This window comes from Macrotis lagotis, chromosome 1, assembly GCF_037893015.1.
Source record: "Macrotis lagotis isolate mMagLag1 chromosome 1, bilby.v1.9.chrom.fasta, whole genome shotgun sequence".
NCBI lineage: Eukaryota > Metazoa > Chordata > Mammalia > Peramelemorphia > Peramelidae > Macrotis > Macrotis lagotis.
In genome coordinates, this window is record NC_133658.1 from 232,279,952 (window position 1) to 232,352,040 (window position 72,089).

Here is a 72,089-nt window from a genome sequence, read left to right on the forward strand (position 1 = left end):
GTACATTGTTATTTTCAAGGAGTTTGCTTCTACAGTACAATTTCATACATCTTGAATAGTTGTAGTGAGATAAAGATATATTTTGGTCTGGAAAGGACACTAAGCAATTGGGAAGATCAAGGAATGCTTGATTTAGATTTTAAAGGACGAGAGAACCTCTTTACAGTAGATGTTAAGAGCAAGTATATTCCAGTAATGGAAACATATAATACAAAAAAAGAAGATGGGAAATAAAACCTTTATCCAAGGCTCCAGCCCAAAGTTCTCATTTCTTTTTTATGTTTTTTTAAAAAATCTTTTATCATTTCTTTAAGGAATTCTATTTTTTTCTTATTAGAAAGCTGTTTATCTCCTTTAAGGTTTTGAATATAAGTGGCTTTTAATCATTCCTCTCACAGGTTTGTGTCTTGTCATCTTTTACACATTAAAAGCCTATTTAAAATGTTTTGTTGCTGAGGCCTCAGGAGATGAGTTCCAAGTGTTCTCTTCTCTGGAGATCAGAGTATTTACTTCTACAATAAAAGATAAACTGATCCATTTAGGTTTTTTTTTAAGTCCTACACAAAATATCAGCAACCTATGTTTCCAGATTGATTAAACATTACCTCCAAACTTTGGTATCCAGACAACCTGGACTTAATCTCTGTTTCCCATCTTCTTTTTTTTGTATTATATGTTTCCATTACTGGAATATACTTCCTCTTAACATCTACTGTAAAGAGGTTCTCTCGTCCTTTAAAATCTAAATCAAGCATTCCTTGATCTTCGCAATTGCTTAGTGTCCTTTCCAGACCAAAATATATCTTTATGTCACTACAACTATCCATATATTTAGGTATCAAAGCGAAGTGGAAAGGATGCAAAAGGGAAAGAGACTTCTGTTAAAGAGTAGTTGTAAGCTTGTCACAATAATTTCAACCAATTTGTAGTTGAAAAAACTGATATTGAGAGATGCTAAGTAACTTGCTTGGGGTCACACATATAGCAGCCTTTCTGGCATTTTAGTGGAGCCATTTTAGCAGATCCTGTGTCAAACACAGAGTTCACATATAACACAACAGTAATATATTATATAATAAACATTTATTAATTATCTATACTGTGTCAGACACTGTAAAAAGCACTGGAAATAAGACAAGAAAAACAAAAATATCTCTGCCTTCAAGGAGTTTCAATATAAACAAATGAAGACAAAAGAAAAAAAATTAGGGAAAGAGATCTAGAAGGTGCAGTGGCAGAGCATGATGATATGCGAGTTGAAACCAAGAAGAGCAAGAAAAGCAGCTGGTGGGAATTGAAGAGATGATTTTGGTTTCTGTGACCCCTAAAAGGAAATCTTTGGCAAGAAATTTTTTTAGAGGTAGGGGAATAAGTGCTGCAGAAGACAGAGTCCCAACCCTGGAGCCAAGAAGACCTGATTTCAAAACTAGTCTCATATATTTATTCATATACCCTGGGAAAGTCATTTAATAATGTCGTCTTGACTCCAGCTATACTTAGCACCCAGCTGTAAGAATCACACGAGGTAACAACTGTAAAGTATTTGGCATGGTGTTGGCACATAGTAAGCACTTTGTAAATGCATTTTATCGTTGTCATCATCATAATTTTTATTGCGCTATCCTGCATCACCAGAGGAGAAGAGGCAACTGAGAATACTAATGAGCAGTGAGTAGCAAATTTGAAGCAAGTTCCATGATAATAAGTTTCCTGGTAATGAGATATTCTCAGAAAGATTAAAAGGTGACTCAGAAAGGACAAACTATCTTAATTGGCCATATCCAAAGATCCTCAGAGACTTTTCTAGGATTACTATTATTAAAATATATGCTGTTATTGCTAAAATTGTACAAAAAATGTCCATGATATTCTTTCTATTCTCCAGCCATCATTTTCTCTCACACCAGACCTTAAAATTCCTCCCATAAAGTCACCAGCTCTTATAGACACATTTTCACTTTATTTTTTGCAGAACTGAAAGTCTCTCAGCTTCCTGGACATCTACACAATATGGCATCTCATGCTTACTGCCAGCCCCCTTTTCTGGCACTCCTTTTTCTGTTGTCTTCTCCTAGTATAAATGTAAACTTCTTGAGGTTAAGGACTTTTTTTCCCTTGTATCTGTATCCCAAGCACTTAATGCAGTTCTTGAACAAGAGAAATGATACAAAGGAGTAGCCACTCAATTCTCAATCTTTAGAGGGCATCTTACTGTTAAAATGGTGGCAGAAATTAGAGCTACAAAAGCAATGCTAAACAAAAATATAAATGATACCCAGACATAGTATCAATAGTCAACTGCTACTGTCCAAAGAATTCTGTGACATTAAGACCTTACTTGAGGAATTTGGACAATTAGATGAAAAGAAGAGCAGGTAAGAGAGAGATAGTGAGGTATAAGTAGATGTTGTTAAGAAGTACAAGATCTTAGGCATCTCGATGGTGCAGTGGATAGAGCACCAGTCCTGGAGTCAGGAGAACCTAAGTTTATTTGGCATCATACACTTAATAATTACCTAGCTACCAGTGTGACTTTGAGCATGTCACTTAACCTCATTGTCTTGCAAAAACCAAAAAAAGAAGTGTAAGACCTTCATTCGTGTGAAAAAATCAAATAATGAGGGTAATGTTAAAAATGATCAAGTATGAAAATGTTTGTGAAACACAGCAGAACTCCTGTCTGATACAAAATAAGCACTATAGAAATATTAGTTGTTATTGTTATAAGAAAAATGTAGCAAAATCATGCCAGCAAGTTATAGCAACTGGTGTGTATTTGACTTCACAGGAAAGAGATAGAAATAATATAAACAAATTATTCCTAGTTTCAACCATTTTACTCAGTATACATAAGCAGAGCTCATCAGGAATAAAGAAGCTTCTAGGGATGCCAAACTACTATGGGAGAAATATCTTTCTTTTATGGATTATCTGCCAGGATCTACCCTAAACAAGGAAGAAATTTTAAGGAGAAGTTACTCAAGAAATTGCTGATTTGGGCAGGAATCAAGAAACCTAGAAGTTCAACTTACTCTTCAATCACTAAGGGAACTGACAGCATGAGCATTTTAAATAAAACATTGCTGAGCTTGCTAATACCCCCAAAGGAAGATTCAGTGGAGTCAGTATGCAATATTTTTACTGAAGACAGTGCAATCATGTAAGATATCGCAGGCTTTATTCAATGTCCTCTCACCTTTGGGTAAGAACTATAGCCAGCCATTTGATCTTTGACATTTCAGAAGACAGAAGGAAAGTAGAGATGTACAGCATCATGTCTCAATTGGGAGACCTGCAAAAGAAGACATGCTAACTAGTTTCGGATTGGACTCAATGAACTCTGACAGAAACAAATGATGTTTTGATAGTGAGGTTCAATGCTAAAAACATCTAGAAGACCATAGGGTTTTTTTTTCCTTTTAGAAGATAAACATCTTACTAAGAAATATTATTATCCAAAAAAAAAGCAAAATATGAGCAAAATGGTTTGGAATTCACCATTCATCAAAGTCATCTATTGCACCATTTGACTATTAGTTGATCTTCTTGATGAGCAAGAGGAAAGTCATGGCAGAAAGTAGCTATTCATCTGATTGGTCTCTGAGATTATTTGAGATAGATAATAGTTGAGAGTAATAATTAAGATGAGGGTATAACTGTGTACTTTTACCTTTCATGAAGATACATGACTTTGCTTTAGCTAAAGGAAAACCTACTGGAATCAGGATGTTGTCCTACAATTGTTCCTTTCCTGACTCACAGATATTTGATGACATCTTTTCAGCACCAAGAATAATGTTGAAACTATAGGTTTGGAGGGCTGAGAATGATGACCATAAGCTTATGTCCAGTATGGCACTGGGAAATGTGCAAATATCTGACCTTGTGGGCCAATGTGGAAACATATGGGTTGGGTCAAAGTCAAAAAGACAAACCATAATAAAGGAATACCTAGAAAATGACTTCTCTCAGGCTTTTGAGTACCTCTGAAATACTTTGGTAAGAGCTTGGAAAAATGAATTAGGTTTTATTGGTGATCTCTGTGTCTATTTTTCCAGCAACAAAAATTGAAGTGTCAAAATTATCTCCATTATTTCCTGTAAGAAATGAGATGAGCTGGCATATGATGACATACTTCTGAATTGGTGACTTCCTATTCTCTATGTGACAAATCTTCTACAAAGATATTTGGGTACATCTATCTCTCCTAATAGACACCTTTCCTGTGAGAACAAAAAGAAATAACTAAGAAGATGTTGTAAATTCAATTTTACCACAGACATCTGTACACTGCCATTTTGGAGTTTACACTGATCTTTTTTTTTCATTTCACCAGAGTAAATTCACTTAGACAATATGCAGATTGAGGAAATGTTTTGCAGGCCCTGATTACAAGGGAAACAAGATTGAATTCCTCAAGCTGAGATACAATTATAAGCTATTTTTCTAAAATCAGGTCTTACCCCAAATGGGAATCCTGAACTTGGAAAGCTCTATAATGTATAGAGAGGATGAAAGATGCTGATTTGCCACCTACATAAGTTCAGTCTGAAAGAGTTATATGCTATTGAAACTTCACCTGCCACCTGGTGCTGTGGAAAATTATAACAGCCAAAAGTGTTCCATGATTAATAGAAACTCTGGCTTGAGAAAAGGTAACTCTTTTGGAGAAGCAAAACTTTTTAAAATAGGTCTTAGTCTTGTGACCTTCATAGGCTATAAGAATAATAAAACCTCCCTAATAAAATTAACTTGAAAATGGTCTGTCTGGGTGAAAAATTGACATTAATAAAAAGTTTTCAGCTAAAGTATCTCCACTAAAGGTATAGAGAATATTCAGTTTGGATCACTGGAGAGAAGATAAACAATCAGGAATTTATTCATTTGAATGTTGGAATATAAGCAAAACTTATATTACCTTAATTTCAAGGAAGGATATTGACAAAGTGGAACTTTTTCAAAGGAAAGAAAATAGAATAAATGGACATTGAGAAAATATTTTGAGGGAAATTGGTATGCTTTGTTGCATAAAAATGTGAAATACTGATTAGAAAGATACAATATTGTCTTCTAATACTGAAAAAATATTATGCAGAAAAATGTCAGATACCTCTGAAGTAGAATCAGAACTAGATATATAGGAAATAGAGATATAAGAAAAAAGTATTTCTTTAAAAGATCTAAATATTTAAAGAATATCTAAAAATCACCTTTAAAGGGAAAAATTATTTAACTTCACTTCTGGGTCAACTACTATACTAAGTACTTAACAAATGAGAGAGGTTAACTTACTATGTGGGTAGTTGGATAACATTGCTTCTGGGATTTCTTTCAATCTTTTTTCTTTCTAATGTTTTCATAAGTGTCTTTGTGTGTGTTCATGCCCTTTATTAAGTTTATATAGTGATTTTGTTGTTTCTGAGATACTTTTCATATCTATCATCCTATATTTTGCAATTCCAAATGTGTATGCTGAATGTTACTACATAGGTATTCATTATTTTGAACCTTTTTTTTCCCAAATTAGCATTGATTTCAGTAGATCTCCCATAGAAGAAAAAGAGTAGGGAAAAGAAGCAGCATATATTAAGCTTGTGCCAGGCACTAAGCTAAACACTTTGGAAATAATATCCCGACTGATCCTTAGGACAACCCTGTCATGTAAGTGCTATTATTGTCCATATTTTATCATTGAGGAAACTGAGACAAACAAGTGAAATGACTTTTACCCAAGGTCATATAGCTTAAATTTGAATTCAGGTATTACTAAGTTCCAATTTAGTGCTTTGTAAACTTCACTTTATAGCAGCCACAGTTTTCTCTTTCATAATTTTGTGATTGTTTTATCTTGCCCAGAGAAGATGAAGATATTTGTAAGTTGCCTTTATCAATTGGCTCAATTTAACCTCTGGTTTTTTCAGATGCTTTCATCTCTGACTCTTCTCCACAGACATTAAGAGTTTTATAGTGAATTTATTCCAAATGACGTTTTGATGTGATTAAAGAAAATATTCCTTGAAATTGAGGAGTTTATTTAATGTATTTTTGAAGCCATATTTCTTGACGTCATTCAAGCATAATAACTGAACTCCCTCTTGGGACTGAAAGCCAAACTTCATAACACTAATGAAGAAACATTATGTGTTTAAAGGAAGACCCCTAGCAGACTTAAACCATCTCTTGTGAAGGTGCCATGATGGATATCGCTTGATTCTTATATTATAGTCTTGGTGTAATGTTTTGAACAAAGTATACTTTCCTCTATGAACATGAAATATACTAGTATTTTCAGTATGTTTATTTTATATAAATGCAGTATATGTTATCAGGATGAAACTTGAGTCAAAGGCTTTGTACTAGTTTATGAAGGTGGTGTAAGTTTTGCAACTTGGGTGACTTGTTCATAAAAATCACTAAATCAGAAATTACATCCTTGGAAAACACTATATTTGCATTTCTCTGTCAGTATAACATGTGCTTGTGAAGTGCTCATAGATATTTTTGAATGATACAAAACATTAATACATTGTATAAAGAATGTAAACATGAAATTGGTTTATATTTGAATGGGTCACTGATATCATTTAGGATAAAGCTTGCATCAGGGAGTATTAAGTCAATAAAATTTCAGCATTCATCCTCTGCTGTGTGTGTGTGTATGTGTGTGTGTGGCAATATTGACAAATAATACTATTTGATCAAGATCCTCTTTGTCATATATTGTGAGATGATGAATTTGTGCATTATGGTTATAGCACATACCATATTTTTTTTAAATTGTTTTTTTATTAGTCTATTAGTTAAGTCTGTATTGTCAAAATTATAAAGCACTTTGAAAAAGTATATTTTATTTTTTTAGAAATATTTTATTTATTTTGACTTTTACAATTTTTCCCTCATTCTTGCTTCCTTCCCACCAGTCCCCCACAGAAGGCATTCTGTTAGTCTTTATATTGTTTCCATGGTATAGATTGATCTCAGTTGAATGTGATGAGAGAGAAATCATATCCTTAAGAAGAAACATAAAGTATAAGAGTTGACAAAATTACATAATAAGATCACTATTTTTTTTTCTCAATTGAAGGTAATAGTCTTTGATCTTTCATCTCCACAATTATTTCTCTAGATACAGATGGTATTCTCCATTGCAGATAGCCCAAAATTGTCCCTCATTGTTTTGGTTGAAGGAATGAGCAAGTCCATAAAGGTATATCATCACCCCCAAGTTCCTGTTAGGCTATACTATGTTTTCTGGTTCTGCTCACCTCATTCAGCAACAGTTCATGCAAAACCTTCCAGGCTTCCCTGAATTACCATGCCTGCTAGTTTCTAATAGAACAATTGTGTTCCATGACATATATGTACCACAATTTGTTAAGCCATTCCCCAATTGAAGGACATTAATTTTCTTTTCCAATTCTTTGCTACCACAAACAGGGCTGCTATGAATATTTTTGTACAAGTGATGTTATTAGAGTTTTTCACAATCTCATCAGGGTATAGACCCAGTAGTGGCATTGATGGATCAAAGGGTATGCACATTTTTGTTGCCCTTTGGGAATAATTCCAAATTGCTCTCCAGAAAGGTTGGATGAGTTCACATCTCCACCAACAATGCATTAGTGTTCCAGATTTCCCACAACCCTTCCAACATTGATCATTGTCCTTTCTAATCATATTGACCAGTCTGAGAAGTGTGAGGTGGTACCTCAGAGAAGCTTTAATTTTCAGTACACTAATAACTAAAGATTTAGAGGAATTTTTCATATGACTATGGATTGCTTTGATTTTCTCAGCTGTAAATTGTCTTTGCATATTGTTTGATCATTTGTCAGTTGGGGAATGGCTTATTTCTTTTTAAATTTGTCAGTTCTCTGTATATTTTAGAAATGAGTCCTTTGTCAAAGATATTAGTTGTAAAGATTGTTTACCAGTTTACTATATTTCTTTTGATCTTGGTTGCAGTGGTTTTGTCTGTGCAAAAGCTTTTTAATTTAACGTAATCAAAATCATCTAGCTTGTTTTTGGTTATGTTCTCCATCTCTTCCTTGGTCATAAACTGCTCCCTTTTCCATAGATCTGACAAGTAAACTAGTCCTTGATCTTTTAATTTGCTTATAGTATTGTTTTTTTATGTCTAAATCCTTTAACCATTTGGATCTTATCTTGGTAAAGGGTGTGAGGTGTTGGTCTATTCTAAGTTTCTTCCATACTAACTTCCAATTTTTCCAGCAGTTTTTATCAAAGAGAGAGTTTTTATCCCAATAATTGGACTCTTTGGGTTTATCAAACAGCAGATTACTATAATCATCTCCTGCTTTTACACCTAGTCTATTCCACTGGTCCACCACTCTATTTATTAGTCAACATAAGACAGTTTAGATGACTGATTTTTTTTATAATATTTTAGATCTGGTAAGGATAAACCACCCTCTTTTGCACTTTTTTTATTGAATCCCTCAAAATTCTTGAATTTTTAATTTCTCCATAAAAACTTAAAACTATTTCTAGCTCACTAAAGTACTTACTTTGGAATTTTGATTGGTAGGGCACTAAAGAAGTAGTTCAGTTTTGGTAGAATTTTCACTTTTATTATATTAGTGCAACCAATCCATAAACAGATAATGTTTGTCTAGGTACTTAAATCTGATTTTATTTGTGTGAGAAGTTTTGTAACTGTTTTCAAAAAGGTTTTGAGTCTGACTTGGCAGGTAGACTCCCAGGTATTTTATTTTGTCCAAAGTTACTTTGAATGTGATTACTCTTTCTAGCTCTTTCTGCTGTATCTTGCTAGTCATATATATAAATTTTGAGGATTTATGAGGGTTTATTTAATATCCTGCAACTTTGCTAAAGTTGCAAATTAATTCTAGTAGTGTTTTAGATGATTTTTTTGGAATTCTCTAGGTATACCATCATGCCATCTGCAGAGTGAGAGTTTTGTCTCCTCTTTCCCCATTCTATTTCCTTCAATTTCATTTTTCTTCTCTTATTGCTGAGGCTAACATTTCTAATACAATATTGAATAGTAGTGGTGATAATGGGCATACTTGTTTCACCCCTCATTTTATTGTAAATGTCTCAAGTCTATCCCCCCTTGCATATAATCTTTGTTGATAGTTTCATATAGATACTGCTTATTATTCTAAGGAACAGTCCATTTATTCTTACACTCTCTAGTGTTTTAAGTAGGAATGGGTGCTATATTTTATCAAAAGCTTTTTCAGCATCTATTGATATAATCATGTGATTTCTGATAGTATAATTAATAATATCAGTAACAAACCTAATAGTTTCCCTAACATTGAACCAACCCTGCATTCCTGAGATAAATCCTACTTGATCATAATGTATTATCCTAGTGATAACTTGATGTAATTGTTTTGCTAAGATTTTATTTAATATTTTTCATTTATATTCATCAGGGAGATAAGTCTATTATTTTCTCTGTTTTAACTTTCTGGTTTAGGTATTGGCACCATATTGGTGTCATAGGAAGAGTTAGGCAGAGTTCCAACTTCCCCTACTTTTCTAAAGAGTTTATATAGATTTGGAACCAATTGTTCCTTAAATGTTTGATTGAATTCACTTGTGCATCCATCTGGCCCTGGAGATTTTTGCTTAGGGCATTCAATAATAACTTGCTGAATTTCTTTTTCTGAGGCAGCGTTATTTAGATATTTAATTTCCTCTACATTTAATCTGGGCAATTTATATTTTTGTAAATATTCATCCAGTTCACTTAGATTGTCAAATTTTTTGGCATAGAGTTGGGCAAAATAATTCCAAATTATGATTTTAACTTCCTCCTTATTGGTGATGAGTTCAACTTTTTCATTTATGATAGTAGCAATTTGGTTTTCTTCTTTATTTTTTTAAATTAAATTGATAAAGGTTTATCATTTTTATTGGGGTTTTTTCATAAAACCAGCTCTTGGTTTTATTTATTAGTTCAATAGTTTTCTTGCTTTTGATTTTATTAATTTCTCCTTTAATTTTTAGAGTTTCCAATTTGGTATTGAATTGTTTTTTTTTAATTTGTCCTTTCTCTATTTTAATTGCATATTTAGTTTATTGATTTCTTCCTTCTCTATTTTATTGAAGTAAGCAATTAAAGATATACTACCTCCCCTGACAGCCACCTTGTTTGTATCCCATAGGTTTTGGATGTTGTTTCTTTGTCATTATCTAGGGTGAAATATTAATTCTTTCTATATTGTGATACTTAATCCACTCATTTTTAAAAATGAGCTTATTTAGTTTCCAATTAGTTCTGGGTTTATATCTTCCTGGCTCAATATTGCATATGTTTTTAATTGCTTTTTGCTCTGAGAAAGATGTATTCACTATTTCTGCCTTTCTGCAATTGATCATTAGTGTTTTATGCCCTAGTGCAGAGTTAATTTTTTTGTAAATGCCATGTCCTGCAGACAAAAAGTTTATTCCTTTCTATCCCCATTCAATTTCCTCCAAGTGTCTATCATAACTAGATTTTCTAACAATCTATTTACCTCCTTAACTTACTTCTTGTTTATTTTCCCCTTCATCCATATTCTCTAATATTTTATTTCTGAATACTGCCACCTTCAGTGTGTTTGCCCTCCTATTTCAACACCCTCCCCTTTCTTTCCACTTTCCCTTTTCTCTTTCTTACCTACAGTTAGTTCGCCCTTTTCTTCCCCTCCTTGATGACCCCTCCCATTTCCCCCTTTTAATACTAGAACAGTAAAATAAGTTTCTTAATATAACTGAGCTTGTGTAATTTAGCTTTAAGCCATGTCTGATGAGATGAAGATTCAGGTGGTTGTCACGTCTTCCCTTCTTCCCCTCTATCACACTAGGTCTTTTGTACCTCTTGTTGTAATCCTCCATTCTCCCATCTTCTTACTGTTCCCCTTATTAGGCAGGTATTATTTTAAATAATTCTATCTGAGTCACAGAAAAGTTATGGGTGTCCATCCCTTCTGGATATGTATATTTTCACTAATAGAGTTACAGTTCTCAAGAGTTATTAGAATCTTTCTCTCAGGTACAGATTTATCCAGTTTCTTCTTATTGGGTAGTGTTTTTTTTTTCATTTTACCCCTTTTGTACCTTTTCATGTGTCTCTTAAGCCTCCTGTTTGATGCTCAAATTTTCTATTTAACTATGGTCTTTTCATCAGGAAATATTGGAAGTCTTCCATTTCATTAAATGTCCATCTTTTGCCCTGGATGAGAAGGCTCTGCTTTACTGGGTAATGGATTCTTGGCTGCATTATGAGCTCCCTTGCTCTTTGGAATATCTCCTTCTAGGCCCTTCAATCCCTTAATGTTGATGCAGCCAAGTCCTGTGAAATCCTTCCTGTGGCTCCATGGTATTTAAATTGTTTCTTTCTGGTGGATTGCAGGTTCTTCTCTTTTATCTGATAATTCTGGAATTTGTTCACAACATTACTTGGTATTTTCATTTTAGGATCTCTTTCCAGTGGGGTATCGATGTATTCTTTTTTTTTAGGTTTTTGCAAGGCAAATGGGGTTAAGTGTCTTGTACAAGGCCATGCAGCTAGGTAATTATTAAGCGTCTGAGACTGGATTTGAACCCAGGTACTCCTGACTCCAAGGCCAGTGTTTTATCCACTGCGCCACCTAGCCACCCCGATGTATTCTTTCAATCACTATTTTCCCCTCTGGTTCCATGATATCAGGGCAATTTTCCATCACTAAATCCTGTAATATTAAGTATAGGCTTTTTTTCTCTTCAATGTTTTCATGAAGGCCTATAATTCTCAGGTTGACCCTTCTTGATCTATTCTTGAGGTCAGTGGTTGTACTGATGAGATATTTTAGATTTTTTTCTATTTGAGGCTTTGGTTTTGTTTAACATAACCTTGTTTTCTCATGAAGTCATTAATTTCCATTGATTGCATTCTTTTTTTAAAGAAGAATTTTCTTCATTTACCTTTTGAACTACTTTTCCAGTTGGCCAGTTCTATTTTTGAAGTTTTCCATTTGTCCAAATGTTCTTTGGAGAGAATTATTTTCTTTCTTCATTTTCCCAATTGAGGATTTGAGAGAATTATTTTCTTTTTGCATTTGCCCAATTAAGTATCTGAGAAAGTTATTCTCATTTTGTATTTGTCCAATTGTTTTTTCCAAGGATTTGTTTTCTTGTTAAGAGATGCTAATTTTCTCTTGCAATGTGGTAAATTACCCTTGAGCTTCTTTTCACAATTTTTCCAACTGGTTTTTAAACTCCGTCCTGATGTCTTCAAGGAAGTCTTTCTGGGCTGGAGATCAATTCCTATTCTCTTCAGCAGTGCTAGATCTCTCTAGGTTAGAATCTACTTCTTCTAGGGATTTCACCATGGGCCCCCCCTTCTCACTGGCTTTTCCTGATCTTTCTAGAATCTTATGTTGGGGTGGGGCTAGCTCTCAGAATTTTGCTTTTGAAGATTCTAGAGGCTTTGTTCATTTGACTTAGCAATTTCAAGGGCTGGCCAGCAGGCAGTGCTGGTTACTTTCTCTGGAGTGTGTGAGGCCCTCTACAGCAGGGTCTGAGTTGACCCTGAACAATGTGCAGAGCCCTGGAGGAGGGAGTTGATCTTTGTTGCCTACACCTGAGCTTGAGGGGATGGGGGCTTGTTAATGGAAAAAGGAGCAGCTGAAAGAATGGAGCTCAGTTCCTTTGCCCAGATGGTTGCACTCTGTGCTGGAACACACCCTCCCAAAGCTCCTCTCCCGGCTGTTAATGATTCCATGGCTAAAGTTGCATCTCGCACCCACCATTCAACAGAGTCATTGTGGCTGAGGTTAGTCTTCTGGCTTTCCCCAGCTGCTGTCCATGCTCTAACCCTTTGCTCTCATCTCCCAGGTCACCCATGGTTCCCTGAGACAAACATTGGTGGAAGATGTTCTTCTCCTAGCTTCTCTTTCTTGGTTTTGTAGATCGAATTTCTGTTAAGAGTTCTCTTTTGCATTATTTCTATTTTTGCTTAAAGATTTTGTTTATTTTGAGTTTTACAACTTTTCAAAACATCTTGCCTCCCTCCCCCCACTCCCCACAGAAGGCAATCTTCCAGTCATTACATGGTTTCCATGGTATACATTGATGCAAATTAAATGTGATGAGAGAGAAATCATAACTTTAGGGAAGAAATATAAAGAATAAGAGATAGCAAGATTAGACAATAAGATATCAGTTTTTTCCCCCTAAATTAAAGGCAATAAACCTTGGCCTTTGTTCAAACCCCACAGTTCTTTCTCTGGTTACAGATGGTATTCTCCATTGCAGGCAGCCCAAAATTATCCCTGATTGTTATACTGATTTCCAACCAGTTTGATCATCACCCTCATGCTGCTGTTAGGTTGTACAATGTTTTTCTGGTTCTGCTCATCTCACTCAGCTTCAGTTCATGAAAATCCTTCCAGGCTTCCCTGAATTCCCATCCCTCCTGGTTTCTAACAGAACAATGGTGTTCCATAACATACATACACCACAGTTTGCTAAGCCATTCCCCAATTGAAGGACAATTATTTGATTTCTAATTCTTTGCTACCACAAACATGGACAGGGTATCTATGAATATTTTAGTAAAAGTGAAGTTTTTACCATTTTGCATCATCGCTTCAGGGTATAGACCAGTAATGGTATTGCTGGATCAAAGGGTTTGCACATTTTAGTTGACCTTTGTGGATAAATCCACATTGCTCTCCAAAAGGTCTTGATGAGTTCACAGCTCCAGCAAGAATGTAATAGTGTCCTAGATTTCCCACAACCCTTCTAACAATGATTATTATCCTTTCTGTTCATATTGACCAGTCTGAGAGGTGTGAGGTGGTACCTCAGAGAAGCTTAAACTGAATTTCTTTAATAAGTAATGATTTAGAGCAATTGTTCATATGACTATGGATTGCTTTGATTTCCTCAGTGGTAAATTGTCTTTGCATATGCTGTGATCAGTTGTCAATTGGGGAATGGCTTTTTCTTTTAAAAAATTGACTCAGTTCTCTGTATATTTTAGAAATGACTACTTTGTCAGAAAAAATTAATTGTAAAGATTGTTTCCCAGTTCACTACATTTCATTTGATCTTGGTTACAATGTTTTGTCTGTGCAAAAGCTTATTAATTTAATGTAAACAAAATCATCTAGTTTGTTTTTAGTGATGCTCTCTATCTCTTCCTTGGTAATAAACTGCTACCCTTTCCATAGATCTGACAGGTAAACTACTCCTTTATCTTCTAGTTTCTTATAATATGGTTTTTCATGTCTGAATCCTATATGCATTTGGATCTTATCTTGGTAGAGGGTGTGAGGTGTTAGTCTAATCTAAGTTTCTTCCATACTAACTTCCAATTTTTTCCAGCAGCTTTTATGGAAGAGAAAGATTTTATCCCAATAGCTGGACTCTTAGGATTTATCAAACAGCAGATTACCATAACCATTTCCTGCTATTGCACCTAATTTATTCCACTGATCCATAACTCTATTTCTTAGCCAATACCAGACAGTTTTGATGACTAATACATTATACTATATCCTTTTTTATTGAATCCCTGGAAGTTCTTTATGTTTTATTTCACCATATGAATTTACTTACAAGTTTTGCTAACTCATTAAAGTAATTTTTTTTAAACTTTGATTGGTAGGGCACTAAAGAGTTTATTTTTGGTAGAATTGTCATTTTTATCACATTAACTCAAACTATTCATGAGCAGTTGATGTTTGCCCAGTTATGTAAATCTGATTTAATTTGTGTGAGAAGTGTTTTACAATTATTTTCAAAAAGATTCTGAGTCTGCCTTGGCAAAAAGACTCCCAGGTCTTTTATATTTCCTGAGGTTACTTTGAATGGGATTTCTCTTTCTAGCTCTTCCTGCTGTATTTTGCTAGTCATATATAGAAAAGTTGAGAATGTATGAAGAATTGTTTTTTATCCAACTTTGCTAAAATTTCTAATTGTTACAAGTATTTTTTGGATGATTTTTGGGATTCACTGGGTATACAATCATGTCATCTGCAAAGAGTGAGAGTTTTGTCTCTTCCTTCCCAAATCTAATTCCTTCCCTTTCATTTTTTAATTGCTGAAGCTAACATTTCTAAAACAATATTGAATAGTAGTGGTGATAATGGGCATCCTTGTTTCACCCCTGATCTTACTGGGAATGCCTCTAGCCTCTCTCCATTGAATATAATGCTTGTTGATGGTTTCAGATAGATACTGATTATTATTCTAAGGAACAGTCCATTTTTTCCTATACTCTCTAGTGTTTATAGTAGGAATGGGTGCTGTATTTTGTCAAAAGCATTTTCAGCACCTATTTATATAAACATTAAAATTTCTGACAGATTTGTTGTTGATATAATTAATTATACTAACAGTTTACATAATATTGAACCAACCCTGCATTCCTGGAATAAATCCTACTTGGTCAAAATGTATTATCCTTGTGATAACTTGTTGTAGTCATTTTGTTAAAACTTTATTTAAGACTTTTGCATCTATATTCATCAAGGAGTTAGATCTATAATTTTCTGTTTTAATTCTTCCTGCTTTAGGTATAAGAACCATATTGTAGTCACAGAAAGAGTTACATCTTCCCCTATTTTTCCAAAGAGTTTATATAGAATTTGAACCAATTATTCCTTAAATGTTTGGTAGAATTCATTTGTGAATATGTCAGATCCTGGAGACGTTTTCTTAGGGAGTTCAATGAAGGCTTGTTGCAGCTTTTTTTTCTGAGATAGAGTTGTTTAGGTATTTACTCTCCTCTTCATTTAGCCTAGGAAACTTATATTTTTGTAAATATTCATCCATTTCACTTAGATTGTCATATTTATTGGCATAGAGTTGGGTAAAATAATTCCTGAATTATTACATTAATTTCTTCCTCATTGATGGTGAGTACACCTTTTTATATGATACTAGCAATTTGGTTTTTTCTTTCTTTTTTTTAATCAAATTGACCAGAAGTTTATCAATTTAATCAGTTTTTTCATAAAACCAACTATTGGTTTTATTTATTAATTCAATAGATTTTTTTGCTTTCACTTTTATTAATTTCTCCTTTAGTTTTTGGAATTTCTAATTTGGTATTTAATTAGGGGTTGTTAATTGTTCTTTCTCTAATTATTTTAGTTACATATTTAGTTCATTAAGTTCTTCTTTCTCTAATTTATTCAAGTAAGGATTTGAAGAAATAATATATTCCCCTGAGAGTCCCTTTGAGTGAACCCTATAGGTTTTTGTATAGTGTTTCATTGTTGTCATTATCAAGGATAAAATAATTAATTCTTTCTATAATTTGGTGTTTGGAACACTCATTCCTTAAAATGAGGTTATTCAGTTTACAATTAGTTGTGGGTCTATAACTCCCTGCCCCAATATTTCATATGATTTTTATTGCATTGTGACCTGAGAAAGATGTATTCACTATTTCTGCATTTCTGCAGTTGATCATTAGACTTTTATGCCCTAGTACATGGTCAATTTTTGTATGGACTGCATAGAAAAAGGGATATTCTTTTCTATCCCCATGCAATTTACTCCCTTAATGTATTATATCTCGTTTTTCTAACAATCTATTAACCTTCTTAACTTCTTTCTTGTTTATTTTTTGATTCAATTTATCTAAATCTGAGAGTGGGAGGTTGAAGTCTCCCACTAGTAGAGTTTTGTTGTCTATGTCGTCCTGTAGTTCTTTCAGCTTCTCCTCTAAGAATGTGGATGCTATCTCATTGGATGCATATATATTCAGTATTGAAATCACTTTAATTTCTATGGTACCTTTTAGGAGAATATAGTTTCCTTCCTTATCTGTTTTAATACTATCTGTTTTTGCAGCTGCTTTGTCTGAGATAAGGATTGCTTTTTTTTTCACTTCAGCTGAAGCAAAATATATTTTGCACAAACCTTTTACCTTTACTCTCTCTCTCTCTCTCTCTCTCTCTCTCTCTCTCTCTCTCTTTTATATATATATATATATATATATATATATATATATATATATATATATATATATCTGCTTCAAATGAGTTGTAAGCAGCATATTGTAGGATTCTGGTTCTTAATCCACTCTGGTATTCATCCCATTCACATTCAAAGTTATAATTACTTTTTTTTAGTTTTTTGCAAGGCAAATGGGGTTAAGTGGCTTGCCCAAGGCCGCACAGCTAGGTAATTATTAAGTGTCTGAGGCCGGATTCGAACTTAGGTACTCCTGACTCCAGGTCTGGTTCTCTGTCCACTGCGCCACTTAGCCACCCCTATAATTACTCTTTATTGCCCTCCATCCTATCTTCCCTCTCTTTGTGTTTTCCCCTTTTATCCTTTTATCCATATTCCCCAGTATTTAGTTTCTGAATACCACCTCCTTCAGTTTTGTTTGCCCTCCTATATCCACCCCTCCCCCCTTTCTTTCCCTTTTCCCTTAATCCTCTTTCCCTTTCCTGCCTTCCTTTAATTCCCCTTTCGCACCCATCCCTGTCTAAATCCCCCTCCCATTTTCCCCTTTCCATACTTGAAAGGTAAGATGTTTTTTAAGTTGTGTGTGTGTGTGCAAATTAACTTTAAGCCAAGTGTAATAAGAGGAAGATTCAGGTGTTTTTCATTTCCTCCCTTCTTCCCCTCTATTACCATAGGTCTTTTGTACCTCTTTATGTAATGAGATTTGCCCCCATTCAATCTACTCCAACTTCCCATCTCTTTCTGTTCCCCATTTTTAAGGAGGAAGTGTTTTTAAATCATTCTATCTGAGTTAAAGAAAATTCTGAATATCCATCACTTCTGGCTATCTCTAATAGAGTTACAATTCTTGAAATTTATTAGAATGTTTCTCCCAAGTAGGATTATATCCAGTTTTATCTTATAGGATCACAGTTTCATGGATAAATCATGAAGTGTCCATCACTTTTGGCTAGGTATATTCTCTCTGTTAGAGTTACAATTTTCAAGATTGCTGAGAATCTATTTTTCCTATGCTGGGATATAGTCAGTTTCATCTTATTGGATCACAGTTTTTTCTTCCCCCTCCCTTTGTTTAATCTTTTCATGTGTCTCTTGAACCTTCTGTTTGATGTCCAAATTTTCTATTTACCTCTGGTCTTTCATCAGGAATTTTTGGAATTCTTCCATTTCATTAAATGTCCATCTTTTCCCCCTGAAAAAAATAGGCTCAGTTGTGCCAGATAGTGGATTCTTGGCTGCCTTCCAAGCTACCTTGCTCTTCAGAATATCTCATTCCAGACCCTGTGATCCCTTAGTGTTGATGCAGCCAGTTCCTGAGTAATCCTTACTGTAGCTGCTTGGTATTTAAATTGTTTTATTCTGGCTGCTTGCAAAATTTTCTCTTTTATCTGATAGTTCTGAAATTTTGCCACAACATTCCTTGGTGTTTTCATTTTAGGATCTCTTTCCTGAGGGGATTGATGAACTATTTCAATAACTATTTTTCCCTCTGGTTCCATGATATCAGGGCAATTTTCCATCCCTAAATTCTTTAATATTAAGTCCAGGCTTTCTTTCTCTTCAATGTTTTGAGGAAGATCAATAATTCTCAAGTTGTCCCTCATCAATCTATACTCAAGTTCAGTGGATTTGCTCATGAATTATTTTACATTTTCTTCTATTTTTTTCTATTTTTTGGTTTTGTTTAACAGGATTTTGCTGTCTCATAAAGTCATTAGTTTCTGCAGACTCCATTCTTATTTTTAGAGAAGATTTTTCTTCACTTACCTTTTGGAACTCCTTTTCTAATTCATCAATTTTCTTTTTTGAAAGAACTTTCCATTTGATGAATTGAGCCTTTGAGAGAATTATTTTCTTTTTGCATTTGTCCAATTGAGAATCTGAGAGAATTATTCTCATTTTGTATTTGTCCAATTGTATTTGCCAGTGATTTGTTTTCTTGTTGCAAGGTGTTAAACTTCTCTTGGGTTTCTTTTTCCCAAATTTTCCAAATGATTTTCAAACTTCTTCCTTATTTCTTCAAGGAAGTCTTTCTGTGCTGCAGACCAGATCATATTCTGCTCAGAGGTTCTAGGTCTCTCTGAATTAGGGTCTTTTCCTTCTAAGAATTTTTCTATGAACCCTCCTTTCACTGGACTTTCATCATTTTACTAAGCCCTTGAGTTGGGGAGGGACTGGTTCACAGAGGTTTGGTGTTGGGATCCCTAGAGGCTTTACTCAGTGAGTGTCATATCTCCATCTGACCAGTAGGGGGTGTTGGTTGCTTTCTTTGGAGTGAGACCCTCTTCCTTGGCCTGCAGAGAGTGATTGAAGCTGTTAGATACTTTTGTCTTCACTTATGGTCTATACCCTGGGTGAGGTCATCACTCTCCCTATTGTCAGCTAAGGTGGTTCTGCTGCTCACACACCTTTGCCTGGGGCAGAAGGTCTGTTATTGTGCTTGTTCTAGGAAGAGGCTTCAGCTGAAATGAAGGCATGGACTCTGAGTTCCTCCAGATCAGAGGAGCCCAGGGATGATGTCAGCAGCTCTCCTGCACTGAAACTCTCCTCTCAGCCCTGTAGGCAAGTTCCCCAGGGTCAGCGCCACAACCAATGCCTCTGCACCCTAGCTGACCCATACCCTAGTGGTCAACCAGGCTCCAACCAGGCTGTTAATCAGGCTGATATGTTGCTAATCTGAGCTCCGAGACTCTCCCCAGTCCTGTGCCCATGGCAGAATCTGCCCTCTGTGCCTGGACTCACCCATGACTGTGAAAGAAAAATCCTGAGGTAAATGTTCTTTCTCCTGGCTTTTCTTTCTGAGTTTTGTTGATCAAATTTCTGTTAAGAGGTCTGTTTCATATCATATATGGGGAAAGATCAGGAGATTTTAAAACTGTGCCTGTCTTCTCTCTGCCACCTTGGCCAGAAATACCCTTTCAAGTTATTCTTGAGGGGAGAGAGGAGCACTTAATACAGTGTCTTCTCTCCACCATCTTGGCCAGAAGTCAAAAAGTTCCATTTTAAATGTGACAAACACACACATATGCACGTTTCCTGACTATTCTTCCAACTTGGACACATATTCAGAAAAATGTGTTCTCACAGGTTCTAGGAGTAAATCTGTGAGGCTAAACTAATAACAAAATTGCTCATTAGGCTCTACAAATAAAATTTTCATTAACAATAAGAAATAAAACAAAATTAGTTCTTGAAAATGACATAATAAAAAAACTCAATAACTTCTAAATGTTCTTTCAAGAATTTGGAGGGCATGCTTCCACAAATGCACTGGGAGTTTGTGTGAAGAGTAAGCTCAAATTTAGAATACCATGGTAGTGAGGATGTATTTATGACTGGGGCATATATTCTTCAAGTGGGATACATTTTTCAAGTGGCTTCCCAAGGGTTGTTCCCTTTCACAGCTTTACTCTCAGTTACTAGTGCAAGTTCATCTTCTGGTCCATAGGCACCGCTCCTCTGTTCTGCCATGGGACCCATTCTTCCTACAATTTATTCCCTTTATGTGTTAATTTCTGTCTGGAGGATCAGCCTCTGCTCATCTAATTAGGTCTCAAACTTTTTCAAACCAAAGAACTGCCCTAAATTCTGGATATGTTGACTGCTTCTGATCCAATTGCCCCACATGTAATATATGATGGAGAAGGAGAGAAAAATGCCACTCCATTTCATAGACATCTTTTCCACAAAGAGCTTTTTTTCTTGGCTCAAATTTTCCAAGACTTATCTATTTAACACACACACACACACACACACACACACACACACACACACACACAGACAGCATGGATAATTTGTTTGCTGAGCCAATTGAATAGTTCCCTTCTAAGTAAGAGAGGTGTTCATGCTATGCAAAAAGTTCACTGGGTGAGAATACAATTTTACAGTTAGTTTAACTGCTTATTACCACATTAAAACTTCATCATTTGCAACCAAATCCTTTAACGAAATCAATTAAAGGCATGTGTTTGGGTGGTGGGAAACACATCCCCTCTTCAGCTCATATCCTCTTCAATAATCATTTACAACACTAGCATCATTTGCATCTCACATTTCATTTTTAGGTAGCATCTCTGAATTTATGCTGTATACATTTTCAGTCTTAAATTTCTCCAGGTGTTCCTTCATTAAAATTAAGAGTATTCAATTTTTACAGTATTTTACTTATTAATGATGGTTAGCAAATTTGGAACTATGCCCCAAGGGAAATAAGATTGTGCATACTCTTTCATCCAGCATTAACATTACAAGGTATCTGTATCCCAAGAACTCATGAAAGAGTGGGGGGAGGCAGAAATCCACATGTACTACAATATTTATAGCAGCTCTTTTTGTGGTGCTAAGGATCTAGAAATTGAAGGGATGCTCATCAATTGAGGAATGGCTAAACAAATTATGATATATGAATGTGGTGCAGCACCATTGTTCTGAAAGAAATTATGAGCTGGTGGATTTCAGAAAATCCTGGAAAGACTTATATAAATTGTTGCTGAGTGAAGTGAGCAGAACTGGAAGAACATAATACATTTTTTTAGGTTTTTGCAGGGCAATGGGGTTAAGTGGATTGCCCAAGGCCAAACAGCTAGGTAATTATTAAGTGTCTGAGGCTGTATTTGAACTCAGGTACTCCTGACTTTAGGGCCGGTGCTCTATCCACTGCACCACCTAGCCACACCAGAACATCTTACATATTAACAACAATATTGTGTGATAATCAGCTTTGAAAGATCTATCTCTTCTTAGCAGAGCAAAGATCAAAGGATTCTCTTTTCTATCTCCCTTTCCCCCTCTTCCTTATTTGCCAATAAATCTTTTCATTGAATTGATTCTCATGGTCTTATACTTTATTCTCAGCATCTGAATTCATTAGCTTTGTTTTCCCTGATGTCCCTGATTGGTCCACAGTGACGGGAAATACCATCCACATCCAGAAAAGGAATTATGAAGTCAGAATGCAGACCAAAGCATACTATTTTCTTTTGGGGGGTGTGTTATGGGTGTTTTTTAAATTTCAAATACTGAAAAAGTTCCCTAGACTCTTTGGGGCTCCTGCACATTGATGCCTCCCCAGACTCACAGGCCCAGTTCCCAAATAAGCTCTACTTTAAAGGGCTAGCAATCCTCAAAAAACAGTTAGGTACAGAGTTAAGTTTCCCAGCCTGTTTTATAGAGGCAAGGGAGCTGCCTTTGCAGCATTTGGTCTGTATGGACAGTCCCATTTACCTGGCACTAAATCACTGGATGAATCCCAGGCCATAAGGTATTTTTCTGTGGAATTGGACCAATCCTTTAATCTTCAGTCCCTTTTCCCTATAGCAGTCCCACAATTCAGCCTTGACCAACCAGGGGCTACAGAAATTTTTTTTTGCTCCAAGTCCCAATTCATATTACCCCATTTCCCCCCACCCAATCCGCCCTCTCAACCCCACGCCAGGATTTCATAGAGATTTTTCCCAGATGTTTGGAAAAATAAAACTTACAAAAAAAGATTCAAGGTCTTAGTGTTCAACCCAAAGGGCGCCATGTGCTGGGATACCGTCAGGCAGAGGCTTCTGCCTCTCTGGCCTGCACCCAGGCCACCTCCTGACACCCTAGGCACTAAGGCAAGGAGGGACAGGAGCCAGCACAGGTACTAGGGGGCAGCATCTCAGGATCTTTCAGGAACCCCGGGAAGCATCATTCAACTTGGCCACCCACAAATTTGCTGGTGACGAGGGAGGACTTTCTCTGGGGCAGGTTCTGTGGTGTAGGAATGTGATCGCCTGTCAACAAGCTCTTATCTGGTCCTGCACTTGGCAGCTGTTTGTTCTTCATTGTGCCTTTGGCCATGTTGTAGTCTCCTGAGTCAAAGACTTTTGCCCCTTCTGGAGTCTCTTCATGAGGAAGTCTGAGCCCCCCGGCTTTTGTCCCAGGCTTGGGTATTTGGCCTTTAGTTTTGCCTCCTCAGCTCTCTCAGGTAGAATAATACCCTCCTTCCCCTCAGTGTCCTGCTTCTACTCTCCCGTCTCCTCCAAGGGGTTTTCAGCCTCCTGTATCTGGGCCGTGGCAGGTTCGGGGCAATTGGAATACGGGGTGCGTGGGGCAGCGAAAGGAATAGGGAAGGGGGAGGGGAAGGGGAAGGGGGAGAAGCTGCGCCTGCCTGCTGGGCTCCTGTCACTGGGGTAGCTCAGTCAAAATGGAGACCCAAAGCATACTATTTTCAATTTTAAAAATTTTTTATGTTTTATTTTTTCCTCTAAAGCTTTCTCTTTTTGTTCTGATTCTTTTTTAATAACATGATTAATATGGAATTATGTTTGACATCGTTACACATATATAACATATTCAGGGAGAAGGAAGGGAGGGAAGGAGAAAATTATGGAACTCAAAACCTTATGAAAAAGTGACTGTTGAAAACTAAGCATGTAGTTGGAAAAATAAATAAGATTATTAAAAATAATTATAATGAATAGAATTTATATTGCATGTTAAGGTTTGCAAAGTGCTTAATGAATAATATCTCATTTTTCCTCACCACACCCTTAGTGGCTTGGTGATAAAAAGCATTTACTTAACAGATAATGAAACTGAGGCAAACAGTGGTTAAGTGAGTCATAGCTACTAAGTGTCTGAGATTAACCTTGAACTCAGGACTCCCTGACTCCAAATCTAATGTTCTATCCATTACTCCACCTAGCTGTCATCTAAACTGGACTTAGAAATTGCCACTTCTTACAATTATCCTACAATTGTCATTCTATAATATGTTGCATAACTTGAATTTGATAATATCAGAAAAAATAATTTGAATGTAATAATTTACATCTGCTTAAAATTTTGTTATTATATATATATATAGATAGATAGATAGATAGATATATAGATATCTTATGCCAGTTTGGCAAATGAGGAAGAGGGGGAAAGGGAGATAGAAAAGGGGACCCAAAACACACTTCAAGTCTGCACACTAACAGAAATGTGTCCATTCAGCAGGAAAGGCTTGCTTAGTCAGGAAAGTGTTATCCTGCTAGAAGGGAGCTTGTGCTCCCAAAGTTCCTTTCTGAGAATGTGGTTCTAATACTCTGATTTTTGGGAGCAGGATGATTTACATATGAGTAATGAAGCAAAATATAATTTGGAAGTGTTATTATCAGGAAGAAAAAAAGCTGATTCTAAACAAAATATTACTTGGGGCACAAACCAGTACTAATCTTCAAAGATATTGTTAGCAACTTTTCCTGAGTATATTCTTTAAGTTTACAGCTTTCCTTAAAGGGAGATTATTGGGGTGGCTAGGTGGCGCAGGGGATAAAGCCCTGGCCCTGGAGTCAGGAGTACCTGGGTTCAAATCTGGTCTCAGTCACTTAATAATTACTTAGCTGTGTGGCCTTGGGCAAGCCACTTAACCCCATTTGCCTTGCAAAAACAAAGAGAAAAGAAAAGGGGAGATTATCATGATGACATCAAGACCAGTAGGACTAAATAAAAATTGTTTCCATGAATAGATTCTATATGCCATAGCATCACTTATGGAGAGACTGTCAGTGACCTCAAAACCAACAAACCTAATCTTATTACACTGTAGTACCAGTGTGTAATCAATTCCTGGGTGGACATCTATTTAGTGCCTACCATATTCCAAGTCCTGGGTTAGTCACTTGGGTTACAAAAATGAAATGAAATATAACCTTCCTTAACAGAATTTTATCAATGTAATTTATTCAAGCACAAGAAGCTAGAGGGATTAGGAAAGCCTTAAAATAAATGATATATGAAAGAGTTTTGAAAGAAAGAAAGGATTTTTTTTTGAGGGGCAATCGAAGTACATGGATTTGATGGTAGGAGCAGTATAAAGAAATAACAAGGATTGAGTGACAGGTATGAATAAAAAGAAGTACAAATATCTAGATTTTAGGTTTGGAGAAGGGGAATAAATAGATTGGGATGGTAAATTGGGTCTATGTTTTGAAGGGCTTTAAAATCACCCAGATAAACTTGCCTTTGATCCTAAAGGCAACAGGAAGCCATTTGAGTAAAGTAAGGAAATAACTTTATTAGATAATGTTCTTTATCAAATTATTTCATATCTTTTGTCTATTTCATGATACTCATAAATTGTCTGATTTAGTAGTAAGTGCCTTTTACCCTAAAGCATTTCCAAGGAAGTATTGTTATTTCTAAATGTTCTCTAGTATATCTTGCCTTCTTATTTTATAAAAATATGAAGTACCATTCACTCTGCTGTCCTCTGTGTCAAATTGATCACATAATTTTTAAGTTTGGCAATGCCACTTCATCTGTATCTTAGATCCATAAGAAGAGTTGTAATACCTAGGCTTGGATGCTAACCCTATTAGACTGCCAGATTCCAATAATGTGCACTTCAGACTTCTTTCCAGGTTTTCACAGTTTTGTTAGTAATCCTCTAACATGGAGTGCCTGCTATCCATCACCTTGGCTAGTGTCTCCTTGTTTTGTCAGAATAGCATGAGCAAAGAATTCAACTTTGAAGGGGCTTTTATTATCCCTAGTACTATCATGATGTTTTATTTATATCATTTGCTTTAACATCTTAGTTATTTACCTCATAAAATTTACCCTAAACATTACCAAAAAAATTATTTGTCTTAAAACAAAGAGGAGAAAAAAAATCAAGAAAATGAGGCAACACATCAACCAAATTTGACAATATTTGCAAGATTCTGCACTTCTAGTTTCCTTTCTCTCTATCAAAAAAGAAGGAATATTTCACCATCTGTTCCACCATGGTCATGTTTTATTGACCACTTCATTCTTAATAAGCAGAGCATTAGATCTCTGTGGAAGGTTAATTAATTTTATTCAACAAATGTTTGTTTTATATCTACATGCAAGGAACAATGTGAGGTATGGGGATACAAAAAAATTTAAAAGGACACAATACAAGCCTTCAAAGAGATGTCATTCTATTGTTCAGATCTGATAAGTGCACAGATAAGAAAAATACAATTTAGAATGGAAAATTAGTAAAGGAACATCTAAATAAAGGGTTTTTGAAAAATTTGATATGGGAGAAAATATTTCACTCTAAGTTGTATAGTCCTCAGGGGACATTCATGTTTGTTGATTATAAAAACAAAAGGTTTCTGAAAGTCTTTTTCTTATGGGGAAGAAATGTAATAATGATGACTCTTAAAATGAGATGGAGTTTTCATTTTATGGGAACATTATCTTTCATTTAAATACCCATATTCTGGGTGAGTGGGTTGGCTTACATCAAAATGACTCAGGTTATGTACATACTATACAATAAGAAATATAAAGAGGCCGAAATCTCTTTGACATATAACTTTAGATTGAGAAAGCTTATCTGCTCTGAAAGGAATATACTTCAGGAAGTTTTTTAAGGCTGCTATCAGCTTTGTAAATAGTATCTGGCTTTAGCAGTCTCACTCTCACACAAAATCTACCACAGAAAGATTTGATGTGGGCTTGATACCAAAAAGAAAAACTAGGAGCAATGGGAGAAAGGTTACAGGCAAGAATGTATTGACTTGAAGTGAGAAACATTTTCCCTCACAATTAGAATTCTCCAGAAACAAAATGGTCTGCCCCCAGCACTATATTCCTTGTCACTGGAGGTATGCAACTAGAGGTTGGATAAAAACCTGATGTTATAGAGAAGCTTTCTGTTTAGGTTCAGGCAGATATCCATTGAGATCTCTTCTGGCTCTCAGACACTAGGGTTCTAAAAGTAATATTCACAAGTTCATCTCATTGGTAGATGTTGCTTGGCAGAATGGTTATTCTGAAGCTTCCTTTCCTCATTTTGGTGAATATAAAGAAAAATAAAAAAGCAAGGCCTGATAGCAGCATAGAACCTTTTGATTGGTCATGAATGATATGAAGATAGAACTTCTGTTATCCACATTTAATGTCTAAACATTGCAGGTAAGATGTTGCAGTTTCTCTTAAGAATTGACCTACTTTCACATAACTCAAAATAAACAATGAGAGATGATTCCAATGCGAACCTCTCCCCAATTCCCATGGACCTGTCCCTGGGGCATAGAAGAAAAGAGATATCACTGTTTATCAAGTCTGATTGCAATGATGCATGAATGAGTGGAAGAGGTCTAAGGAAATGTATGTCTTCCAATAAAGAAAGGAAAGATAGCTCTTGCCCAGCGAGTACTCTTTTTTATTTGTGCCTTTACAGGTGAGTTTTGATAGGAGAGCCAAAGAATGTAGACTCTCTTATTCCTTGAAACAAAAAGTTTCCAATATCTTTTTTTTATTTACTTAAAAAATAAACTTGGTCCGCCTGCTTTTTTTTTCTTCAGATGAAGCAAAATATGTTTTGCTCCAACCTTTTACCTTTACTCTATATGTATCTCTCTGCTTCAAATGAGTTTCTTGTAAGCAGCATATTGTAGAATTCTGGTTTTTAATCCACTCTGCTATTTGCTTACATTTTAAGGGAGAGTTCATCCCATTCACATTCAAAGTTATGATTACTAATTCTTTATTGCCCTCCATGCTATCTTCCCTCTGTTTGTATTTTCCCCCTTTGCCCACTTTATCCATATTCCCCAGTATTTTGTTTCTGAATACCACCCCCTTCAGTGTTTGCCCTCCTATATCACGCCCTCCCCTTTCTTTCCCCTTTCCCTTTTTCCCTTTTCCATTCCCTTCCTTTTGTTAGTTCCACTTTTTTCTCCACTCCCCTTCCTTTTCTCCATCCCCCCTCCCTTTTCCCCCTTTTAATGCTTCAAAGGTTAGATGTTTTGTAAGTTAACTGAGTACGTGTAGGTTGACTTTAAGCCAAGTCTGATGAGAAGAAAATTCAGGTTTTTCTCCTCTGCTCCCTTCTTCCCCTCTATTACCATAGGTATTTTGTACCTCTTAGTGTAATGAGATTTACCCCATTCAATCCCCTCCCTCCTCCCATCTCTTTCCTGTCCCCCGTTTTAAGGAGGTAGTGTTATTTTCTTAGATCATTCTATCTGAGTCATAGAAAATTCTCAGTATCTGTCACTTCTAGTTAAGTACATTCTATCTAATAGAGTTAAAATTCTTGATAGATATTAGAGTCTTTCTCCCAAGTGGGGTTAAAACCAGTTACATCCCATTAGATAGCAGTCTCATGGATAGATCATGAATGTCCATCATATCTGGCTAGGTATATTATCTCTGTTAGAATTACAATTCTCAAGATTTATGAGAATCTTTTTCGCCATGATGGGATACAGGCAGTTTCAACTTATTGGATAGCGTTTTTTTTTCCTTTTACCGCCCCCCCCTTTTAACCTTTTCATGTGTCTCTTGAACCTCCTGTTAGATGTCCAAATTTTCTATTTAGCTCTGGTCTTTTCATCATGGAACACTATTGTTCTATTAGAAACCAGGAGGGATGGGATTTCAGGGAAGCCTGGAAAGATTTGCATGAACTGATGCTGAGTGTGATGAGCAGAATCACAAAAACACTGTATACCCTAACAGCAACATGGGAGTGATTATCAACCTTGAAGGACCCACTCATTCCAACAATGCAACAATCAGGAACAGTTTTGGGCTGTCTGCAAAGGAGAGTGCCATCTGTATCCACATAAGGAGCTGTGGAGTTTGAACAAAATGCAAGGACTATTCCCTTTAATTTAGAAAAAAACATATATCTTATTGTCTGATCTTGTTACCTCTTAGACTTCTTGTCTCTTCTTTAAAGATATGATTTCTCTCTCATCACACTCAGCTTGAATCAATGTACAACATGGAAACAAAGTAAAGACTGACAGATTGCTTTCTGTGGGGGAGTGGTGGCAGGGAAGTAAGATGGGGGGGTGGGGAATTGTAAAACTCAATATCTTTAATAAAAATAAATTTAAAAAAAATTTGGAAATAAAAGGTCTGCATCAATGGTACTCTGGTCATAGTTGGAGAAAAACATAGTTTTGATGGATTTCTTTGAATTTTCATATTTAAAGTGACTTTAAAATTCCATGATTAATTCACAATTCAATCAGTCAGAAATATACATTAAATAATGATCACAGTCTAGGTATTATAGTACATGCTGCATATTACTCCTCCTTCAAAAAAGAAGTGGAATAGTTCTTATCAAGAAAGAATATATTCTATTAAAAGAGATAACATATACATATTGCTAAGTATAAATACAATATAGTTAAGGAACTAATAATTGGAAGGTAGACATATATATCAGTATATGTAAAGTGGGGGGTGGGGGAGAATGGAGTGAAAGTTTCATTTAAAAATGTTGACACTTCACTAGTAGATTTGCTTTAGAAATGTGAAGTCCCAGTTTCCAAAGCCAGTCCAATGCTATGGGTCGTCTAATTTATATTTTAATGTTTTACCACTCTCTCAGAATGATCATATGAAGAAACACTGTTATATCATTAATGTAACATCATTAGTGGACTACTCTCCAAAATATATATATATTAATGAGGCTATTGACTATGAATTTTGACTCTCACCTATTTGCAAATGTATTATATTCCAAAATTTCCTTTCTATATTCTAGTTGTTTGGAGTTTATAATTAAATCATCAATTGTAACAATATTTTAAGTGGTAATTAGGTTTATGGATCAAATTCTATTTTAAGTCAAAATCAATAAGATGATAATACCTTAAAAGCCTACAAGACCTTAAAAGCCTACAAGGGGCCAAACATTGGGTAAATTGCTGAAAAACAAATACTAAAATCCTTGGGAATCCATGCTTTCTAGGAAGTTGTAGATTATTTGTACAGTTAGCTACATGCCCATTAGATTTTGAACTCCATGAGTGTGAGGGTTATCTTTTACCTATCTTTGTATCCCTACCAGTCTCTGGCACATAGTAACTCCTGAATAATTATTTATTGACTGATACTGACTAATTTAAGACAACAAATACAAAAGAGTAGTAGTAGTCAGGGAGTGATACTTTGGTTTGGAAAGATACCATGATAATGAGTCAATAGCATTAACATATTAGTACAAACTTTCCAGGAATAATGGTAATTTTGAATTTGAAAGGAGAATATTAATAATATAGTGGCAAGGGTCTGGCAAGAAAAGGCTGAGAGTAATAAATTAAGTGAAACAGTAGTCTGCAAATCAAGACAGCTCTAATAGATCTAATGATCTAATAGATCCCAATGTAACAGTTCTGATGTTGAAAGGAATAAGTACTCCAGAGCATAATGTCTTGCCCAGATGGAAAAGTGACTAGAAAAAAAGGCTGTCAGGCAGAATAGAACTATGTTCTGATAATAGACCCTGATGCAGATCACCCTATTGCATTGGTTTTTTAACTCCTATATTGGGGAATGAGGGGACAAGTCAGAGATGAATAATGCATAGGCCAGAACCTTAATAAGTGTATGCATCAGACAGTATTGTGTTGTGTTCTGGGGATAAAATGAAGAGCAAGATTACCCTCTGATCCTGACCATAAGAAACTACATGGTAGTAGAATAAAGTAAACATATAATTCTAGCTCCCTTTATCAGCCACCAAATCCAGTTACCTATCTCTATTTCAATATTTCTCCTCCAATTCATTCAGGCTTTGCCCTTCCCACTGGAATCACCCTATATTAGTATTTCTCCCCTGGATGATTACATTAGTCACCTAGCCTGTTAATTAACTTTTGATCTCCCCACTCCATTGAAACCTATAAATGATGACCAAAGTTATATCCCTAAAGCACAGATCTAAGTTTCACAAGCCTTTTCAAAATCCTTCAGTGACTCTCCATTGCCTACAGGACAAAATCCAAACTTCTCTAGCATTCAAGATCCTCCATACATACATACATACATACATATATATATATATATATATATATATATATATATATATATATATGTATCCCTAAACTTACTTATCTACCTTTAATCTTACACTAGTTCCTATCATGAACTTTACCATACAGTTGAACTGAAACTACTATTGTTCTTCCAACTATTAAGTGTCTAACCACAGGATGATATAAAGGAAATTAGGTACAATCATGTCACTGCTATCAAGTTATGACTAAGATCCTGAAACAGGAAGATATAAGGGAACAATTCAAAAATTACTTCAAAATTAGAAGCCAAGATGAGAGACTAAGAGATTGTAGATGCTACAGTTTTGATTCATTTGAATCAGCCACCTCCATTCTTCTATTGTTGACCAAAAGGGCTCATGTCAGGAAAGGGTAGATCCACTCTGTCTTCCCCATTCTGTGCTTTTGTCAATTCCAACTCATGCCCATAATGTCCTGGATTCTTAATTTTTGACAACTCTGTGAATAAACAAATGAAGAGAGTATACAAGTCATAGGAGATGAGAAAACTTGGAGTTTTTCCTAAATAACTTCTTAAAGATGTCTGGTTATATCTGACACTCTAACAGTTAGAGGCTTAAAGAGATCTACTACTTGGAGCATTGTTTTTGGAATCAGGAGACTTGTGTTCAAATAGTGAATACTTTACTGTAAAACTACATGACCTTAAGAAAATCACTTAATCTTTTTCGGCCTAAACTTTTTCATCTGTGTAATAGGTGTTGGGTGACATGATTGCAGAGGATCAATAACAAAGAATGTACTGCTTAACTGCTTCTTGACAGAGAGGTGATGACCTCAAGATGCAGTATGTAACATATGATTTTGTTTTGCTTGGCATTGCATATTTGTTTAAAACAAACACTTTTTCTTTTTTTGGGGGGGTGAATGAGGGAAGCAAGTCAATCAAGGGATATGGTAACTAAAGAATGAAAAAAAGAAAAGAGGGTTTTAAACAGAACAAAAAGTCTGTAAAAATTATCAATAATCGGGATGGCTTTTAAAATAACATGCTGAATTTATTATATATATATATATATATATATATATATATATATATATATATATATATATTTAAAAGTAAGCTATATATGATAGATAATCTCAGTTTCCTATACAGATATCTCTTTTTTTCGTCTGCTATATGTATGGAAATGCAAACCTTATTTAGTACTTTTTAAATTCATTATACATATTTAATTTTTATTTTGAATGAAGAGCTTAACCTAGAAGGAATGGGATATACTTGATCTTGTAAATATACAAGACTACCTGGGTTTTTAGATTAGAAAAAACAGTAGGAAATTGGTAATATTATATTTAAGGGAAAAGTCAGGTAAAGGGTTAAAAAGTGCTCCTGAGTCCATGAGACTAAAGGTCATTCATCCACAATGTACAGTATCAACAACAGCAGGTGTAGAGGGGAAGGGACTTATTCTAGTAAACTGGGACAGTATGCCATATTAGTCTTTCTAACACTGACAATGAATTTTCTGTGCAAATAAATCCAAACTGACTATTTCTTGGACATTAAGATGAAAGGGTTGAGGAAATTGTTTTCTGCTCACTTAGCAAACATATCAGGGAGGGTGAAATGTGAAACCTGTGGAAAATGTGACAAAAAGGAAGGGGAGAAGAGCTACTTTTGAGCAAGCATCTAGAGTTATAGAATATGTTTAAAGTTCTAGAGAGAATAGATACAGACCCTCTAAGGAGTAAACAGCTTCTAAAGAAACGTGAATGAATAAATTGGATCTACAGATGCTACCAAGAACACAGACATCTGTTATATCTCTGGAAAGAAGACATATTATGTCGGTAGGTGACTCCCTGCCAAGAGGTACAGAGGTAACCGTATGTCAATCTGACATGGAAAAACAGGGAGAGATTCCTGCTACCTTCCCAGGGTGTGCGTTTAGGATGTGATATAGTCTCCTGAGACTTGTCAAGACTGACAACTACCACCCACTTCTGATGATTCATGTATGGGAAAAAATGATATGCCACTAGAAGAAAATTTGAAAGACTCTCTAGGGATGATTATATTATGAGTCCAAAAGTGAAGGATTTGGGACTCTGGAATATCTTCTTACCTGTCATCAGAGTTATTGTTTCTGATTGAAAGGAAGAGACATAGGGGAAGTAGGAGGATATTGCCAGAACAATGAATAACTCTCCATTTCACTTAATTTGAATTGACCATTAGCAGGACTGTACTAATGAATATGAATGGTATCAGAACAAGGGTTAATAACAGACATAGGATATCCAGAAATGATATTTGAGTAAAATTTGGGGATAAATGAGACAGGAGTTTTACTTATAAAAATTGAGTAGGATATGGCTTACTTGATTAGAGGGCAGAAGATCTAAAATAAGCAGAGCTCAATCTATTCTAATCCTTCTACAATATCACTGAAAAGTAGCCATCCATCTTCCATCTGAAAAATTCCAGTAATAGTTAAATATATTCTAGGATAGTTCTAATTTCTAGAAGTTTAGGGCTGCATTTTTTTCATTGTATCAGGGTAAAATTGTCTCTTCACAACTTATACCTATTTCTTTATAGATTTTCTGTGGACAATTAGAACAAGTCTTGTCCCTCTTCTGTATATGAAAGCTCTTTAAATACTTGAAGGTAACCATCATGTTTCTGTAATGTTTTTATTACCTTAAGTTAACATCTCCAATATCATTATTTTACTATGGTATAATTTGGAGTTCATCATCCTCATAGATATTCTCATCCATATATCTTCCAAATTGTCAATACCCTTTCTAAAAGATGGCACCCAAAGTTGAATAGAGTATTTTCTGTCTGGTCAAGACAGAGAAAAGCAGACTATAACCACACATTATTATCTGCTATTTCTCTATTTATTCTTAGATTGTATTCACGTTTTGTAGATATTTTTCCAAGTTAGACACACATCAGGTCAATCCCTTGGTGATTTTTCTTCAATACTGTATTGAAAAAAGACACCGACATGTTCCTGAACAAAGGAAAAAGGAGAATTGCTCAACTTTTGTAGAAGAAAAACATTCCAAGGTTATTCAGCTGAGGGAAATTCTAACCTCTATGGGTTGTCCATCATCTGTCAGACAGGCACCAGAAGGTACCTGGAAATCCTTGAGAATACTTTATCTTCAAATATGTGATGTCCTGAAATTTTTATTCCCCTGAGACAATCAAATCTCAGTGATGATGGTGATAACTTTTAGGGAAAAAAAAGTAATCTAAGTTTCAAGGGGATGAGGGTCAAAATATCAATTCTATCATAACCCATCCCTTATGGTAAAATCTTTATCTTCTGATAGAAAACTTATAACACTTAAATGACTTTATAGACAAAACTGTTCATATATTCTATATTATAGGATGAAAAGAAAAACTAAAACAAAAATGCAAAACAAAAACAATAATGTACCAGTTTCTCTACCCCAAAATCATTGACTAAATAAGAGAGAACAAAAACTAGAATTCCCAGGGTTTTTTACTTCCCTCAAAACAACTAGAAAGAACTGAGTTCTAGGCCCAAGAGATCATTTCATGCCAAATATTTGTAGTTCATACTGTTTCTGACTATAAGTAAAATTAGTATCAAAAATTTCAAGACTACAGGAAAAAATTGCCTCATCATATATCAAAGAAAATAAGTTCATATTGCCACTCACTTTGAGCTGTCTAGAAACTTAGCCAAGGATTTCTCCTCCATATAATCTCCAAGTAAGTAAGAATCATATTTCCATTCATGAGAAGACTCTGATGTGTATATAACACCTTCATTCTTCTAGAGGAACTGAGTAAATATTTTCACAAACACTATTATTTAAGAAAAATCCATCAAATAATATTATGAATACCCTTTGATCCAACATAAATATTTATAATAGGTCTTTATGGACTGGCAAAAATTGGAAACTGAGAGGATGTCTAGCAGTTGAGGAATGACTGAACAAACTAGTATATGAATGTGATGAAGTATTATCATTCTAGAAGATATCATGAATAGGTATTAATTACAACTCTATAATATATTATAATTTTATATTCAGCTCTCTCCTGTGCCTTGTCTGTATATGCTCCTTCTAATTGCTTTAATAAATGAGAAGATTCATATGGGTTATCATTATCATCTTCTCATGCAGGAATGCAAGCAGTTAAACATCATTAAATCCCTCATAATTTTTCCTTCCCATTCACTCTCTCTATGGTTTAACTTAGTCCTGTGCTTGGAGATCACTTTCTTTTTAGCTCTGATCTGTTTAATAGGAAAGCTTGAAAGTACCCTATTACATTAAATATCCGTCTTTTAACCTGAAAGAGAATTTTCAGTTTTCCAGATAGGTGATTCTAATTGTAATCCAAGCCTCTTTTCCATCTGGAATATTACAGTCCAAGGACTATGAGCCCTTAATGCAGAAGTTTCTATTTCCTATGTAATCATGACTTGAGATTCTGGAATTTGACTATAATATTCTTGGGAGTTTTTATTTTGGGATCTCTTTAAGGAAATAATCAGTTAATTCATTCAATTTCTATTTTACCATCTACTTCTAGGATATCAGCATAATTTTCATGGAGAATTTCTTGAAAAATGAACCCAATAATTTTTAAATTTTCACTTCTGCATCTCTTTTCCAAGTCAGGTGGTTTTCAAATAAGATACTTCACATTTTCTTCTACTTTTTCATTATTTTTTTTGTTTTATTGTTTCTTGATTTCTCACAAAGCCATCAGCTTCCCTTAGCTCCATTCTTTATTTGAAGGTATTATCTTCTTCATAGAACTTTTGTATCTCATTTCCATCTGGCCAATTTTGCTTTTTAAGGCATTGGCCTTTTGGACTGCTTTTTTCCATTTGACCTAAACTGGTTTTTAAGATGTAATTTTCTTCAGTATTTTTTGTATCTTTTTCACCAAACTTTTAACTTGGTTTTTATGAATTTCCAGCATTGTTCTCATTTATCTTCCCAATTTTTCATCTACCTCCCTTACTTGTTTTTCAAAATCTTTCTTGAGCTCATTCATAGCATGAGACCAATTCACATTTTTCTTGGAGTCTTTGGACACAGATGCTTTGATTTTGCCACCTTATGAATGTGTGTTTTGATCCTTCATGGGACCAAAATAATTGTCTATGGTCAGATTCTTTTTCTTTTGTTGTTTGCTCATTTCCCAAACACATGAAATGATTTTAACTTTTGTTAAGGTTAAACTCTGGTTCCAGGGTTGAGAATGCACTTTCCCAAGCTTTTGAGGGTTTGGGGGATACCCCCCCCCCAGGAATTCAATTCTTTCCAGGTCTTATGGGAGGCTTTGACTACACTCCTGGAATGTGTTCAGGTCTGGGAATGACTATAAACATTCCCCCTGTCCTGAAACTATGAGGTAGGTCCCTGCACTGCTATGGCAATAAAACTCATTTTCCTGTGACTGGACCCCAGACTGTGACCTGAACCTGAGTATGAGCAAAGCAACAGAGTCCTGACACAGTAAAAGCAGAGAAACATCACACACTTCCCTTACTGTCCCTGGAATGAGCTGCTGTGGGGGAGGGGGTCCTTACAGGTTCCAGGACCAGGGCTGCCCCGAGGACTACACTGGTCCAAACCCTCCACTCACCCTAGTACAGCAGAGTTTTCTCTCTGATCTTCCAAGTTGTCCTTGGAAATCCCTGGGGCTGAAAGGTTTGTATCAGCCCCCACTGCCACAGACCCAAGCATCCCCAGGAACTCAGGCACCTTGCTGGTTGTTGCTGGATGACTGGAGCTAATTTGCTCTAGTGAGACCCAGGCTGTGTTGCAGCCCATTACAACTCCAGTGGAATAAACCATTCTTTCATAAACTCCAAATTGTCTTGGGTGGGAAAACTGTTTCACTTTTTTTTCCGGTGGGTTCTTCCACTCTCGAATTTTAAGGCATTTGAAATTGTTTGAGGGAGAGTTCATGGCATTTCATGCCTCTTACTTCCTTCCATCCTTTGCCATTTTGGCTCTGCTCCTCCCTTTTTTTAGCTTTTCTATGAAGCTTTGGACTTGTGTCCAATTTGTAAACTCCTTTGAGACCTCCCATCCCATGTAGATAATTTTTCACTGCTTTCTTTTTCTGAAATGGCATTTTTATTATCTCCATCTGAATAGTAGCTTTCTACAGTTAGTACTCTGATTTATTTTTTACTCATTTTGATTGTTGGCTCTGTCCTCTTCAAGGATATAGGAAATATAGTCTTGAACCTTTTGTGCTGGGGCTGGAATCTGATTCCTGGCTTATTGCTTGCCAAAGTGTTTCCTATGCAGCTCAAGAGTTGCCTATATAGAGGTTTGTTTCCTCCTTTATACCCAGAATCTGTCTATGCAATGATTTGTTTCTAACCTACTTCTGTCTATTGTTGCAGTGTTCCCAAGGTTTAGACTTCATCTGGGATTAGGACCTACCCTGCTGCTCTGCTATCTAGATATTAGGAACTGGACTACTATCTAACTTTAGAGACCTGGAAAGCAATGTTTCTTGAAGCCCTTTTGCAGACTTTTCTGCTCTTCTGACTAACTAGGCTTTACTTTCTCTTTTCTCCCCAAGACACAGCCCTTCACTGAAGATCCTCCATGATGTTTTCAGTTGAAAATTTGTTTCAATCCTTTTTTGGTGGGATTTGTAGCTTTAACAGAGGCTTTTGTAGAGGCTTCATTTAACTGTATATACAGAAAAGCTAGTTTCATGTTGACTTCTTGGTAGCCCAGAAGTTATCCAATATCCTTTATATTTTACCTTGCTGGTCATATAGGCAATAATAAGTATATGATTTGAATACAGATCCTTTAACTCCAAATCGTGTACTCTCTACTATATCTTGCTGTATTTCAGATAAGGATTGGATCAGGTAAGTCATGCAAAGTACTTATAGAAAGTACTTATAGAACTAAATACATTTTTGCCATCTTTATAAATACTCTTATCTTTAGTACTGGATAACTCAAGCTTAGAGTTGCATGTCTGTTTATGTGAACTGCATACAGTATTCCTGCCTTCATCTTTCGATGCAGCCATAATAAGTCCTCATCTCAACACATACTGACATAGTTGGGTTAAATCTCTGATTGTAGCATTGTTTAAGGGGACAATAGATGATACACACACACACACACACACACACACACACACACACACACACACACACTAATACATATTCTGGCAGAGCTTTTTGTCCTCAAAGTACCCAAAAGAGAAGTCCAAATCAACGAGAAAATGAGCAACGTGAAAAGGTTCTGATTCAGATAAGTGTTACATTTTATGAAATGGCAGAGAACCTGAAGCAACTATAAGAACAAAGCATTGATAGTAAAGGAAGAAATACAGCATTTAGAAAGATATTCTCAGATGGATAAATAATATTTTATTGAAATTCAACCAAAAGTTAATACTGGGTGAAAGATCAAATAAGTGTTTTAAAAAGTGAAAAATCACAGGAATTTAAGTTATAATTCAAAATGAAAAACTAGAAGGAAATAAATTTTTATGCTATCCATACATAGGACTTGAAAAAAAATCACCAAAAAAGCAATTATCACAGTGTTCATAAGAGAGAGTATTGCAATGCATATTAACTTTAAAAAATCACTGAACTATCAAAAGAACCAAAAAGTATGAAAATTCAAATGATAACTGTGAAGGTCAGCTTAAAAGTCAGTGAGTTTTCAATTATTAACATTCTAGAAAATTTTAAGAATGACAAAGGAACTCAAATAAAGTTTTGAAAATCATTTTTATAGGGAATGAAAAGAAGTTTTGATTAAAAAGTGTAAAATATTCACAAGACCCTAACAAGTAAAACAATGTGCAATTTTCATATATATTAAGACTAAATTTTATTATAAATGAAATGAAAAATGTACACCTGCCATGGTACAAGAATGAAGATAAATATGTGTTGATTATCTAGAGTATTCTAAGTTAAATGAATGCATTGATATGTATATACATATACATATATATATATATATAAAATATGTAGTACATATAATTAATTGTTCTACTAAGGAAAAATAGTAACAAAAATAATCTGGAGCAACCAAAGGTGAAGAATAGCAAGGGAATTGATGGAAAAAAAGAAGATAATGGAAGGTAGCCTAGCTCTACCATATCTAAAACTATACTATAAAGTAGCAGTTATCACAGCTACCTGGTATTGGTTAAGAGTGGATTAGGACAGATTCAAAAGAAATGACTCTGCTGAGTAGATTGCTATATACTGCTTGATAAACACAAAGACAGCAGCATCTAGGATAAGAAGTAACTATTTGACAAAAATTGTTGGGAAACCTGGAAAATAGTATAGCAAAAACTAGGCAAAGATCCACATCTCACACCCCATACCAAAATACAGGATTTAGAAATAGAGGGTGACACCACAGATAAATTAATAGACCAAGAAATACTCTATCATTCAGATCTATGGAAAGGGGATTAGAGTATGTTATAAACAACAAAATGAATGATTAAAAAGGTTTTGCACTAATAAATTCAATGTTGCCAAAATTAGAAGGAAAACAGAAATCTAGGAAACAATCTTCACAACTAGGAGTTGTTTTTTTAAATTTATTTATTTTGAATTCCACAACCTTTTCCCCAATCTTGCTTCCTCCTCCCCCACCCACAGAAGGCAGTCCTAGGCTTTACATTATTTCCATGGTATACATTGATCCAAGTTGAATATGATAAGAGAGAAATCATATCCTAAAGATAATAGTCTTTGGTCTCTGTTCCAAATCCACAATTCTTTATACCTTGCTAAAATATTTTTGTTCAAGAGCAAACATAATACTCCCTCCCCAACAAAAATATAGAATGTCCTGAGAAATAAAGTAAAAGAAAGAGAAAAAAATGTGTTTCAGTATGTGTTCTGATACCTTCAGCTCTGTCTCAGGTGTGTCACATTCTTCTTCATAAGTCCACCACAGAAGCCACCTCCATACTTTTCTACAGTTGCGTCCACTGACTGTAACTCCCTCCATCCATTCCTCCCCACTACCATATACTATATATTCTCTCTCTACCTTTACCCTGATCCTCTTCCAAAATGTGCTGTAGGTCAGCCAAGTGGCAAAGAAGACAAAGCACCAGCCCGGGCCAAGAGGTCCCCAAGCCCACATAACATCCCAGAAACCCAGCAAGCACCCAGCCCTGAGGTCCCGACCAGGCCACCCAATCCCAGCACCTTGAAAAGGTGAAAAAGATAATATGTTATATCTTACTATTCTCTCCCATGATCTACCCTCTCCTCTATCACCCACATCACCCCCTCTTCCCCCTGTCCCCTTCTCTCCTCCTTACTCCAGATGTCCATACACTATTGAGTTGTATGCTGTTTCGTCTCTGAGCCATTTCTGATAAGAGTGAAGGTTCCCTCATCCCACCTCACCTCCCCCCCTTCCATATCATTGAAAAATCTCATTGCAAAAAAAAGTCTTTTATATGAAATATCTTAGCCTATTCCACCTTTCCTTTCCCTTATTCCCAGTACATTCCCTTTTAGCCATTGACTTGAATTTTCAATATATTATATCTTCAAATTTAGCTCTCTCCTGTGCTTCATCTATAAAAGCTTCTTCTACCTGAATCATTTTTCTATGCAGGAATACATGCAGTTCATCATCATTAAGTCCCTCATAATTTACCCTTTTCCTCCATGCTCTATGCTCCACCTGAGTCCTGTACTTGAAGGTCAAACTTCTGTTGAGCTCTGGTCATTTCAGCAGGAATATTTGAAATTCCCCTGTTCCAATGAAAGTCCATCCTATCCCCTGGAAGAGGATGTTCAGTTTTGCTGGGTAGTTGATTCTTGGTTGCAGTCCAAGCTCTTTTGCTTTCCAGAATATTATATTCTAAGCCTAAGAGCCCGTAATTTAGTTGCCGCTAGCTCCTGAGTGATCCTGACTGCAGCTCCACAATGTTTGAATTGCATCCTTCTGGCTGCTTGTAATATTTTCTTTTTGACTTGTGAGTTCTGGAACCTGGCTATCATATTCCTGGTGGTTGGGTATTTTTGGATCTCTTTCCAGGGGAGATTGGAGGATTCTCTCAGTTTCTATTTTTCTTTCTGCTTCTAGGATATCAGGGCAATTTTCCTGTAGGGATTCTTTAAAAATTATGTCAAGGCTCTTTTCCTGATCATGACTTACAAGTATACCAATAATTTTTAAATTATCTTTGCTGAATCCAGTTTACAAATCAGTTGTTTCTTCAATAAGATGTTTTACATTTTCTTCTAATTTTTCATTCCTTGAGTGTTGAAGTATTGTGTCTTGATTTCTCACAAAGTCATCAGCTTCCTTTGGCTGGAGGATTTGTTTTCCTCAGAGAGCTCTCTTACCTCCTTTTACTTCTGGCCAATTCTGCTTTTTAAAGGATTCTTCTCCTCAATAACTTTTTGCACTTTTTTATTCATTTGACCTAAACTGTTTTTTAACATCTTATTTTCTTCAGCATTTTTTGGATCTCCTTGACTAAGCTGTGGACTTCATTTTCATGTGGACTTTCATTTCCTACATCTCTTTCATTTCTTTTCCCAATTTTTCCTTCTATTTCCTTTACTTGTTTTCAAAATCTTTTTTTTTTGAGCTCTGTCATAACCTGAGCCCAACTTCTCTATTGTGGGGAATCTTTAGATGCAGAAGTTTGTACTTCCTCATCTTCAGATTATTTTGATCCTCCTTGGGATCATAGACAAAGTATTTGTCAATGATCCAGTTCCTCTGTTTTCTCTGATTACTCATTTCCCCAACCTGTGCCTGGTTTTGGAGTGCTTCCTGAGCTATTGAGTATTATTGGGACAAACCCCCACAAGGACCTCAGTATGTGAGGTTCTGACTGCTCTCCTGTTCTGAAAATGACCACAAGCACACCCCTCTGCCATGGGACTGGGCTGGGGGTTCCTGATCTATGGGAGGGGCTTCTAGACTGTGAACAGGATCTGAACGTAGTCAGAGCCCCAGAATCTTGTTCCAGGGACAGAGGACAGACCTTGGAAGTCTCCCTCCTCTACCTCAAGTGGGCTGAACACTCAAGGTGTAGTTGCCTGGAGGCTGGAGGCTCCGGTTTTCTGGCTCCTGATTCCATTTCCTGGATCTGGGCAAGCAGACTGCGGCAACTGAGCTGACCATGCTGACAGCTGCAAACATCCTAAGGGGTTGGGCTTCAGGCTGGCTCTGGCAGAGGTCTCCCTCCTGATCCTCCAAGTTGTGTCCAATGCTCCCTGGGGTACATCTCAGGAAATTGCTTCTGCTGCAGGGAACCATGGCTCCCAGATGCTCTGGGGCTGTTCCCAGGAGGCTGAAGTTTCTTCACTCTGGCAGGCCACCCCTCTAATCCCATGGAACAGAGTTTTTCCACTATTTTTTCAGGTTAACATGGGCTGGAAAATTGCCTCACTATATCTTTCCGTGGGTACTGTCTCTCAAAAATTTAGTTAGAGTCATATTGTTAAGATTTTTGAAATATTTTGGAGAACCTAGGAGAGGCTTTTCTCCTGTCACCATCTTGGCTCTGGTCCCCACAATTAGGAGTTCTGATAAGGGTCTCATTTCTAAAATATATAGAGAATTGCATCAATTTTATAAGGTTACAAGTCATTCCCCAACTAATAAAGGATCAAAGTATTTGAATAGATAGTTTTCAAGTGAAAAAATAAAGCTATATATATATATATATTTATATTTATATTTATATACATATATGCATAGCATATATATATATAAAATCAAATTGACAAATGTACCAAATCATTATTGAATAGAGAAATGCAAATTAAAATAACTATGAGTCATCATATCATTTCATACTTCTCAGCTTGGCAAAGATGAGAAAAAGGGGAAATGATCAATCTAGGAGAGGTTGTGGAAGGATTGGGACATTACTGCATAGCTGGCGGAGTTGCAAATGGCTCCAAACCATTCTTCAGAGTAGTATGAAAGTATGTCCAAAGTGCAATAATGTTCATTCCCTTTGACCCAGCGATTCCAATTCTAGGCCTATATCCAGAGGAAATCATCAAAAAGAAGAAAAATCTCATATTGCAAAATATTCATAGCTGCTCTTTTGGTAGTGACAAAGAATTGTTAATTGAGAGGCTGATCATAAATTGGGGAATGGCTAAACAATTTATTGTACATGAATACTATGGCATATTACTGATCTATAAGAAATCATAAAGGATTGGACTCTAGAGAAGTATGGAATGACTGAGGGAATCAGTTCCTGAGTGAGTGGAACAAAACCAAGAGCAACACTGTGAGATGATCAACCATGATGGAAGCAGCTCCTCTTAGCAAATTAGAGAGCTAGGACAACTTTATTAGACCAGCTGTGGACAATGTTATCCCATCCAGAGGAAGAAAAAAACAACAAAAAAAACCCTTCACAATCTGAACATTTTTATAAAAATTTTCTCTAATGTATCTCTTCCCTTAGTCCTAATTCCTCATACCAAAAATGACTAATTTGTAAAATGTCTATCAAAAATATGTATATTAATTCAACTGTTTACTACTGAGGGGAAGGGGGATGGGAAGGGAGGGAGGAAGGGAATTTTGTAATGCACATAAGTATATATATATATATATATGTATATATATATATATATATAATTATATAGTCTTTGTCAATGTATATACTCTGCCTTCTCCTCCAATGTGATTCTTGATCATGGTTTTGCAATGATCCTTCTCAGAACATTCATGAAATCACCAATTATTTAATTATTATAATATTATGTCATCTTTGCATTCCTGTTATAACGTAATCATAAATGAACACTTTCTGATATATTGTAATAGTAATATTGCTAATTTTTTAGTATTAGGAGAGACATTATGGGCTAATAATGAATAGAAAGCTCGTTTCAGATGAAGGAATAGTTTGATTTACATCACTCCTGAAATAAAATTACTTAGGAAAATCACTTAATATTTCTTTTTTTTTTATTGATCCTGAATAAGTCACTTAAACTTTGCCTTCATTTACTTGGAGAACGAAACGACAAACCACCAGAGTCAAAAAGAATTAGGCACAACTCAGTAATAACAAGAAAGATTATACTTAAAAATTAATTTCTTTGGTCAATATGGGGAAATAGATGGCAGAGTGATTAGAGGGCTTGGGCTGGAGTCTGAGGTCAAACCCAATCTGAGATGATATCTATATGCTAGTGGGCCACTCATCTAACCTTTTTTGTCTGTTTCCTTATCTGTAAAATGAACTGGGGAAGGAAAGGGCAAACTACTCCAATCTCTTTGCCAAGAAAACCCCAAATGGCATCTAGAGGAGGGGGGGACGGACTAAACCACATGGGCAACATATCCCTGAGAGATTATTAGTTCTCCCTGTCTCCATTATGAGTTCACTCATCTCCATATTCATTTATATATTCTGTCTTTTCACAAACTACTACAAGCATTTTTAAACCGTCTGCAATATGCAGACCCTGTAGTAAGGTGGGGATACAAAGGCAAGAAAAAAAATCCATTTTCATTGTGTCTACCTTATTCTGACCCTGCTCTTCCTCACTTTCATTATTTCATATCAGGTTTCCCAAGTCGCTCCTATTCAACGGCTCGGTGGTATTCCATTTCTTTGAGGTACCCCAGCTTTGGCAAGATGGTTCATTGCGAGAGGGTCCCCAAGCGAGAGGGTCGCTTGACCTGCAGGTTCAGCCCTGCATCCTTCCACCTGGAGCCTTTCCCTCAGTGCGCCCCACAGAGCACCCCACCCTCTGACCAACCCGGCTTTGCGCACCCAGGCGTCCTCTGCCAGAAGTGTGTCGGCTCCCGAGGCCTGAACACAGGACTGGGGGCTTCGTGGAGAACTGGACAGCTCAGAACTGAGCGAAACCCCAAAGGGAAATGGGAGGAACTGATAGGAGGGGTGGGACTCTAGGACGAGAGGAAGGGGTAAGGGAGGTGACTGTGGCTCAGGTAGGAGGAGGAAAAATAGAGACAAGGAGGAGGTGAAAGGAGGGGAAGAAGGGGGGCAAAGAAAAAGGGGAAAGGAGGAGGTGAAAGAGGGAAGGAAGAAAAGGGGAAAGAAAAAAGAGGCAAGGAGGAGGTAAAAGAGGGAGGGAAGAAAAAGGGAAAGAAAAAAGAGGCAAGGAGCAGGTGAAAGAAGAGGGGAAGAAAAGGGAAAAGGAAAAAGAGGCAAGGAGGAGGTGAAAGAGGAGGGGGGTAAAGAGGGAAAAAAGAGACAAGTAAGTCGTGAAAGATCGGGGGGAGAAAGAAAAAGGAAAAAAGAGCAAAGGAAAAGGTTGAAAGAGGAGGAGGAAAGAAGCATCACTTAATATTTCAGCATTAAGTAAAATTCTATAGTTTCAGAGAAAGCACTGAACTGCATTGCTTTTATAAAAGGGTCTATAAATAGCTCCCTACACTGATGAAATCTCCAGTTTGATTTAAATATTCCCCATCTCCCAAAAGAAAAACATGATTCTTTTAGGAGGGAGGGCTAGGGAGTGGGATAATAATTATTAGTGAAATTGGTCTATGTCCTTTCTTTGATTTATCCTTTCCTATTTGGAAATCAAGATTATGTTTTCTATGTAAAGAATTTGATAAATATATATATATAATTTTTTAAATGGCTTATATAGTATTGTAATTTTGATTTTTGGTAGAATTCACTTCTATAACTGTTTCTGTCATGTTCCCCCCATGGAAAGAATGCTAGTTTGTCTTATTCCTGGTTATTATTATTATTATTATTATTATTATTATTATTATTATCATCATCATCATTATCATTATTATTATTAAGATTTTATTGATTATCTCAAAATCTCCCATGACTTCCAAGGTCATCTTTTTAAGTATGAAATATATGTGTATGTGTAAAAGGGTTTTGGAGTAAACCAAAATATACATGGGCAATAAAGTTTGTGAGTAAATCAGCTTTCACTCTATCTGCTACAAGCTCATTTCTATTATTCATTATTAATATTGCAAGCTCTTATAAAATAGATATTTTCTTATATTTCTAATTTAATAATTAATATTATAACATCTCAATAATCATTAAATTAGTTCTTATTGTAGTCTATTGAATATCATTTATTTGATAAAAATGATATTTGCTCAATAAAGTAGAGAAACATTTTCTTATAAATAGATACTTATCATCACTTTCCCTTTCTCTTCTACCTTTCCAGATATTGATTTTATACATATATACAATCTATATCTATATATTTGTACACATTATAAATATATATACATATATATACACATGATATCATATAATGTATTATATAATGCATATTATATATGTTATCCATAAATATTTTACTGGGTATATAATTTATTGATGTTGTAAAAAATAGTAAAACAGAAGTAATTATTTACAATGAAAGACAGATAAGAGAACATTAATGGAAAAGAATAATCATCCTTAATCATCCTTTTAACAGCTTAATTCTTCTTCAATTGAGAAAACACAATCCTACCATACAGGTCTTTGAAATGCCTTGTCTCAAGACATTTCTTTGCTTTTCTTTTAAATAAAATGAATTAAATTCAATTCTTTCAGAAAATAAGGTATATGAATTTTTATCTTTATATATAACAGTTAATAGTCTCTTGAGAATTTTAGGCAAATTCTGTATCCCCATGAATTTCCAGAGAAAGACAAACTCTAACTTTCCAAGATTTGGTTGCCTTTTTAATATACAATAACTATCTTTGGTCTCTTTTGGGAAGCTATTGAAATGGAGATGGAGATGGAGAAACATAGAGCAAAATCTCACACCCAATATCAAAATAGAAATGGGTACAGGATTGATACATAAAAATTGATACTATAACCTAATTGGGAGAATGGGAAATACTTTATGTAAGGAGAGGACAGAAGTTTATAATCAAATAAGAGAGGGAGAACATTATAAAATGCAAAGTGGATAATTTTTATTACAATAAATTTTTAAAATTTTACACAAATAGAACTAATGAAAGCAATATTAGAAGGAACACAGAAAGCCTCAAAACAATTTGAAGTAATCTTCTAATGAAGGACTCATTTGTAAAACATATGAAGAACTGTGACAAATTTATAAAAATATAAGTCATTCTCCAATGGTCAAAGCTATTAACAAGAAGTTTTCAGATGAAGAAATTAAAGCTATGTGTAGTCTTATGAAAAATTCTCTAAATAATTTTTGATTAGAGAAATGCTAATTAAAGTAACTCTGAGATAATAGTTCACACCTAAAAGATTAACTAAAGTGACACAAAAATGATCAGTATTGGAGAAGATATGGGGGAAATGGAACACTAATGCACTGTTGGTATTGTGGACTGATCAAGACTTCTTGGAGATCAGTTTGAAACTATGCCTAAAAGACAGTTAAAGTATGCACACACTTTGATCCTGCAATACCATATTAGTTCTGTATCAAAAAGATATTAGAAAAAGGGGGAAAATACCCATATATACCAAAATATTTATAGCAGCACTTTTTTTTGTAGAGGAAAAGAACTGAAATTGAGAGAACAACTAGCCATTGAGGAATAGGTGAACAAATCATGGTTTATGCATGTAATGAAGTTACTATTGTTCTATAAGAAATCATAGGTGGGTAAATATCAGAAAAGCCTATAAAGACTTGCATTACTGATGCTGAGTTAAATAAGTAGAACCAAGAAAACAGTGTACAAATTAACAACAACATTGATTGATGATCAACTGTGATGGACTAACTTAGCTCCTGTGAGCAGGTCAGTGATCAAGGACAATTCTACAAGATTTTGATAGAAAATGCCCTCACATCCAGAGGAAAACACATGGGGTCTGAATACAGATGAAAGGATATTATTTTCACTTTTAAAAATTGGGTTTATTTTTTTCTCTCTTAAATGATTTTTTCTTTTTTATTTAAAATTCTTTCATAACATGATTAATATGGAAATATATTAAACATGATTTTACATATACAGCCATATCAGATTACTTGTTACAAAAGAAAGAAGGAAGTAAAAAATGTGGAACTCAAAAGTTTACAAAAAGATTAATGTTGAAAATTATCTTTGCATGTGAATGGAAAAAATAAAATAAAATAACATTTAAAAAGATGGAGGAGAACATGAATTGGGACAAGAAGATGAAAATGAAACTAGAAATGGAAATGGTAATACATATCTCTCAGCCCATATTCTCTCTCCTGAAATTCATTCTTTCAAACTCTCTTGTTTATGTTGAGACTACAAACAATACTTCAGTCACTTAGGTTCATAATCTTGGAATGGTCCTAAAAATTTCCTTCTCCCTTCACCTCTCACATTTAATTGATTTCCCAATTTTCTTGATTTTATCTTCATTGCTTTCCTTGTGTTTTCCTACATATACATGACTACCAAACCATTTCAAACCCTTATCAACTAACTTCTATAATACTGCTCAGATTCTTCATTGGACTACAGTGTTTCAGTTTTCTTCTACTCATCCAACATCCACACAGTTGTCTAAATAAGCTTCGTAATAACCTAGTTTGTAAAGGAATCAAAATATAAGGGAAAAGTACCCATATGTGCAAAAAAAAATTATAGCATTATTTTTGTAGTAACCAAAGAATGGAAACTAAGGGAGTGTCCTCCATCCTAGGGGTTTATGGATATAACTTATGGTATATGGAATAGCATTATTATATATGAAACAACAATATTGAGAGTTTAAGATGAAACTTGGAAGGCTTCTATTAAGAAATTCAAGTAAAAGTAAATAAAACTAGATGAAAGATTTATAAAATTACAAAAGAGAAAAAATATATGAAAACACTTTAGATCTCTGAACAATACAATGAGCAATAATGAGTCCAAAATTCTAAGGATGAAACATTCTACTCTCCTCCTGTCAGAGAGGTGATTAACTTAAAATGCAGAAAAAGAAATATTTTGGACATGATCAGTGTGGGAATTTGTTTATCTGAAGTATGCATCTAAATAACAATTTTTTTATTTTTTATTGTTCAATCAAAAGCATAATGGGAAGGAAAGTTACAAATGTTTGTTTAAAAATAAATTTATGGGGGGGCTAGGTGGTGCAGTGAATAGAACACTAGCCCTGGAGTTAGGAGGACCTAAGTTCTAATCCAGTGTCAGACACTTAATAATTACCTAGCTGTGTGACTTTGGGCAAGTCACTTAACTCCATTGCCCTATCAAAAAAAAGAAAGAAAAAAGAAATAAAAATAAATTCATCTTTAAAACTTCATTTCTTAAATTTCAGCTTTGACTAGTTTAGTCTATATTCATAGCTCCCTAATAAAAAAAGCCTCTGTCATTTAAATTCATTCATAATATGATAATAAAGTGCCATTCCAGGTTTATTAAATGAATGTATAAATGTATGAAAAGAATTTGGTAAGTATTTAATAGGTGCTAAGTTCAAGTGCTAATCTTTTTTTTTTTAATGAGACAGGCTCAGAACTTAAGGAGCTTATATTTTCAAAGGAGGAAACAAGATATTTGGTGGAGGGGTGACAAAGAAAACATCTTTTGTACTGTGGAATAATAGGAATAGTGAATGCTTACACAGAATAAGTCATTACCTGTACTTTCCAGAAATAATAGTAGCATTAATTTAATTACAGTTATTTAAACAGAGGACAAAATAGGTGAGATATGAGACAAGATGACAGAGAGAAACCAGGATGTTGCCTGAGCTCTTTCCAGTTTCCCTCAGAAACAAGATTAAATCAGATCTCTAAGCTTAAAATTGCTTAGAAGGACTTAAGGAAAGGGATTTTACTTGGGATAAAAAGGGAGCCCAGCCTGGTATAAGACAGTGACTAGGCAAGAAATTCTTAGTAACTTCACAGATCAGCAACTGAGACCCCATGGTCCAAATTTGGCAAGCTAATAGTGCAGCAGTCCAGCTGTGATACCTACAACCCAAGCAAAGAACACAAATTGTGAACCCTGGAACCCCAGGAAAAAAAGGTACAACAAGATTTGGGCCACACCAACATAGTGTACAAGTTGCAAACACCTGAGGTCCCAACACAGAAAGTCAGTGACCAGGAATCTGATACCTAGTCCAAGAAATGTGGAACAGTGCCTCTAGTGACCCAGGAACAGAGTTCAACTTTAAAAATCACAAATTTGGCTAAAAACACTAAGAAACAGAAAAGAACTCCAATCAAAGAAAACAACTTCGGGGACAGGGACAAAACATTAAGTTTGAAGAGACCAAAACTGTTAAACTTTCTACATATGAAGCCCAAAAGGAAACTAATAAATTGTTCTCAAGCCTAAAAAGTTCTCATGGAAGAGCTCAAAAATGATTTTGAAAATTAAATAATAGAGGTAGAATGAAAATTGAGAAAAGAAAGCATAGTTATGCAGATTTATGAAGAGTCACCAGTTTGGAAAAGGAAGCACAACAATTAACTGAATAAAACAATTCATTAAAAATAGAATTGGCCCAATGAAGGGGAAAAATGCACTCAAGAAAACAAATCCTTTAAAAGTAGAGTTGGCCAAATGGAAAAGGAGGTAAAAAAGGAAACTGAAGGGAAAATTCCTTAAAAAATTATGTTCCTCAAGAAATAGTCAAATATAATAAAATTAATGAAAACATTTTAAAAAATGTAAAATGTCTCATTGGGAAGGCAATTACCTGGAAAAGATATCCAGGCTAGATCATTTAAGAATTATTGGACATCCTGAAGACCATGATCAATTTAAAAGTAAAGGAATTACCAAGGAAAACTGCCCTGAAAACATGGAACCAGGGAGTAAAATAGTCATTGAAAGAATTCACCAATCACTTCTTGAAAGAGATCTCAAAATGAAAACTCCAAGGAATATTGTCACCAAATTACAGAAATATGAGGTCAAAGAGAAAATATTTCCAATAAACAGTAAGAAACGATTCAAATATGAAGGAGCATATCATGATTACAGAAAACTTAGTAGCTTCTACATTAAAGAATTGGAGTACCTATAATATGATATTCTGGAAGGGATATGAGCTTAGAGTATAAATAAGACTTAATGCACAAAATTGAGCATACTCTTTTCAGGGGGAAAGGTGGACATTTAATGAAGCAGGAGACTTTAAAACTTTTCTAATTAAAAGACCAGAACAGATCAGGAAATTTAATTTTCAAATAAGAGGCTCAAGAGAAACATAAAAGGATAAATGGGGAAACAGTCAATAAGATTAAACTGTTCACATTCCTACAAAGGAAGAAGACACTTGTAACTCTTGAGAACTGTATTTCTATTAGGAAAGGTAAGAAGAGTATATTTGAGGGTGTGGGTATAATTTGATTTTAATTTTATGGTATAAAATTATTAAGGGATTAAAAAGTAATTTTCCTAGGAGACGAGGAAGGGGGAAGGCAGAGTGGGTTAAGTATTTCACACAGATAGGCCAAAAATACCCATTACAGTAAAGGGAAAGAAAGGAGAGGATAAAGCATTGGTTGAAGTTACTCTCATCAGATTTAGCTCAGAGAAGGAATAATATACATACTCAATTGAATGCATAAATTTATATTACTATATAGTGAAGCAGAAGAGGAAAGAGAAAGAAAAGGAAACAGGTGATAGAGAAGAGGGCAGGTTGAGGGTAGTGATAGTTGGACAAAACTAGTGAGGAGGAACAGAGTCAAAGGAGTAAGAAGAGTATTAATGGGGATGTGGATTAGGATGAAGGGAAATACACAGTAATAATAAATGTGAATGTGAATGGAATGAATTCTTGCATAAAATGGAAGCAGAGAAGAAAATGGATTAAAAACCAAAATCCCATGATATATTATTTATAACAAATCCATTTGAAAAAGAGAGATACGCATAAAGGTAAAAGGCTGGAGCAGAATACATTATGCTTCAATTGAAGTATTGATCTTGAAGTAATCTTGATCTGAAAAAGCAGAAGCAAAAATGAATCTAATTAAAAGAGATAAGAAAGGAAACTACATCTCTCTCTAAAAGGCACCAAAGACAATGAATTAATATCATTACGAAACATATATGCACCAAGAGCAGAAGTTAAGTGAGTTCCAGGAAGAAAAAGAAAGCAAAACTACACAAATGGAAGATTTCAAACACCCCTCTAAGATGTAGATAAATCTAAATACCAAATAAATGAGAATGAAGTTAAGGAGATGATTAGAATATATCAGAAATTCAGAGATGGTTCAATATTTAGAAAACTATAAGCATAGTGGGCCATATCAATAATAAAACTGAAAAATTTATTGATTATCTCAATATATGTGCAAAACAGTATTTGACACAGCACAGAACCTATTTCTACTAAAAACACTAGAAAGAAACACATAGGAATAAATTGAGTTTTTCTAAAATGATGAAGAGTATTATTGAAAATCATCAGCAAGCATTATATGTAATTGGGATAAGCTAGGAACAATCCCAATAAGGTCAAACAGGCAGCAAGAATGCCCATTTGATAATAATGATAATATTACTACTACTACTACTACTATTACTACTACTACTACTACTACTACTACTACTACTACTACTACTACTATAACTATTATGCACTATTGTATTAGTAATGTTAGCTTTAGAAATACGAGAAGACAAAATTAATTGAAGGCTTTTGAAGAAAAAAGAATAGACAAGGAAAACAATAAAATTATCATTCTTTGCAGATGATATATTTAGTGAATCTTAAAGAATCAAAGAACTACTTGAAACAATATCTTCAGCAAAGTTGCAAGATATAAAATAAACCCACATAAATCTTCAGTGTTTCTATGTATAACCAACAAAGTCTATCAGGAAGAGATAGAAAGAGAAATTTCTTCAAAATAACTATAGATATTATAAAATATTTTGGAGTCTATCTATTAAGACAAATTATGAGTATATTTACAAATACGTTTCATACAAAAAGTAAGATCTAAACAAATGGAAAAACATCAATTGTTCATGTGTAGGCCAAGCTAATATAATAAAAATGACATTTCTATTTGAATTAATCAACTTAATCAGTGCCATGTCAAACTATCAAAAAAGTGTTTTGCAGAGCAAGAAGAAAATTTAAAGCAAAATTCATCTGGAAAAGCAACACATCAAGAATATCAAGGGAATTAATTTAAAAATACAGATGAAGATGACCTAGCCAAACCATATCTAAAACTATATTTTAAAGTAGCAATCATCAAAATTATTTCATATTGAATAAGAAATGGGGTGGTGGATCAGTGAAATAGGATAGGGTCACAAGGTACAGTAGTAAATAACCATAATAATATTTAAGAAAAGCACAGACTTCAGTTTCTGGAATTGTAACTGAATATTTGACAAGAATTGCTAGGAAAATTGTAAAATAGTATGGCAGTAAATAGACATAGATCAACATCTCACACCCTATGCCAAGGTAAAGTCAAAATGGTTACATGATTCAGAAATAAAGAATGATACCATAGACAAAATAGAAATAGTTTTACCCAGATCTATGGAAAAAATGAAGAATTTATGACCAAATAAGAAAGTAAGAACACTATGAAATGCAAAATGTATAATTTTGATTACACTAAGTTAAAAAGGTTTTGCACAAACAAAAAACAAAAAACAATACAACCAAGATTAGAAGGAAATCAAAAGGCTGGGAAAGAATTTTTACAATCAGTGTTTCTGATAAAGGGCTCATTGCCAAATTGTATAGAAAAGAGTCAAATTTATAAGAATACAAGTCATTCCCCAATCACGTTATCAAAGCACATGAACAGGCAGTTTTCAGATAAAGAAATAAAAGTTATCTATAGTCACATAAATTACTTTAAATTTCTATTCATTACAGAAATGAAAATCAAAAAACTCTGAGGTACCACATCACACCCATCAGATTGACTAATGTATAGAAAAGGAAAATGATAAATGTTGGAGAAGACGTGGAAAAATCAGAACATAATGTATTTTCAGTGGAATTGTAAATTGATCTAAGTATTCTGGAGAGCAATGTGGAACTATGGTCAAAGAGCAATTAATGTATGCATACCCTTTGATCCAGCAATACCACTACTAGTGCTGTACTTCAAAGAAATCATAAAAAGGGAGAAAGGCCCACATATAAAAATATTTATATTTTTCATAATGCCTATCAGTTGGAAAATGACTGAACAAATTGTGGTATATAAATGTGATTGAATACAACTGAGATATAAGCAATGAGGAGGAAGTGAATTTAGTTTAAAACCTGTAAAGAGAAGAAGCAGAGCCAAGATGGCAGAGTAAAGCAGGGACTTGCCCGAGTTCTCCTCCAAACTGTTACAAATGTCTTTAAATAATGACTCTAAACAAATTCTAGAGTGATAGGATTCACAAAAATTTTGAGTGAAACAATTTTCCAATCCAAGATAACTTGGAAAATTGATGGGAATCGTCTGTTGCACCAGAGTGAAAGAGAAGTAAACTGCAGCCCAGGTTGTATCAGAATAAAATGGCCACAGCAATCCAGGAGCAGGAAGTGAGATGACAGGGTCAGTGGAAGTAGTTTCCAGACCTGTCAGCACCGAGATTGACAAGGGCAAATTGGAAGGTCAGCAGGAAAAGTCTACAGCACCAGACTGTCTGATGTAGGCCACTGGCTCCAATGGATGAGGAGCAGTCCTTGGGAGCCACTGAATCAGCAGAGCCAGCTTCTCAGACCACAGATGATAAGGGGTCAGAAGGAGTTTATAGGTGACTCTTTTCTATCACTGAGGCAGAATCCTGTTGTTTTGTCCACACTCTGATCTGTGTCACAGTCCCAAGTCTCAGTCACATGAAGAAGAGAAGTAGCACAACAAAGCATGCTGCTGGAGTGAAGCAGGGGACCCTTCTCACAGTTCCAGGGCAGAAAGGAGTGCTTGTGGTCATTGCAGACCAGAGAACAGGACAGTGTGCCCTCCCCACTTGAAGCAGAGCCCTTCTTCAAAATCAAATTGAAATCAAGTCATAGGCTGGGGAAATGAGCTAACAAAAGAAGAAAATAAAATCTGGTCATAGACAGTTACTATGATGATAAGGAAGATCAAAATACATACTCAGAAGAAGATAAAAAAGTCAAAGCTTCTACATCCAAAAATATGAATTCTTCATAGGTCATTGAAGCGCTCCAAATGAATTTTGAAAACAAAGCAAGGTAGGTATAGCAGGAAAATTGGGAAGAAAAATGAAAGTTTTGTAAGTAAATTATGAAAATCAGGTCAGTATTAGTGAAGGAAACACACACAAAAAAAAATCCTGAAGAAATCAATCTTAATGGAAGCATCTCCACCATGCAGTTCAGACAGATTGGACAACTATATTAGAATAGCTATGGACAATTTTATCCCCATCTAGAGGAAGAAAAACAAAATGAAACAAAACAAAACAGAAAAGACAAAGCAAACTCAACCCTCCAGAATCTGATGAACACTGTATAAAAATGTCTCATATATTTTTTCCCCTTAATCCTAATTCCTTATACCAAAAATGACTAATATGTAAACATGTTTATCAATAATATGTATATAAAATGCTAACCTGACTGTTCATCCTGGACTGAGGGGTGGGAAGGAAGAATGGAAGGAAATTGTGTAGCTTTAAAAAAAATACACGTGCATATGGATGAAAATAAATAAATAAATAAGTTTAAAACAACAGTCTGATCCAAATGTTAAAAGAGCTCCAAAAAGTGCCCTAGAAAGCATAATTAGCCAAATGGAAAAGGAAAACAAAAGCTCATTGAAGAAATTAATCCCTTAAAATATTGAATTGATCAAAGGGAAGCTGATGACCTTGTGTGAAATCAAGAAGTAATAAAGCAAACCAAAAAAATGTGAAATCTATCATTGGAAAAACAATTGACCTTGGAAAATATATCCAGAAGTATTTAAAAATTATTCAACCACCTCGAAACCATGATAAAAAAAGAATCTAGACATCATTTTCAAGAAATTATCAAGGAAAACTTTCCCAATATTCTAGAACCTTAGGTTAAAATAGAAATTGAAAGAAACCTTCTGATAGAGATCCCAAAATGAAAATTCCTAGCAATATTAGATCCAAATTTTAGAGCTCCCAGGTCAATGAGAAAATATTGCAAGCAATCAGAAAGAATCAATGCAATTATCATGGAACCACAGTGACAATAACACAAACTTTAGTGCTTTTATCTTAAGGGATCATAGGGCTTAGAATGTGATATTCTAGAAGGCAAAAGAACTTGAACTAAAACCAGGAAATCAGCTAGCCAGCAAAACTGAACATACTTTTTGAGAGGAAGAGATGTATAATCATTGAAATAGGGGACTTTCAATCTTTCTGATGAAAAAATCAGAGTTGAAAAGAAAATTTGATCTTCAAGCATAAGATTCAAGTGAAATATCAAAAGCTAAAGAAGTAAGACAAACCATAGGGAACCACATTGGTACATAGGAAGATGATACTGATAACTCATATGTATTGTCTCATTTATTAAGAAGAAGCATATATAATTAAGGCACAGATAGGAATTGAATATGAAGGAATAATATATTGAGAAGATTGAATTAAGAGGTGATAGAGGAATATACTGGTAGAAAGAGAAAGACAGAGATAGAATGGGGTAAGTTGTTTTACATAAAAGATGCAAGAAATAGTTTGTTATAGTAGAATGGGAGAGGGAGGAATTGAGGAGGAGAGAGTTTTACTTTCATTGAAATTGGCACAAAAAAGGAATAACATATACACTCAATTGGGTATAGTAATCTATGTTAACCTAAAGGAAAAGTATGAGGAGAAGGCAAAGAGGATGGAAGAAAAAAAACATAGAGAAATGAATCAAGTTATTAAAAAAAAAAACATGAGCCATTCACCAATTGATAAGAGATCAAAAGATATGAACAATTCTTCAGATGAGATTACAATTGCTATCTATGGCCATGTTATTTTTTAAAAATGTCCTAATTCACTATTGATTGGAGAGATGCGAATTGAAACAATTCTGAAGAATTATTTTACATCTGTTGTATTGGTTAATAGGACTGAAGAGGAAAATGACAAATGTTAGACAAAAGTAAGACATTAATTAATGTACTGTTGGAGAAGTTAGGAAATGCCTCACTAATTCTGTGGAGCATTTTGGAACTATGCTTAAAGGACTATAAAACCATGCCTATCCTTTGTTCTAGCAATACCACTACCAGGTCTATATTCCAGAAGAGAAGAGAACCTGTATAGATATATATAGTAGCTCTTTTCTGATGTCAGGAAACTGGAAGTTGAAGGAATATCTATCGGTTGGGGCATGGTTGAATAAGTTATGGTATGTGATTATGATAGAATGCTATTCTGATGTAGGAAATTATGAATGAGATACTCTTGGTAATACCTGAAAAGACTTACATGGGCAGATATAATGGGAAATAAACTACATTCAAAGTAACAGCAATATTACAGGATGATATGTTGTGAATGACTTGGACTTATGATAAAGAATACTATCCATTCCCCCCCCCCAGAAAAACCTAGAAGGAGTTACTTGAACTTACGCCAAATAAAGCAAACAAAACCATAAGAACACTGGACACAGTAATAGCAAATTTATGCAATGATCAACTATGTTAGATATAGTTCTTCTTAGTAATATGATGATCCAAGAAAGTTCCAAAAGCCTCATGATGGAAAATGGTAAGCACATACACAAAAAAGAACTATGGAATCTGAATGCAGATTAAAGCTTACTATTTTTATATTTTTTGATTTTGTTTCTCAGGAATTTTCCTTTTCATCCTGATCCTTTTTCACAACATATCTATTGTGGAAAAATATTTAACATGACTGTCCATGTAAAACATTTTTTATATAAAGAACATTTCCAGGGAAATAGTTCCAGAATTATTTAACTCCTCAAATCATGGTATCTGGAAATCCATTGGTTAAGATGGTAGAGCAATAAGGCAGACACTAAGAAGATGGCATTGGTGGATGGCCAAAGGTATAGACTATCAGTCCTTGTGAACTTGATAAAATGGGTTATGTGACTCTATTACTTCACTTCTTACACAGTATACTTGATATTTCTAAAATGAAGATCATAATCTTCTACCTCTTTTTTTGTACAACCTGTCCTCTCATATATACTCTACCCTTATTTATATCTCTAATTTTCTCAAGGTCTAACTAATGTCATTTCTGACATCAAACGCTGATTATCATAATTGCTAATACTAATTCCTTCTATATTTATTATGTGAGGGGAATGTACCCCATCTTACTTTATGGAGTTAAAAATGCATAGAATAAAATTATAAGGTAAGAATGATGACCTAAAATATTTATGAAAGAAGTATTTATGTCCTGACAATTTTGTGAAATGTGAACTTCTCTCCTATTGAGTTGGGGAAGAAATCAGCCATATCACTGAGAGATTAAATAGCTTAGATTGGTGAAGGACCAAGCAGTAAAACTAATATCAATTGTATAGAGCATTCATGCAAGAGGAATTCTCTTTTTTTCTCCTTTTATCCCCATTGGTCATGACATTTAGCAGGAGGCACAGAATCTAACAATTTAAAAGCATTAGTAATTATAGTCTCAGAGTTGCCACTGGAATACATCCTTGAAAAGAAATGTGGGAATGAAAATTTCTCTCTCCTTCTTCATAAACTTTTTTTTAGGTTTTTGCAAGGCAAATGGATTAATTGACTTGCCCAAGGCCACACAGCTAGGTAATTATTAAGTGTCTGAGGTCAGATTTGAACTCCTGATTCCAGGACTGGTCCTCTACCCACTGCACCACCTAGCTGCCCCTCTTCATAAACTTCTGAAGAGGAAAACCAGAAGACCACAAAGATATATTACATCCTGTGGAATCTAGAGAAAAAGATATAGAAAGACAATTTCTCAAGCAACTTTAAGGAGTACAATCCCTCACAACTAAACAGTCAGGTTGTGGAGGGGAGTAGATTCTAGAAATCTAGCATAGGAACTCTATGAAGTAAGAAGGGACTTTCAAACCATGTAGTATTAGCACTTTTGAGATTACTTTGACATACACATTTTTAGATACATGTCACTAGTTTTTTTTACTCATTTTTGAGCACTAATTTCAAGGATGATGTATGTGTTTTGGAGAGAAAGTTCCTTGGATTTTTGGGTATGGGAGTGTGAGAAAGAAATGTTTTAACTATTGTTGTTATTATTCTACCTTAGAAAATTCTTTTCATAAGAGATAATTAGGGGGTGGATCCAATATGGTGGCAGGAGAAGAACCTCTCTTAGTTGCAATATCCAAAAAAATTTCAAAAGCCTGACAATTATGTCTTTAAATTTTCAAGAGAGAAAACTCATAGAAAGATCCAGTGAAGTAATTCTCCAGCCCAAGATAACGTGGAAAATACTGGGAAGACTCTGTCCCATGGGGTTGGAGGGCAGCACTGTGCCAGAGCAAAGGAACTTCAGCCTCCTGGGAACAGTCCCAGGGCACCTGAGAGTGCTGGCTTCTGGCAGCTGAAGCAGTTTCCTGACCTGCACCCCAGGGAGTACCAAGCACAACTTGGAAGATCAGCAGGGAGACTTCTGCCAAAGTGAGCACGAAGCCCAGGCCCTCAACACAGCAGCCACACAATGCAGTTCAGATCCCAGGAAATGGAAGGAAGCTAGTGGAGCCACCCAGGCAGCTGCTTCCTGAGTGCTCAGTGGAGGGAGACTGCTGAGGTCTGTCCTCTGTCCCTGGAACAGGACTCTGGGGCTTTGACCACATTCAGAACCTGACCACAGTCTAGGCCCCCCCATAGAGCAGGGACCACCCTCACAACCCCTTAGTGGAAGGGTGAACTTGTGGTCTTTCACAGACCAGGAGAACAGTCAGAGCCTCACAAACACAGAGGTCCTTGTGGGGGTGGGGATCCCAATAATACTCAAAAACTCAGGAAGCACCCCAAAACCAGGCATAGCCTGGGGAAGTGAGTAAACAGGAACAAAAGGAATCTGATCATAGAAAATTACTTTGGTCCCATGCAGACCAAACCACAAAATCAGAAGATTAGAAAGTCCAAGCTTCCGCATCTAAAGACTCCAAGAAATATAGAATTTGGGCTCAGTCTATGACAGCTCAAGAAAAGGATTTTGAAAATCAAGTAAGGAAGATTGAAGAAAAATTGGAAAAAGAAATGAGAGGGGGTGGCTAGGTGATGCAGTGTATATACAGCACCGGCCCTGGAGTCAGGGGTACCTGAGTTCAAATCTGGTCTCAGACATTTAATAATTACCTAGTTGTGTGGCTTTGGGCAAGCCAATTAACCCCATTTGCCTTACCAAAAAAAAACTTAGAAAAATGAAATGAGAGAGTTGCAGAAAAACCTTGAAAACAAAGTCAGCAGCTTAGTCAAGGAGATCCAAAAACTGTTGAAAAAAATAACATGCTAAAAACCAGCTTAGGTCAAATGGATAAAACAATTCAAAAAGTTATTGAGGAGAAGAATGCTTTAAAAACAGAATTGGTCAGATGGTAAAGTCGATAAGAAAGCTCTCTGAGGAAAACAAATCCTTCAGATATAGAATAGAGCTAAAGGACTTTGAGCGATTTGCAAGAAATCAAGACACAATAGTTCTACACTAAAATAATGAAAATTTAGAAGAAAATTTGAAATATCTCATTGAACAAACAACTGATCTGGAAACCAGACTCAGGAAAGATAATTTAAAAATTATTGGGCTACCTGAAAGTCATGATCAGGAAAAGAGCCTTGACTTGATTTTTAAAGATTTTCTATAGGAAAATTGCACTGATATCCTAGAAGCAGAGGGCAAAATAGAAATTAAGAGAATCCACCAATCTCCCCTGGAAAGAGATCCAAAAAAAATAACCCAACCCCCAGGAATATGATAGCTAAGTTCTAGAACTCCCAAGTCAAAGAGAAAATATTACAAGGAGCTAGAATAACACAAATCAAATATCATGGAGCTGCAGTCAGGATCATACAGGACTTAGCAGCAACTACATTAAGGGTTCATAGGGCTTGAATATAATATTCCTAAAGGCAAAAGAGCTTGGGATACAACCAAGAATCAACTACCCAGCACAACTGAACATCCTCTTTCAAGGGAAAAGATGGACTTTCAGTGAAACAGGGCAATTTCAAATGTTCCTGTTGAATTGACCAGAGCTGAACAGAAAGTTTGATCTTCAAGTATAGGACTCAGATGAAGCATAGAGAATGGAGGAGAAGCATAAATTATGAGGGACTTAATGATGATGAACTGCATGTATTCCTGCAGGGAAATATGATACTGATAATATGCATATGAATCTTCTCATTTAATAGAGCAGCTAGAAGGAGCTGTTATAGGTGAGGCACAGGAGAGAGGTGAATTTGATGATATAATATATTGCAAAAATGGAGTCGATGGGTGAAAGGGAAATGTATGGGAGAAAGAGAATGGAGAGGTAGAATAGGCTAAGATTTTTCATATAAATATATTTCATGTAGCTTTCGCAACACTATGGAAAGGGGGAAGGCAAGGCGGAATGAGGGAACCTTCATTCTCATTGGAAATGGCTCAGAGAGGAAACAGCATCCATACTGAATAGGATATAGATGTCTAGAAGAAAATGGAGAGAAAGGGGACAGTGGGAAAGGAGGGGGGAGATGTGGGTGATGGAGGAGAGGGTAGATCATGGGAGAGGATAGTCAGATATAACACATTTTCTTTTTCTACTTTTTGCAAGGGGCTGAGATTGGGTGATCTGTCCAGGAGGGCCAGATGGTTGCTGGGTCTCTGGAGTGAGATGTGGGCTTGGTGCCTCTTGGCCCCAGGACCAGTGCTCTGTCTGCTGTGCCACTTGGCTGCCCCACAGCAGAGTAAAAGGAGAGATACAGTATAATAGATGGTGGTGGGGAAGAATTTATGGAGGGAATTAAAATCAGCAACAGCAACTATGAAAAATATGGAAGTAACTTCTATGATGAACTTATGATAAAGAATGTGAGACAGCTGATGGTATCAGAACACAGATTGAAACTCATTTTTTTCTCTTTCTTTTACTTTATTTCTCATGAAGTTTTATATATTTGTGGGGAAGGGGTATTATATTTACTCTTAAACAAGAATATTTTAGTAATGTGCAAATAAAAGAAAAATAAAAAAATTTAAAAAGAGATAATTAAATATACTTATTGATTATTAATGGGAAGCACACTAGTTGTACTTGTGGGGTTCTTTTTAGGTTTTTAGGGGTTTTTTTGCAAGGCAAATGGGGTTAAGTGGCTTGCCCATGGCCACACAGCTAGGTAATTGTTGAGTGTCTGAGACCGGATTTGAACCCAGGTATCCCTGACTCCAAGGCTGGTGCTTTATCCACTATGCCACCTAGCCACCCCACACTAGTTGTACTTGTAACCAATAGTAATAAGAATACATAAGCTAACCCTAGAATCTGTAGTAGTAGCTACCAGTGAGTATGAATGCATGGAGTAACATGTATATACTTACGGTAATGCTGTACTAATTACATGTTACTGATAAATATTATTTTTTTGCTTGTTCAGTCGTTTGAGCTTATCTGTTTCTTCATGATTCTGTAAGAGGTTTTCTTGTCAAAAACACTAGAGTGGGTTGCCATTTCCTTCTCCAGTGGATTAAGGCCATTAGAGGTCAAATGAACTGCCCAGGATCACACAGTTCATCAGTGAGGCCAGATATGAACTCATTTCTTCCTGATACCAAGTTCAGTACTTAATCTAATGAGCTACCTGTCTCCAAAGCACACAAAGGTTAAGTGACTTGCTCAAGGTCCTATAGATATTAAGTATCAGAGAATGGATTTGAACTCAGGTCTTTCTGACTCAGTACTCTATCTGCTGAACTACCTGACTGCCTTCCTTCTATATACTTTGTATTAAATATTGACAATGAATGACTTCCAAGATGTATAGGAAATTAATAAAAATGCTTAAAAGACAAATTTCAATAGAGAAAGGGTTAATGAATAGGAACAGTTTTTAAATAAATAACTCAAGCTATCAACAACTATGTAAAAGGTACATAAAATCACAACAATCAAAATTCGATATTAAAACAATTCTGAGATTTCATCTCATATCCCCTTTAAATGTCAGAGACAATAAGATAAACAGTAAATTTTGATGAAACTATAGGAAAAATGCACCCCCAAAAAGTACACTGGTGAAACAATGATTTGTTAAACAATTAAGAACTGTGCAGGAAAGTTTATAAAATTTTTCACATGTTTGATCCATCAGTTTAAATATTAACTCTATTGAAAGAAAGTTATTGGCAATAAGTAAAAATTCAGTGCTATTGTTAAAGCAAAAGGCTTAAAATGAATTGTAAACCTAATAAATGGAGAACTGCTGAAAAATATGACATATGACTGTTTTGGAATTACATTATTCTATAAGGAATGATGACTGTACAATTCAAAAATTATGTGAAAATTTATATAAAGTGATTCAGTCAAAAAGTAAAAACTACATATAATATATGTATTCATATATGCATGTGTGAAAACATACACACATTACTACTACAAATTCATATAGCTATATCCATAGATAAATATTAAGCTGACTTTAAACAGTGACAAAATTTGGAATAAAAACAATAGACAATCCTGTTACTAACTTTTTAAATGATAAGCATATAGTATACTGCTAAAGCATAGGATTATATATAATATGAAATGACTCTTTTATGCAGTTTTTCTTAGCTGTTTTTCAGGGTTTAGATATTATGAAGAATTTAATTATGATTTTATTTTATTCTGTGTGATATGATGAAACAAAATAGGTAATTTTATCAAAAGACATAACTAATAGATTCAATTCAAGAGGATTTATCAAATACATACTATTTTCATGCTAGGTACTTAGAACACAAAGACAAAAGTAATGTTCACAATATCTTACATTCTCCTGGGGGAAAGGGAGAATGCATAAAGATAAATTAATACCAAAAATTTACAAAAGAAAAGCTAATTTCAGGTACAGGAAAATATTAACTGCTAAGGAGTCAATAAAGATTTCTTATAGTTGGGGGAAATCTAATGTAGATATTTGATAGGAATATATAGAGGGAAAGCAACACAGCCTAGAGGTCACATAATGAATATCATGTATGAAAAGTAGCAAATAGATCAGTTTCCCTTAAATTCATTGATTATCATGAATCTAATGAGTAAATGTGTGAAAGGTTTTAAGTGTTGAAAAGTAGAGTTTATATTTCAATGTAACAATACTAATGCTTCTAGAACTACAGAGTAACCTCAACAGACATGTCCTTTAAGTACTTTAATTAATCAGTTGTATGGTAGATGTATTGGAATGGGAAAATGATTGATTCAAAAAGAAACCCGACTGGAAGCCTATGGTCGTGGTTTTGTGAGTAGAGAGAATGGGAAAGATAAAACAGATGTGAAATTAGAATCAATGAAAATTAGCAATTGAAGGAATATGAAGTCATGATGATAATTAATAACTTGTGAACCTAAGTAATGAAAATATATCCTTTAGACAATTAGAGGAGGAAAAAAACAAAATAGAAAGCTTTCAAGAAAAAAGATAGCTACCGCCATTTGAGTCATGTTGAGTTTGAGACAGCTATGCTTCATCTAGGTGGAGGTGTCTGTTTAGCATTGTTGATATAGATATAGAACTAAAGGTACAAAAAAGTATACTATTTGTGGTAGGAGTCATATCTATAAAGATGATCATGAAAATCCTAAGAGTGGGTGAAAACACCTAGAGAATAAAGAAAGAAGACAAGTATTGGGGGCAAACCATTGAGATACACACAAATATAGGTGACAAGACAAGTATTCTTTACTTTCTCAAGAGCTACTTATAACTGGGAAGTTTTCTGTGTAAGAAATATAGATAATCCGTATTTTTTGTAAAAGTTACTCATTATTTAAAGAGAATTTTTTAGTAAGATAGAAAAATGAGACTATAAAAAGTACAACATTATTAAGTATATACCATGAACAAAGTAATGATCCACTGAAACTTAGGATAATATATGAAAGAAAGGGATGGGAGTTTAACATTTAGAATCTGAAGAAAACACAACTAAATATCTCATATCAGAAATTAAATATCACAATTAGGGCAAAATATATTGAGAAAATTATCAGAAATTACCAAGAATATTAGAGTTGGAAAGGAGGAGCACAGACCCCATCTGGTTCAACTTCTAGTATGGCACCTTTACCAATATATGATCTTTCAGACTTTACTTGAAAGTCTCATTATTTCTTCAGTATTTCTATTTCTTCAACAAAAAATAAAATAAATAATCACCCTCACACCTACTCAATTAATATAATTCAATTTTTACCAGTAGCTAATGCTTGGAAAACTTATAAGTTTAAAAGCAAAAGAAGAAGTCTCTTTTCAATTAAAACCTTTGGGAAGTGTGGCTAACCCTTTTGTCAGAAAAAAAAAAGTTTGTATCAATTTATCATACTATATAACACAATAAAGGCTAAATCAAAGATCTCAAGGAATGTAAAATATTTTATGTTTTTAATTTTTATTTGTTTTTGTTTTGGGTTTTTTCTGCAGGGCAATGGGTTTAAGTGACTTGCCCAAAGTCACACAGCCAGGCAATTATTAAGTATCTGAGGCCACATTTGAACTCAGATCCTCCTGACTTCAGTACCAATGCTCTATCCACTGCACTACCTAGATACCCCCAAAAATATTTTAAAATGAATAGAAATTTTATATATTTTAGGGATTTCAATTTAGCATCTATGAGGAGAATGAATTGAAATTTAATTTGTAATGAACTATGAAGAAAGAAAATTTTGTCAAACAAACAAATCATTAGAAACAAAATTAATGGATTTGGTCAAATAAAATAGGGAAATTTTGTGGAATAAAAAGTAATACATTTAAAAACGAAGAAAATAATCATGAGGAGTATTCAATAAATGTCTCTCTGCTCTCTATCCAATGGCATTTCTTTGCTTTGTGGATATTAAAATTCATCCAGATTTCTTTCTCTGTTATTTTTATTCATATTTGTTCATAAATTTTCCGTAAAAAGATCTATCCAATGTACTAGAGACCTTCCTTTAGAACTTATATTTTGTTTAGTACGAGACTAGCATTCATGCTGTTTTATGCTTGGCCGACCCACCTACATTCATGTCCTGAATTAGTCATGATAGGCATTTTACCCCAGTCTACTTAATATTCAAATTTATTTTCCCCATTGTTCTATTTTGATTCTTCAGAGAATGTAATTTACTATCATTCATTACTAGAGAATACTAACAGACAATTCCAGCATCTACATTTTTTTCAGGGAAGAATTTAGAATCATTAAAAATACTACAATTATTTCCAAAATACAAAATTATCATCATTCTAATACATTTTTAAAAATCAGATTGTTATCAAAAAATTCTCATTGAATTTTAGAATTTAGGTGGACCTCAGCTGTCATTTCTTCAATTCATAACAGAAAAATAATATCCACCACAAACTATAATCTATAAATGATCACAGTGTTTGCTTGAAGACTTCCACTGAGGTAGAATCTGCTAACTCCTAAGGCAACTAATTGCACTTTGGGATAGCACTATCTTAGGAAATTTATTCTCCCCAGTCTTTTTTTTTAATTTACTGTCAAGAAAACTTTCAGGACCATAACAATAGCATATACATTGCCAGTTTCCAAAGTGACATGTTCAGTAATCAAAATAAGTCTTTCTATCTTTTTAGAGTTATACAATTACAAGACAACTTCATAGCAGTAAATAATAACCTTTGATACTTTAAAATCGGTTAAGTATTTTACAATAGTCTATAATTTTGTCATAAAAAAACCCTTTGGAGGTCTGGGCTGTTATTCTCATTTTATAGATGAAGAAACTGAACTTTTGTGATTTGCTCAAGGTCACACTATGTGACAAGATAGCATCATCTGTGAAACCATTTACTCCATTTATTGCAATACTTTTAATATTCTAGTCATTACTCTAAATTTTACCCACATTCCCCACCCAACCCAATAACAACCACTCAGTGAACTGAAATCACTACTCTCAAATCCCTTGCACTTTTGTCTGTTTGCTGATCATGCCTTGCCAAATCTCAACTCTGAATTACCCCCATCATCTGCCTTCTTTACTAATATGGCAGGAGTGACAGAACTGTGCTGACTGGGTCTTCTACAAATTTATGTTATTTAATATAAACTAGGCCTTTATTCTATGACAAGTCAATCTTTTTTGGCTTTAGATTTGTTCTCCTATCCAATTAACAAAAGGGTCTGTTCCAAACCTACCCTCTCAATTAAGAACATTGCATGAAACTTTACCAAAAATATAAATAAAGTTATCCTCTGAGAGTTCCTGCTTCTCCTCTTCTTATCTCACAATTCTATTTTTATCATACCATATAGTGATATATTTCACTCCCATCTTTAATGAAAACATGGTCTTTTTCTTTAATAAGTTTACTCCCTTTTAAATACATCCTTAATTCTTTTTTGTCCCCTTTTCTCCAGGATATTGCCCACTAACATCATCACTTTCCCTCTAATCTCCAATCTTAACATGTCTACTGATCCATTTCCTGATGCATACAGAAAGTCTCATGTCTCTTTCATACTTAAGAAAAACTCACTTGATCAGTCTACCTCCATTATTTCTTATGCATTATCTCTCCTCCCCCACCATGCTAAATTTCTTGATAAAGGCATCTACACTAAATAACTCTACTTTCAAACCCTCCTTCATCTAGCATGTAAAATAACTCTACCCAAAGTTACCAATGATTCTTTTAATTGTCAAATATAGAAATCTCTTTTCACTCATTATCTTTCTTGACCTCTTTCTAGCAGGTACAAAAGCAATCATACCCTTCTCCTGGATAGTCTCTCATCTTTGGATTCTCATGATAATATTCTCCTTTGAATTTTCTCCTGCCTATATGATATTTCCTTAATAATTTTTGCTGTCTTCATCCAAGTCATGCCCACTAGCTGTATATGTGCTCTAAGACTTTGTCTTAGGTCCTCTTCCTCTAATTTTTCTATAGTATCTCACTTGGTGATATCATCTTCCATTGCTTCAGTTATCATTTCTGGGCTATTGATCTCAAGTTATATACAGCTAGTCAAAGTCTCTTAAGTATCCTGAGATCCAGTTCCATATTATCAACTATGTATTGGATCTTTTGCTATAGATTTCTTGCAGGTTTTTTCAAAATCACTATGTCTAAAGCAGATCTCTTATTTTCCTAAATACTATTCTTCCTCCAAACAGGTATTCATAAAATGCATTACCACCCTCTCGATCATCCAAGCTCCAAACCTTGATAGCATCTTCAAATACTCAATCACCACACACAAGAAATCAATTGCCAAATTTGTCATTTTTGCCTTTACAACATCTGTAAAATATATTTCCTTCTCTTTTTAATATAAACTTCTTGAGGTTGGGGCTGGTTTTTTTCTTTTTTTCTTTGTATCGCTAACACTTAATATTGTGCCTAAAACACATAAAGAGTTTAATGCTTCTTTGTTTCCTTGTTTGACTGAGTTCTAAGAAAAATATTAAAAGATCACTTCAATCTTCCAGTATTGAACATTTGAATCCTAGGATTTTAGAGTAAGAAAGGAGCTGAGAAGTTACCTAATCCAATATGCACATAACTAGACATTGTCTTTACAAACTGTACAACATGGGAATAAATCCATCTTGTTTTAAGAACTCCAATGAGGGGATCCTCATTACCTCTACACATAGGCCATTCACCTGGCAAAAGATTTATTGTTAGAAAATTTTCCAAATCTGCCTAATTTAATTTCTTACAAATAGGATCACTTGGTTCTTCCTGTACATCTTTCTGATCAAACTTATTTCAATCCAATTATTAAAGGCATACCCAGAGGTACTGGAATAATCTGAGATCCCCAGTATAATATTTGTTTCTGGTAGTTGGAAGTTTTCATTTGTTATGAACTCTCAATGATCTCTTTCAGTTCTTGAGCAAAATGTGAGATTAACCTGCTTGAAGTTGTAGGACTATTGATAGAGTGACCCTAGTCCTCAAAACCAAAGTCTGACTTTTCACTATCTAGCAAACAGAATTAGCTCCATTTAACTAATAAGTCTTCTGACTTCAGTTTCATACACTATAGTTTAGTGTAGAGAGGTCTACACTAAATAGTTCCCTACCTAATAATGCAGACATAGGAATTATAAATAGTATATGTATAATGAAAAATAAGCTATACTGGAAAGATGGTAGTCATTTTTATAGTAATAAAATACTAATTGTGTAACTTCAGGAACTATGGAACCTGAGTCAAAATAAAATGAGGTGGATGTGAGGCACTTCTCCCTAAATTCTTCCCTTTAGGTGATGGTCTATGGCAATTCCTCATGTAGTCATCCCAGTATATTCATTAACGTGGCTCTGCCCTACACCTCCTGCAGATATCATCTTGAATTATCAGGAATAAGGAAAGGGAGTCATTTTCCCAAGTAAAAATAAGTTCTTTAGTACAGATTTAGGCATTGTACTGAAAGTTTTACTTTAAATATTTGAGGGAATATAGAAAAGACCTGATGTAAGAGACTGGATGCATGCAAAATTCAGAATTTTACAAGTCAAAAATATTTTCTTTTCCTTAGCTACAATCTGTAAAGCATATTATTACTCATATTTTCATTTTTAGCTCTTCTGCATGATTTACAAGTCCCATTCTCACTATATGGTTTAATAACGTGCAAAACTTTGATGATTCTGTTCTGAGTCTTCTTCCAGCTCTCTAAATCTTTAAAGAAATACTTCTGAATTCAGGTCAAAACACATAATTTCAGCCACTACCTTTTCTAATTTAAAGAGAAATTTGCTTCAATATAGGAAATTTTCCTAAAGATTATTCAAATTTTCCTATTAGAAGTAGGAATTTTAGGAGAAGAATTTATTTTTATGTTCTTACACCTCCTCCTTCTTGAAAATTTGCATAGTCTACACACCTGCTCTCAACTGAGATATAACTAGAACCTGCAAAAATGGTAATTGATCACTGTCTTCAAGACTGCTTCACCCCCTCAAATTTGCCGAGAGTGTTTTGCCTTTTTCCTTTGCCCCATCTTCACAATCTTGCATTACATTTATCTGTGTAGATGTCAGATTTCTTACAAAATAACATAAGGTTCTTAAGAGCAGAGACTATATCTTTTTTATCCCTAGGACCTACCACAGAGTCATTATATTCTAGGTAGTCAAAAATTATTGGCTGAACTAAATTTTATAAGAAACATTTTAGTTATCTATTTAGTCAGTCTATCAATAAGCATTTATTAAACATCAGTTATGCAGTAGGCACTGTGTTCAGCACTAGGTATATCAAAAGAGGCAAGGGACATTCCCCTGCCCTTAAGGAACTCACAATGTAATGCAGAAGACAACATAAAAACAGATATTTGTAAAGAAGGTATACAGATGAATAGTTAATTAGTTTATGAATAAATAATTATAAGAAGAAAGATGTTAGACCTATAAGAGGATGCAAAAGGTCTCCTGAAAAAGATGGAATTTTAGTTGGGCCTTGAAGAGAGCCCTTCAAAGCAGGGGAGTAAAGAGGTAGAGATGAAGAAAGAAAGCATTCCAGACATGAGGGAAAGCAAGAGTAAATTCCTGGAATCTAGAGAGAGTCTTATTCATGAAAACAAAAGGAGAAGAGTGTCACTGGCTCAAAGAGCAGATAGTTGGGACTAAGTCATAAGAATAATGAAAAGCTAGGTGGGAGATAGGTAACGAATGGCTGAATGTCAGAGAATTTTGTATTTGATTCTGGTAGCAATCTTATTCTCTTATTTCATGATTAGATTCTCATATGACTAGTCCTGAGATAAAATATTCTTCCCATTGCACCCCATTTTAAATTAAACTTTTACTGGTCTCATAAAAGTATATTCAACATTGATGATGAAGCATATCTTAAAAGAGAAGTTAAAGACTCAAGAAACTGGTTAAGACATACATTTTTGACATAGTCAATGTGATTGTATTGCTTGGCTAGTCATAATAGATCTAAGAACTTTTTTTTCTCTCCCCTAGTCATCTAATATGAGGCTGAGTAGGTGAGACGAAGAGGAGTAACAGAAAGAAGGAAGGAAAGAAAGAAGAAAGGCAGGGAGGGAGGGAGGAAGGATGGAAGGAAGGAGGGGAGGAAGGAAGGAAGGAAGGAAGGAATGAAGGAAAGAAGGAAGGAAGGAAGGAAGGAAGGAAGGAAGGAAGGAAGGAAGGAAGGAAGGAAGGAAGGAAGGGAGGGAGGGAGGGAGGAAGGGAGGTGAAAAGCATGGACAAATGAGGAAGTAGGGAAATTTTAAAAGAAAATTGAAGGAAAAATAATACATCATTAATATATCCTTTTAATGGCAGAGAACAGTAGGAAAGGAAGAACAGAAAGAAATGCAGAAAGGAAGGATATCTTTGAAAATACAAGATAAATTTATGATACATTTTAAAAGGAAATCAAACCATATGCATCAGATATCTATACTTATCTGTTCAATCCTCTTTTTCTGTTCTAATATGTATGTGGCTTTCTATTTGGTATTATAAATTCACATATTATTTTAAAAAATAACAGAAACTACCAGACTTAATGTCAAAGGATTCTAAACTCTTTATTAGCACTACGTAAATCACATAACCTTTGTGCTTCTCTCTCTCTCTCTCTCTCTCTCTCTCTCTCTCTCTCTCTCTCTCTCTCTTCACCTTTAAAAGGTTTGACAATAGTGTTTGCCTTTCCTATGTCAAATGGTAGTTACAAAGGTAAAATTAAGTGATATAAAATCATTTTGAAACTGCAAAATGCCATATTAATTGATGCAATAAGCATTTATTAAGTATCTATAGGATTCAGAATGTTATGCAAGGACTTGAAAAAATACAAATATTTATTAAAATATTGTCCCTACCTTTATGCAGAATACAGTTCAGTGTGAATATATGACACACAAATATCAAGAGTGAAAAAAGTGCTCAGCATGTGCATAAAAGGTAATAGTATATGATTTCATAAGTTTCAAAGAATGACATCATTTTCAAGGACGTGAAATTCTATTTAGAAAGTATTATTGGAGCTGGTCCTTAATGCATAGTTAAGATTTCAATAGACAGAAAAGAAAAAAACAATCCTTTAAAAAATTAATCAGAAGTAGTAAGCATTGTGTGCACAAGAACAATTTGACTGAAGCATACTACTCAAGAAGAGTAAAGCCATAACTCAAAAGTAAAGTTAAAGTCTTTGTAATATGCCATTTCAAATTGTTCTTGTGCAATTACCCACCCCCATCCTCATTTGAATCCTAGGTAGAAAAAGATTCTA

General features: G+C 34.8%; 1 pseudogene; it reads right to left on the minus strand.

Moving 5' to 3' along the window:
* Nucleotides 1-22,623: 22,623 nt before the first annotated feature.
* On the minus strand, nt 22,624-36,584 carry LOC141523363 (alpha-endosulfine pseudogene; annotated as a pseudogene).
* Between the last annotated feature and the right edge of the window lie 35,505 nt (nt 36,585-72,089).